Source organism: Pyrus communis, chromosome 11 (genome assembly GCF_963583255.1).
Source record: "Pyrus communis chromosome 11, drPyrComm1.1, whole genome shotgun sequence".
NCBI lineage: Eukaryota > Viridiplantae > Streptophyta > Magnoliopsida > Rosales > Rosaceae > Pyrus > Pyrus communis.
Genome location: NC_084813.1, coordinates 18219621 through 18291709, shown reverse-complemented (window position 1 = coordinate 18291709; position 72089 = coordinate 18219621). Strand labels below are relative to the sequence as shown.

Sequence of the window (72089 nt, the reverse complement as noted above, 5' to 3'; positions counted from 1 at the left end):
GAGTAAATGCCCTTGGAGACTTTTGCTATAAAGCTATCAGTGTTCTATGCAACTGAGGGAAACTCCCTTTTTGTCTTAGTCGACTCGAGTGCTCGAGGCAACCTTCTATGAACGCCTTGAGCCTTAGGTTTTTTCTTTAATATGCTCCATTGTGTGGGCCTAAAAGTGCACAACGTTAACACCATATTTTGAAAATTTCCCATCACTATGCGTTTGGATGACACTTTGAGTCGAAGAGGACAGTAACTAAGATTTTGCAAAGTGAGTTGTTTTGGACTTCACTTTTCAAGGATGCAAATAATTGGTGTCAAGCTTGTGATCATTGTCCATAAGTGGGCAATCAGTCCAAGCAGAATGAGATGTTGCAGCAGAGTATTCTGGTTATTGAATTCTTTGATGTTTGGGGCATTGATTTTATGGGACCATTCCCATCATCCCATGGGAACCAATACATTCTTGTGGCTGTGGGATACGTTTCTAAGTGGTTCGAGGCAATTATAACACCTACTAACAAAGGGTCAGTGTTCCTGAACTTCTTCCAAGGTATGATTTATCTGCATTTCGATATTCCAAGAGCTATCAGCGATGAATGTATGCACTTCTTGGATAAGCCTTTTGTTGCACCCCTTGCGAAATATGAGATCACCCATTGTGTAGCCACTGCATATCATCCTCAGACATTTAGGCAGGTTAAAGACTCCAACAAAGAGATAAAGGGCATCCTAGAGAAACAGTCAGCTTCACTTGCAAGGACTCGAACCTGAAATTAAACGATGCTCTATAGGTTTACAGAACAATGTATAAAACTCTGATTGAGATGTTCCCCTTTTAGTTCATTTGTGGGAAAGCGTGTCATCTACATGGAGCTTAAGCATAAGGTTTATTGGGCTATCAAACAGCTAAATTTTGCCTATGATTCTGTTGATCCTAAAAATTACAAAGCCTATATGGCACGCAGGCCGAGTAACTGATAAGCTAACTACGTTATTCGGTTAAATGCGGGGCGTGCCAACTTGTCGGTCGAGCTTGGCCGAGGAGTAAAATTTGTTGATGTTACGTTAAGCGCGTTGTTGACTTCTTTATCTTGCCACTACGGCCGAGGAATGAACAAATCTCGGCCTTTGGATTCTCGAGCCCAAAGACAAGGCTGCTAGTTCTGCGAAGTTCTCAAATCGTCGGTGCCGGATTTGATCACAGTGATTATATTCGTAAAAGTATAAGCACGTTGAATCGACACCAGACTGTACGGACACAAGTATTCAAATGTGATGTATGTCTTGATGGTGAATGTGGTTCGACCGTCAGAATGCCGAACTCTAAAACTCACTTGCGAGTATCCAATTATAAAATCACTCGGCATCCAGTACGCTGAATGTCGTAACTCGTAACACCTTACTTCGCCGAGAAGGCTAATAAGATGACCTCTGCCAATAAGGATTCGAAAACCCTTCTCGACCGAGACTTGGATAGGTAACCAGTCGGCCTCGACGCAGTGCTGTTTATCCAAACTGAAGGTGCTCCTTGGTCGACTGATTCTAGGGCAATAGTGTTGTTTATCCAAACTGAAGGTGTTCGCCGGTTGCCTTCACAGTGCTGTTTATCCAAACTGAAGATGTGTCGGCGAGAAAAAGAAAAAAAAAATCTCAAGATGTTTGAGAGGTTTTGCGCAGGGCAGTTGTGTGTTGAATTGGAGGTCATTTAATTGTTGCATAATGTCTTGTATTTATAGTACCGAATCCTTCTTAAGATCGAGTCAAAATCATATTTGGATTGAGACTTCTTATTCCGTTCTAACTCTGCTTCGACCAATCCTACCCCCATTAGGACTTTGTACTTACCCCTTTTTGAGGCTTTAATCATTGTTGGTCGAGAGTCATAATTGCCCTAGGACTTCCACATCCCCTTCGCTTATCCGAACTATTTCTTCTTGTGATAGGACTCAACCATCCTTGCTGAATGATCCGGGGTCACTAAGCAGCCCATATTATATTTGAAATAGCTTTGGGCCGAGCATAAACCTACACTCGGCCCACCAATATTATTTTGGGCCCAAACATTGCCACCTTGCTTCTGAGGTTGTCGACCGCCAATCCTCAATCGAATCTTGACCTTGAAGAAGCGAAATTGCCTTTTTCCTTTAGACTTAACTGCCTCAATAACCTTTACCATTCACATTTATGAAATATGATTGCACAACCTCTGTTGTTCCTGATGTCCTGCTACGTGTCGTTTCTCTGATAACCCTAACAACTCTTAATCATGGCCCTAAAAAACGTGCGCCAGTCGAAACGTCTCTTCCACATTAATATATTGATTTCGCCGCAGCATGCAATCGTGCGTCCTTGAACCACGGAAACCTCGATACTATCCTTGGAGAGTCGCAAAATATCCAAAATGATTAGGGATTTTCCCAGTCGATTTCCCCCTAAAATTTGAAAATCTAACGCTTCTAATCCTCAAAAGTTTAGCATTCTTCTCAATACGCCTATAAATACCCAAGATCCTCCCATTCGCTCATTTCACGTTTCCAGAAACCTTCAAAGAATCTCTTAGCCATTTTGCTTTCTAAATCCCAGAAAAGAAACTCTTACCCCAAAAATCCTCCCAAACATTCTTCCAAACCCTTCTAGGCTTTCCAAAATGACTTCCGGCACCTTCGTTTCCAAGCTCAGCGACGAATGCAGCAAATGCAAGAGCTTCATTGATCGGAGCACCATCAAAACTCTGCGTTTCAAGGGTGACCTGAGCACTACCTACCAAATCTTAGGGCCACTATTTAAGGATGCAGTTCCTTTGTCTATCACCACCCTCTTCAAGGCTCACTGCCTGACACCCTTGCTGCAAGGGTTCGACTGGTCAAAATGGCACCTATCGAGGCCCCAAGGAGCCTGGCCCACGACCAATGCCAACTGGGTAGCTTAGGTCGTCCGAATGGAAAACTTCTTCGGCCAAGAGTTGAAGACTCTTGGTATCTGTGTTGCCATCAAGCTTTCGACCATGGAGCAAACCATGGATAAAGAACTCCTCATGGCAGCGTTGAGTGTCTGGTGCTCGGCCACCAACACCATGGTCCTTCCTTTTGGCCCTCTTGGCCCTACCATCCTTGACATCTCAACTATTCTTGGGACTCTTCCATTTGGCATCCCTATAGATGCAGCTCTCTTTGGGCACCCGTCGAATCTCGACCTTAAGGCGCTCTTCGAAGATCAAGCCGTCGAAACATTGAGTCGAGAAGGTTGATAGCCATCGAAAGAAGAGGTTCAGAAACTACACAAGAACTTTTTTAACTACAACACCCTCATCCTCTACTTCGTTGGCCGAGGCGAGGCAAGTCTTAGGAAGGGAGAACATGAAGCCTTCCTATTCTATTGGTACAACAAATGAAAATTCATTTGTTGTACACGATCGAACAAGTGTTTGGTCGAGAACATGCTGGTGGCAGAGGCCCTCGCTAGTGGTCACACCCTGACACTTAGCTCGGCCGTTCTCACCAATCTTCTCCGCTGCCTGGCCGATGCGAATATTAAAAAAGTTGACCCAAACCAGAATGGTCCCATCTGGGTCTTCCGACTCTGGCTACAAGTCTATTTCACCACACTTCGGCCTGATATCTCTGCCTTTCATCCTACTACCTCGCTCGACCTTCAGTTGGCATCTCTGCCGCCGCCTCCTCACCAGGTCGAAGAAGTCTTCAAGTACCTCTTCGGCCTAGAAGTTCTCTTCGACGATGAATTTTTAGTGTGTCGTCGTCGGGAGCACCCTTGCTCCATTAGGCTTCCATCATCAGCCTGGAATGAAAGTGAAGATGCTGCCCTTCGCCAGAATTAGGGGTCGATTGTGCTAGCACCTGACCTTCCCCTTGGTTGTGATCCTCGCCGAGCAAGTTGGGAAGTGTGCCACCCCCACTTCATGGCCCGACAACTTGGATACCTTCAAGGTTGTCCGGTCCCTCTACTCACTTCTCGTTCCCTCCTCAGCCGAGAACGCCTTTCTGGCTGATCGGAGAGGGAGTGCAGAGACTCCGAGATAAAGTTTCAAGATCGGTGCAAAACATTTCACCTCTGACCAACTCTCCCTGAATCTTTAGGCATAAACACCTTCAGTGATTGGTGGAAAGAATACACCAGATCCTTCTTTGGGGTTGCGGTCGAAAACATCACCGATAAAATTTTCGATGATCGACCAAGGAGAAACTCTGCCTCCCAATCCAAAGAGCCGACCCGAGGTAGACAGCTACCCTTTCTTCTATTTCTCTTTTCGATTGTCACTACCCCTTTCTAATGTGATCTTGTTTTCTCAAATGGTCAGTTGTCGAAGAAAACGGACATGATCGCCGAGGTTGTGGCCAAGAAGAAATATGCTCTCTCTAAGAGGAGTAAAACCGCCATGCAACCCTCACAAGGAAAACGGCCTTGCTTGGAAGCTGAAGTGGCCAGAGAAGCTCCCTGACCCTCAAAACACGTCAAGATCTTGGCGAAGAAGGGAGAACGGGAGATCCACGTGATTTCCAGCCATATTACTTGGACAACCGCAACAAGCAACTCTCCCCCTGCCCTTGTCGTCCCGGCCCCAATGGAAGAATAGCCAACGACATCTTACCAAGCAACCCGAGCCGTCCATGGGGTTATGGCTGATTTAGGGATAGCTCCGCTGGTCGGGGGACCTGTAGTCCTGGGGCCAACGGTTGCACCTGTCCTAGAGAAGATAACCCCACCCGTCAGTAGTCTTGGAAGAGGTATGACTATGTCGCTAACGACTCTTCTTCACTTTACCAAGTTTACAATCCTAACAGCTTTTATTTTAGGATGATGAGAGTGACGAGTGTAACGAGATCCCGCTATCGAGTCGCCCTCGACCAACCAGACATACTTCCGCCAATCTTCCTCCTGTGGTCGAAGTGGCTGCTTAACTGGATCCTCCAATGGCCGATCGTGGGAAGAGACCCCTGGTCGAGCCTAAGGCATCGGCAGAAACGCCGCTCCACCCCTAAGATGAAAACCTCAACATTCTTCCACAAGAAGTTACCTCGGCTTTTGTAAGGCTCACTCCCTTTTTTTTATTAATTTTATTATGACGCATCTGAAACTAGGAGAATATTAAATGTCAGGTGCCCGAACGTTCATTTCACCGACAATTCTATGCGCCAAAGGGTGTTGTTTATATTTCCTAGCCACCTTAGTGGCCATCAAATGTAGATAACCTCCATTGGCCGGGTGAACCAGAGGACATGGCTGAAGCCTCCTCTCAGCAGGTCTAGAAACACATTCCCTCTGTTATGCATTCCATCTAATTTTTCTTTTCTGTGTAGCCTTCGTGGGAGGTCGAGCTCGATGCTCTTTTTAAGAGCACCACTAGCGCAGCTGGTTCCTCTGCTGCCCTTATCGAACCAGTGGAGGCCGTGGCCGAGGCCCAAGCTTTTGTTAGGCTGCAAGAGCTTCTCTCCCTCTCTGCCTCTCAGGTCCTCCAAATGGCGATTTCCTGAGCACGGAGAATATCGCCTATCTGTTTGACCTTTTGTGGCTGACTCGGCAACACTTCACCATTTTCGAACAAGCTTTACGGGCCGAGGATGACCTGAAAACGGCCAAGATTGTGCATGAAGCCAGTCGGTTAGAGGTGGAGCCCATAAAAGCGAAGAAGGCGCAGCTGACCGTGTTTGATCACCGGATTTCCCAGCTTCAGCGTCAAATCGCTGAGCTTCAACAACAAAGGTCAGTTGCTATTTCAGAGCTTGAGAAAGACTTTGAGGCGAATAAGGCTCGGCTTACGACCTTCGCTGTCGGCGTAAAGCACATCCAGCAACTGCAACTTAATAAGAAGACGAGGCAGGCTGAGATAATTTTGAGTGAAGTAAGGTGGCTGGAGTTGAAGGCTACTTTCGAAACTTTCCTCCCTTCGACCCGTTAGAACTTTTAGGAGTCTTTTTAAATGTATTTGTTCGTCCTTTTATGAATTTAATACAATGATATTCATTCTTGCATTTCCCACGTTCGTTGATTGGTAGTTTATGAACTAAACCAATTTGGTCTTTAAGGTGGTATGCCCCCTTGCCGAGAACTTTGTGTATGATGAACGATCCTTCCCAATTTGGCGACCATTTACTGAACCTGGGGTCTTTAATCTCTACGGGCAACATAGTTTGCCAAACCAACTCTCCCTCGCTGAACGTTTTTTGTTTGACGTGTTGATTATAAGATCGCTCGGCAATTTTCTTTTGTGTTATTAATAAATTACACACGTCAAGCCGCATTTCTTCCAGGTCTTCTAACTCTTGTCTTATGGCTTGACTGTATTCGGCACTGAACAAACTACTCTGCTCGATCACTCGTAATGAGTTTATACTTAGCTCAACTGGTAACATAGCATCGTGTCCGTAAGTCAATGCATAAGGAGTTGTTCCAGTGGCGGACCGGGGTGAAGTTCAGTAGGCCCATAACGCTTCATTTAGCTTTAAATGCCACATCCCAGGCCTTCCTCTTACCGTTTTTTCAAGAATGCCGAGTAATACCTTATTGCTTGCTTCGGCTTGCCCGTTCGCCTGTGGGTAATACGGCGTAGACTGCTCAAGTCGGATATGCAGACTCGCCGTGTATTCCCTAAACCTATCGGTTGTGAAGATTGTGCCATTGTCGGTTATGATCGTTTCTGGCACGCCAATATTTTCCTCTACAAAACTGTAAACTTCTTTGGTTGTTAATTCGGCGTATGATTTTGCCTCGACCCACTTAGTGAAGTAGTCGGTTGCTACTATTATCCATACGTGTTTTGCCGCCCCAGAAGATGTTGTGATTTTGCCAATTATGTCAATTGCCCATCCTCTGAACGACCATGGTTTAGTAACTAAGTGGAGTAATTCGGTCGGGACTCTCTGTATTAGTCCATGAATCTAGCATGGTACGCATCCCTGTGCATATTTGATGCAATCCTTTGATATACTCGGCCAGAAGTAGCCGTGTCATCGAAGCAACCAATGCATTTTGCGTCCTGATTGGTGAGCTCCACAAATTCCTTCATGTACTTCGATCATTGCTTGGACAGCCTCCTGTAGGCCGAGGCACAGTAATAGTAACCCATCCTCACCCTTTCGATATAATTCATTCTGGTATGACACGAAATTCATGGCGTGGACCCTCGTTCTTCGGTCATGTTTACCATTGGGGTTATTGAGATATCGTAAAATCGCCCATCTCCAATCGTCTGGTAGTGTCTCGAAGGCATACACTTCTAGGAGGTCTCCTTGCTCTAGTAACGATGGTAAAGACATCATATCACGTGATTGCGCTGGAGAACTTGCTAATTGACCAAGGCTGGGTAAGATTAGAGGACTGTGGGTGTTACCCAGCCTAACTTGCCCCCCGTGAGTTGTGCTCCGGAGGTGATTTGGGTGAGTTCATCGGCGTTAGTGTTCCGAACACGCGAGATGTGCTTAAATGTAATTCGTTCAAACGACTCAGCCAAATAAGTGGCAACCATATGATAAGGCGCCAGAGTACAACTCATGCAATGAAAAACGCCGTTAAGCTGGTTAATCACTAGTTCAAAATCACCAAGGACGAGAACATGGGTCGCTCTTAAATCGTGCAGGACGTGAAGGTCGATGATAAGAGCTTCATACTCGGCCTGATTATTCGTATAGCCGAACTCTAACTTGAGAGGGAAATACCAGCGGTAGTGGTCGGGGGATTGAATGGCGATACCAACACCAGCTGAGGTCGAGGTGCTGGAGCCATCAAAATGCATCGTCCAGTGGTTATCGCGTGTTTCAGCTAAGCTGATGTCAACGTCGCTGCCCCCAAAGTTATAAGGAGAAGGGTGTTAGGCCAAAAAATCGGAGAGGGCTTGGCCTTTGACGGCCTTTTGGGGTACGTACTGCAAACTGAACTCTGATAAAGCCATTGTCCATTTCCCAATTCGGCCTTTAACGATAGGCCTAGTGAGCATATAACGAATAACATCTGTTTGGGCAATGACCTGTGTAACTGATGGAAGCATGTAGTGCCGAAGTTTTGATGCGGCAAAAAACAGAGCTAAGTAAAGTTTCTTGACGGGTGAATAATTGAGCTCCGGCGAATTCAGATTGTGGCTGAGATAAAAGATAGCTTATTCACGTCCATCATCGTTATCTTGCTCAATGAGATAACCGATGGATTCAGTGACTGCCGAAATGTACAGTTTGAAGGGCTTACCGTGACAAGGTGGAACTAGTACTGGTGGCGTGGTAAGGGAAACCTTAATTTGGGTAAAAGTCGTTTGGTGTTCTTCGCGCCACTCAAACTTGTTGGAGTCCTTAAGTTTAAGGAGCGTAGAGAATGCTTTCATTTTGCCTGCTGAATTAGTGATGAAACGATGGAGAAAATTTATCTTCCCGAGCAATGACTGGAGTTGCTTCTTGGTCATCGGTGGTGGACGCTAATGATTGCGCGAGCTTTATTTTCGTCAACCTCAATGCCACGATGGTGCACCAAAAAACCTAAAAAATTATTGGCCGATACACTGAAGGCGCATTTGGCCGGGTTCATTTTGAGATTATGTTGTCGCATGCGAATGAATGCTTGCCGAAGATCATCCAGGTGTGTTCGGCGACTTTTTGATTTCACCACCACATCATCGATATAAACTTCAACGACCGTACCAATCAAATCATGAAATATCGTATTCATGGCTCACTAGTATGTGGCGCTGACGTTCTTGAGGTTGAATGGCATGACGACCCATTCGTAGGTATCGAGTGCCCCCGAGCAACGGAAGGCGATCTTGTGAACGTTAGCCTCAACGATAAGGATCTGGTTGTAACCGGCATGGCCGTCCATGAAGGATAACATTTCATGATTGGCTGCGGCATCCATTAGTAAATCCGAGATTGGCATTGTGTATTCATCCTTAGGAGTGGCCAGATTTAAATTACAGAAATTGATGCAAATGCGGAAGGCTCCACTTTTCTTTAACACCGGGACAATATTAACCAACCATTTGACGTACTGAGCTATCCGAATAAACCCGGCTTTCAGAAGCCGAACTAATTCGTCCTTTATGCCGAGCTGTACTTTTGTCGAGAACCGGTGTGGGGGTTGTCAGAAAGGCTTACACCCCTCTTTGATGCGTAACTCATGTTCGACGAGGTTTCGGTCAAGGCCTGGCATCTCATGATAATTCCACGCGAAACAATCTTTAAATTCATAAAGCAGTTTACAAAGCTCGACCTTCATAGGAGGTGGCAATAACGCACTGATAAATAATGGTCGAGGCTCATCGGCTGTGCCAACATCGATTTCTTCCAATGGGTCCTTAACCTGGGGCCGATTATCTTCGAGTTCAGCCGATGCGGCCTGAACTTTGTCGAACGGTAAAACGGGGCCGTTATCCGCTTCGGCCAAAAATTCTATTAAGTTTATGCTTGAATGTGGTTGCTTGGCAATGGCGTACCAATGAGCCAGCAGACGTTCCATGGTCGACGAAACTGCGGCCCGACGCCTTTCTTATTTGGCGACGTTAGTAATTGGCATTGGTAATTAGATCTGCCAAACCGAGTCTCACCGAATCCTGTTGTACAGTCTCCGCGCCTACATCGATAGCTTTCTGAACTGAAATTCTGGTCGGTTGTCCATCCTTGTTAAAACCCTAAGGGTGATGTAGCCGACATGATCGTCATAATAGTGAGCCTGAATCATGTTGGTCTCAAATGGCTGATTATCGGTTGAGTGCACTACGACTGATTTGCCGTCCCAAAAGATGAGAACTTGGTATAACGATGAAGGAATGCAACTTGTTTGATGGATCCAATCGCGGCCGAGCAATGCATTATAGTCAGTCTTTGAGTCAATTATAAAGAATGTCGTCATGTGGTTACGACCGACAACGCTGACTTCTAACGGGAGCACTCATTTGGTTTGAGACTTGTCGCCGATGAAGCTATTCATCGTTATCCCTGATGGGATAATCTCGTTATTGGAACGGCGTAATGCCTTCATGACGGAAATTGGCATGATGTTGACTGTGGCTCCATAGTTGACAAACACCTTGGAAATGGGATATCCTTCAATATGAGCCATGACGTATAACGGCTTTAGATGTTGGAGATTAACAGAAGGGGAGCGGGGAAATAATTTGGCCAGGGCTACCTTAAGGTTGTCGCATTTACTTACTTCTTCATCTTCGTCAGTAGCGACAAATCCACTTGTGTTGCTTTTCAGGCAACCACGTCCCCATCCAAAAAATTTGACTAATGGGTGCTTGGTTGAAACTCAGCCGGTAGTACATAGATCATACTGATCTTCATAAGCTCGAGGACCGATGGACCCATCGGGTTTTGGTCGTCGTCTTCCAGAGTAGTAGATGTAGTATCAGTCGTTGCAATGTCTTCGATTGGAGTATTTAGCGCTTCGGTATGAACCTGCTCCTGAGGCGTATAGACTGAATCTATTATATTCTGGTTATCTTCCTTGAGCGCGTTTACTGCCAAAGATTGATTTCGTTCTTATGGCACTTTACGAGCTCGTTCTTCATAGGCGATTCGGAATTCCTTATGTCCAGGTACGCGTCTAAAAAGCGCCACACGATTTTCCTCATCGACCATAAGGCCGAAAAGAGATACGACCGAGAAAACTTCGAAATGATATCGTAAATGCTAAAGGTCTTCGCGTGAAAAGGGTAACTCGGCGGTGTCTATATCTGTGTATGGGTCGACCTCAAAGCCGAGGACTCGAGCCTCACGTATATGCTGGAACCTAACTTTCATTGCTGGATCAGAAGTTTTTTGGATAATTTGCTCGGCATCAGGACAAGTTAGTGCTAGGTCAAGGGCTTCCTGACATGCCTTGGGTAGTCCGTATAAGTCATTGACGGAATATTTCTTATGAAATTCCCTCATGTACTCCAAGGATTCACCGAGGAATGGAGGATGCAGATTACGCCGTACTTTGATTAACGGTTCTTGCGGTGGTAGAGGGGAAGTTTATTTTCAGCCTCTTGTCCAAAATGCTCGAGACGAGCTCTCATCTCCCTGGGCAGAAGAAGGAACTTTATGCGTTTCTCAGACTCTTCAATGGTGGTCTCAAAGTCGTGAGCAACTGCCTTTTTCCCTTTAAGTAATTCGGCCATTATAGCCGGGGTAGGCCGATCGTCACCGCTTCCTACTGCCTTTTTTGGTTGCCACCGGGTAGTCGAATTAGCCTGCACTTCTTATCGTCGAGCCATACAATCTATCCACTGGCGATGACGTTTTTGAGACTTAGATAACGCCGTATACAGGCCAGTTGGAGAATTGTAACTGTACCAACGTTGGTCTCGTGGCTTAGGCGGTTTGAAGGTTTTTCGATTGACTGACGACCTCGAACTGCTTGAGTTGCGCGAGTAATAATCCTCATTATAGAATGGTGCGTCAAAGTCAAGACATCGTCTGACTGGGCTGGGTCTTTTGCTTGTACCTGTGAACCGAGTCTCTCAAACATTTGGCATCGTGGGCCGGCACTGAGTTCCTTTGGCGGTTTTGTAGCGGCCGTGGATGGTGGGCCTGAAGTCGGTGCCGGAGATGCCCTCTTTTTAGGTTCAACTCGTGTTTTACAATGGTCGCATAAAACCATTGATTGATCAGTTTCTTCGGAACCAGAACCTGACATGGGTTCAACGATGGCCGACCCTGAAGGTTCCTTGGGTGATGCATTTGAAAATAAATCAATCTTCAATCTTGGTTGACTATTCTGCTTACGGACATACTGCACCAGGACGAATTCGGCCTTTCCTTTTCCTTTGTTTTTAGGGAGATGAGCATCCACCATACCAATTGTCGTTGAGGGGAATGGATTGACGTCGACCGCCATATGTTTATCTGGGAATTTTAACTTACCCTTCTCGATCCAATTTTGAATCGCGTCCCAGAACACAATGCAATTATTGGTAGCATGCTTGTTTGAATTATGGTACTTGCAATATGTTTTGCCCTTCAATTTTTTGGCTTTAGGGTATTCGAACTTTTCCATATAAGCCGGGTACGGGTGGATGAATTTTGAGAACTTCGGCCCTTTTTTTAAGGCCGAGTCGATCATTCTTTGGACCTCGGTCATATTGATGGATGCTGCTTCTACTCCCTGGTCAGGTCCGTTAGATCTACTGCTTGATCTGCCTCTTTTATCTAAGTCAATTGGTTGTAGCCGAGCTGATCCTTTCTCGGCTTATAATGGAACATTCGTAAAAGAAGGCTGCCGAGGTTAGCCGACATGGCCATCTTCGAAGGCTTTACTGACCAATAGTTCAAGCATCCTGGTCTGTGTATTGCGTCTAGTAAATCATTCATTTTCTGGCTAATCGACTGCTCGACCTGTCGATATTGTTCATCAAGTCGTCTTCGAAGAAATGACCTAGTTGGCGGATCAGAACCCTCCCCACCATCTTCGTCGCAATCTTCCACTATTCCTTCAACGAAAATGCCTGCCGTTTGGTTGGGAATTTCTGGGTTGCGAGGCTGTCTGACGAGACAAATTTCCTTCTCTTGGCGTGCTGCACTTGTATCCTCGGGTGGCGCAACAATGATCGGATTTTGTACCTAAGACAAATCTTGCCCAGGGCCTTGCATTAGTAAGTCAGTTGTTGACTATCGCATGATTGTTTTCTTCTTTATGGACCGTGTCTCAATAGTCATGAACTCCGAAGGTCTAGCACAATGTCTCACTGGGCGTGCCAAAATGTTGACCCTAAAAATTACAAAGCCTACGTAGCGCACAAGCCAAGTAACTAATAAGCTAACTACGTCCTTCGGTTGAATGCGGGGCGTGCCAACTCGACGGCCGAGCTTGGCCGAGGAGTAAAATTTGTTAATGTTGCGTTAAGCGCGTTGCTGACTTCTTTATCTTGCGACTACGGCTGAGGAAGGAACAAATCTCGACCTTTGGATTCTCGAGTCTAAAGACACTAGTTCTGCTAAGTTCACAAATCGTCGGTGCCGGATTCGGTCATAGTGATTATATTCGTAAGAGCATAAGAACGTCGAATCGACACCAGACTGTACGGACACAAGTATTCAAAGGTAATGTATGTCTTGATGGTGAATGTGGTTCGGCCGTCAGAATGCTTAACTCTGAAACTCACTTGTGAGTATCCAATCATAAAATCACTCGGCGTCCAGTAGGCCGAATGTCGTAACTCGTAACACCTTACTTTGCCGAGAAGGCTAATAAGATGACCTCTGCCAATAAGGATTCGAAAACCCTTCTCGACCGAGACTTGGATAGGTAATCAGTTGGCCTCGACGCAGTGTTGTTTATCCAAATTGAAGGTGCTCCTCGGTCGGCTGATTCTACGGCAACAGTGTTGTTTATCCAAACTGAAGGTGTTCACCGGTTACCTTCACAGTGCTGTCTATCCAAACTGAAGATGTGTCGGCGAGAAAAAGAAAATAAAAAATCTCAAGATGTTTGAGAGGTTTTGCGCAGGGCAGTTGTGTGTTGAATTGGAGGTCATTCAATTATTGCATAATATCTTGTATTTATAATACCGAATCCTTCTTGAGATCGAGTCAAAATCATATCTGGATTGGAACTTCTCATTCCGTTCCAACTCTGCTTCGACAAATCTTACCCCCATTAGGACTTTGTACTCACCCCTTTTTGAGGCCTTATTCATTGTTGGTCGAGAGTCCTAATTGCCCTAAGACTTCCACATCCCCTTCGCTTATCCGAACTATTCCTTCTTGTGATACGACTCGACCATCCTTGCTGAATGACCCAGGGTCACCAAGCAGCCCATAATATATTTGAAACAGCTTTGGGCCGAGCATAAACCCAAACTCGGCCCACCAATATTATTTTGGGCCCAAACAGATTCTGCTAGTGATAAGCGTAAATTGCAATTCAACAAGCTAGACAAATTTCGTAATGAGGCATATTGAAAGTGCTTCGATCTACAAAGAGAAAACTAAGGGGTTTCATGACAATCAAAATTATAAAAGAGTTTCAACCAGGGCAAAAAGTGTCATTGTTTAATTCAAGGTTTAAGTTGTTTCCAGAGAAGTTGAAATCCGGCTGGAACGAGCAACGTTGGGTTACTAAGAGGTTTATCCTCATAGGGCTATTGACATTATTAATGAGTAAAGTGGCAACACATTCAAAGTGAATGATCACAAGCTGAAACCATACTTGGGAGTCATCATACGATGTTGCACACGAGTCAATGACTCTGAAGAAACTAGTGAGTTGACCATCAGACTTCTACTACGTCTAACTATAGACATTAACTTGAAAAAATCCAACAAAAATACATTTTGTTGCTTTCTTTCAATAATACTAGTTAAAATCCTTGCTTGCAATAAAATTCTTGTTTGCCTAAGCGTGTTTTTAATTCAAAAAAGCATTTGTTTTGTTAGATAAAATTCTTATCTTTTCAAAGCAAATTTTTGCTTGGAGAAGCTTTTATTGTGAAAAACTGTGTTGATAAAAACAGGTTAACAGGTTATTGATTGGAAAACTTCGGCCTTTTGCAGGTTGCAATCAGGTCATACAAGGCGGCCCTCTTTCATCCAAGACGTGCAAGGCAAATAAAGAAAAACTGCGGCCCTGTTTCATCTAAGATGTGCAAGGCAAATAAAGAAAAACTGGATCCTGCATCCAGCAGCAATTCATTCATTCACATCAACCACAGGAGTTCTAAGACTATCATATTGCAAAAAATTTAAGCAATTCAATGCAATCAAATTTCACGCAGAGGACAGTCAAAGCAGACAAGCAGCTATGGGTTCCTAGCCTATCATTGAATTGCTAAGTCTCTAAGATCATTCATAATCATGTTTATCTAGCAGTTAACTCCTATGCATGTTTCTAAGCATAGTCACAGCAAGCAGCAGTTATAAAGTGAGTCTTCAGAAGGCATACCATGGCAATTCCGATGAAGCTTCTGCATTTGTATATCCAGAAACAACAAATTACAATTAAAAAGACAAGGAAAGTTAGAAAATAATTGTGAGTAATTAAAACAAAAGGCTCACTTAGCAGCTGAATGGTGTTTAGAACTGCAGGGTCCGGAAAGGAATTTGTAATGAGCTTGACTTCTCTTCAAATCCTAAAGCATGAGAACAAAACCAAAAACGTTTAGTGAATTTGTCGAAATATTCAAAACAGAAAGAAAATACAAATGCTTCCAATCACCATTCTGAGCTTTTCCTCAAAGCGACGTTAACAAAACACAATGCTGGATTAAAGAATTACCTCAATTTTGATAGTCAAATCAGATGATATAAAGTTAGATTGTGGACAAGCTCATATTTCTTTTTCTTTGTTTACACGTATCATGCAAGTATATGAATATGTCACCTTTTTCACACAAAAACAGGGTGTCATGTACGTCTATAAATAGACAATGACCTCAACATCATCTAATGAAGAAACCTTCCCTCCAACATGCGCCTTGCAGCTTTGCTTCCTTAAGAAAAATGGCTTGGTCCAAGACCATTAAAGCGTGCGGCATTTTCGGATATATTTACTACTTACACTTAGAATAACCGTAGAGCATAATTCTTATTGATGAGGAACCCTAGAGGCCAAAAAAATCGGCCCGGGGTGAAGACGACATTAGGTGATGCTGCAACAAATTATTTACACCTAAACTGTGAGTTAAACTAGTAAACAAGGCAGTGGTATGGCGCAGATCAAGACTCAAGAAAAGGTTTTTGTCCAATTTCAAAGTTATATATTCACAGAATAATATCCATCTTCAATCCCATGTTCGACTTTGAACATGCAAAATTACAAAAGGGATTCGGCCATAACCAAACTTGTACATCGACATTCAGCTGAATATAAGTTTTCATTACCAGTCGCCACATGATCTCATACGAACCGGATAGTCAAATAAACAAGTACACGCATACTTGAAATATAACGACAAATGTAAACAAAGCAAACTGAGAAATGTGAACGAGAACAGTAAGGATACCTCAGTCATCTGCTTCTGCCCGCATAACACAGCAGCTGTGAAGTGTGGAGAGAGGATTATAAATTTGCTTGGCTCTGGAAAAAGCAGCCTGAAAATGTATAACCACAGAAAGCATTAATTCTGTACTTCAGAAGCGGAACCACTTTGAATGAAACTTAGAGCGGATGGGGTGAAGGTCTACCTGCACATATAACCACTTTGTCCTGTCCAACCGCCATGGGGTTGTGATAATACCGGCACAATCTCAACACCTGAAGACTCCCGGTCCTTAAATCTATCCTGTAAGACATTACAGGAACACGAAGGCGAAGTAATCAAAGTCATAAATTGAATTGGGGAAATGAAAATAATGATATAATCAGAGCCTCACTCGACGGGTTTGGTAGCAATATCAGGAGTACATTCTGAAAATAATGATATAATCAGAGCCTGACTTCAACTACTCACTTGAAATTCACAATGTAACAGTTTAGTTGAACAGTTTCCCAGTTTCTTTCAGAAAATTAAAGATTAAAAAACCAAGAATTTCTGAAATTACCCACCCTTGTCGCTCACTTCAATGTCCCAACTGTATTGTAATCGGGTTTTAAGTTTTAACTCAAGAAAAAGAGGGATGTAATTGAATCAGAAAATTTCCCGATTCTACATTTTCTTGGACGGGAAAACAAAATTAAAACTAGAAGAAGCAGTAATAATCGAATCCGAACCTCAAATTCAACACTTTCTTGTAATTCATAAAATTAAAAAGCGGGCAAATCGAATAAAATAAAACAAAAAGAACCTGCTTCAGAGGTCGAAGAGGGCTTGGAGTCATGATTCGCAACGAAGTCTTTGCAGTTTTTGGGGAACATTTCCACCGCTTGATCTGAATTAAAGCGGAAAAATTCGCTATTATTACACCGCTCGCTCAACGATTTAACAAGAAATGAAATAAAAAACAAGAAATAATTGGGGGGAGAGAGAGAGAGAGGACACTCAGGAGAGTACCTTCCATGGAATCGAGTCACAGCAAGAATGCGAGTTCTAGAGAGAGAGAGGGTTGTGAGTTTTAGGCGAAGATCTCAGAGAGCTAGAGAGAGAGGAGACCGTTTGTTTATAGGACCGGAGGGATTTGTGAGGATAGTGTTTTGATTGCATTGAAGTTTGAATTGAGTGAATCTGAGCCGTCGGTCTAAATGTAAGGGAGCTCTTTCTTTCTAACGGCTATAAAAAAATTTCTCGGTGGACCGCTTCGAAATTGCCCAATAGGCCCAGTCGGTGAGAACGCAAAGCGACGCTTAATTTCACTTCGTTCGTTTAATAGGATGCAACATTTACATCGTTGACCAATAGAACTAGGGGTGTGCTATCCACATACTTCATTTTACTTCTCATACACATTTTGATAATTTCTGTCCATTGATCTTCTTCAAGGTCTGATTCCCCAGGAAATTCTTGAAGATGCCACACCACCACCATCTCTAGAAGCCCTTGAAGAAGATGACAGGTGAATTTCTCTATAAGCGATATTTTACTTTAAACCAAGATGACAGGAAATTCCGGACAGTACTTCGTCGATCTCTGCATCGGCACTCCTCCACATCGCCTCTTTCTCGTTTCTAATACCGATAGCGATCTCGTCTGGCTCACCTGCTCTGCTTGCATCGATTGCTCCAACCGCGAACCTAGGAAGAGGACCCCTCTCGTTTTCCTAGCAACTGAGTCGCTTGTTCAGGAACAAATTCTCGTAATGCCTCATGGAATACACCATGTCCCCGTTGTCGAAAAGTTATCTCCGAATCAAAGGCGACTCTCCAGACTCCATTGTTTCGAATTCCACACCAAACTTTGATCTTTGTGTTAACGTGTTAGGGGGCGCGCGAGGCCATGTCTGCCCAGGTTGAGTTTTAAACTCGCTAGGAACTCAATGTTTTTAATCCCTTCATCTTTATTTTTAATTTTTAATATCCACGTGTGTAATAACCCATCCCGTAATTTACGGAACGAAGGGGTATTTTCGTATTTTTACTTTGGTTGGGTTTTATTTGTTTAAAATATTTCTTTTTTATGTTAAATGGTGTGCCCAAAGGGCCCACCCTTGATTTTGGTCCCCCAGCCCCTTTCTTTCCTTCTTTCCCTCCTTATTTTCCCGTGCATCGTATCTCTTCTCTCTCTCTCTCTCTCTCTCTCTCTCTCTCTCTCTCTTTCTCTCACACCCTCCACCTTTGTCGACTCTCTCCGTTCCTCTCCAATGCACTCCCACACACACACACACCCACACTTACATACTCATACACAACCACCACCCCCTTGACCATCTTTTTCTCCTTCACCCCTCTCCTGATCACTCTCCCTCTCTTCTTGGCCCACACTGGAGCACAGTCATTATGCTTGCACTTCACTGGAAAGTTTTCGACAGTGCAACTAAGGTAAGCCTCATAAGATCCCTTTAGATCATGTTTTAGGTTAGTTTAGGGTGGTTTTGAGAACCTTGGTAAAGTTTGAACACAGGAACAACTTGAGGAAGCATTCTCCATATCTTCCGGCGAACCCCGTAAGTTGTAGGCCATTTTCCAGCCAACTTCGACCACCACGCACCTTGAATTTGGTACAAATCTCTTCCTTGTTCCTTGGGCTTCATTTTGGTATATTGCATGACCTGTTTTGGTTACATTTTGGGGTTGAATTGAGCTTGGAAAGCTCTGGCTTTCCTCATCTTTGAAACCGGACTGGAAACGGGCCAGGCTCAACCCAGAGACATTAACTCGGCCTAATCCTTGGGCCAAGCTACCTGGCCCAATCTTGAGTCTAGCCCTTAAAGCCGAGCCCAAAACCTCTGTGCAACCCAACCCAAAACTAAAGTGAGCAACCCAAAACCCAGGCCTTTGGGCCATTAAACTCAGGCCCAAACCACGGGCCTTTAGCCCAACCCATTTCAGACCCAATGGAATATTCCCATGTTGACTTTTTGTTGACTTTTTTGAAATTTACCCGGGACCCCTCTTAGGGTAATTCGACGTCTTGAATCTGTTTTTTTATGTCCGTTTTCCCAATCGTTTGAATAGAGTTTTTATAATTGGACCCTTTATGTGCTTAGGTGTATTTATTGTGGCATTTCTGTCTTCACTAGTTTGCATGGCTCTTCGGTGGCGAAGTATCTGTGAGTGGACCCCTTCTAAAATGCATGTTTTAATAGTAGAAATGCATACATGAAAAGCATGACTTAATGGTTATGTTTTATGAGTAAATTAAATTTACACTTTATGATTATCATACTTTACTGAGAATATTTTGGAATACCATATTTTATCGAACTTACACTCTTTGTAGTATACATGATGGATGACTATATACTATAAAGAGGTTTTGAGGTATATGATATATGTTTTATGGTAAGATTATATTCAATGGTTTTGTGCGTATCTAGTGGTCACTATTCTACCTACGGGCGATGATACTTATATTGCCTTTGGCCGGGCATGTGTAGGGCACTGTTCTGTGCGTATGGGAGATGATACTTATATTGCCTTTGGGCGGGTGTGTGTAGGGCACTATTTTGTGCTTACGGTGGAAGATACTTATATTGGCTTCGGTCGAGCGTTGGTAGATGGCTTCAGCCGGAAGATACTTATATATGATACCACTAGCTAGCACACTATACGATATATGTTTCATGAAAGGTTTTATGGCATGCTAGGGTTTTCGGAAAAACCTATTACATATTATGCTATTGAGTTTTCATAAACCTTTAGGGGTTAGTATGTTGATAATTGTTTCAGTATTTTATATATATATATATATATATATATATATATATATATATATATATATATCAATTTGATCCACGCATGTTTGTTTCAGGATTTAGAATCGAGGCGTACAATCCCGGCGTCAAGGCACTTCCGCATCGGCATCTTTGAGTCCTCTCGATGTAGGACCCATTCTTCTATTCATTCAATTTCATATTCTTCCCTTTAGTGTTCTAGTTAGATTGTATGCTCTGAACACGTTCCTCATTTGCATAATCATTGTATTTAAATTTATAAGTATTGTTTATAATTATTATTTCTCATGCATCCTAATATGGCTTCGTCACCTTTGAGTGTCGGCCAGCACGTACCTACCCTGGTGTTCAGGGAATATCAGGGTCGAGCGTGTCAACGTGGGCCCTAGGTTGACACATGGCGCCTAGTCATTGTCCACATGGAAGCCACGTTACAAGTTAACTGCTGTTTTAACAGAAAACTTAACAAATGTATGAAACTGTCTAAGAATTATCACTTTAGGTACCAGACTAGGATGAAAAAAGCTTGATGTATGAAATGTTGAAAACCCAGAAATTTCAAGGTAGTATAAACTAAGATTTACCCTAGTTTTTAATTTTTAAATTTAATGTCCATGTGGCACCCAATCATTGTCCACGTGGGTGCCACGTCATTAGTTAACGGAGGTTAGGGCGAAAAACTCAACAGATGTATGAAAGTGTTTCAAAATTATGACTTTATTAGGTACCAAACTGGAATGAAAAAAAACTTGTACTTAACTCCTTGTTTGAATGTAGTTGACTACTCGTATCTATTCGAGCTTGATGTGTTCCTTTTTTTTTTTTTTTTTTTAATAGATAATTTGAGTGGTATTATGACTTGAAATGAGAAACATACAACATTTTTCTTTTTGAATGAGTGAAATGCTATTTACTAACTGTCAGATTTGTTGGTGATAGCTAGTAAATCGTTGCTACGATCTTCGAGAAACTTCGACCAAAATTTGAAGGTAGTTGAATGAAAGGCTGGTGGAAGTGCATAGCTTTCGAAGAAACAAAAGAATGAAGAAAGCTAAGCAATCTCACGAAATTTGATTTGTCTATAACATATATTTTTTAGTTTAATTTTTAATTTTTTAATAATTTTTTAGTGCTTGGGTGTTGTAAGGAAGTATGTGTGTTCATTCAGACATTCCCAATTTTTATATATAGTTCGAGAAGTACCTTGTCGACACAATGCTTTCTGCAAAGACAAACTCAAGGGGTTGTTCTTGTATTTACCTCCTTTTTCCAAGAATCTCCACTTCGAAACTCCCGCCAGCACCTGGAAGCAACACTACCACGGCGAACGGCCCCAATAGCCCCCGGCAGCTGAAGCAACCACAAGTCCCCTCTGATAGTGAACTCCATCAACGAGTACCTCTCACTGACTACAACGACATTATTATCGAGATCCTCTCAAGGCTCCCAGTCAAATCTTTACTCCAATTTCGGTGTGTATGCAAGTCATGGGGCGCTTTAATCTCGGATTCTCATTTGTTACAAAGCACCTCAGCCACGCTGTACTCACATGCATCAACAACACCAGAAACTTCACCCTCCTTATCTCGTCCACGTGTATCCACTCCATTGTCCACGTCGCATTGGCGGATCAAGAGAGTGATGCTCATGTTCATGTCACAGGTAAAGAGCCTGATTTTCTAGTGAGGATCCCGGATATTGTTCTTACACGAATTGTGGGTTCCTGCAACGGCTTGATATGCCTAAATGTACACTGCAACATAATTATCATATGGAATCCTTGTACTAGGCAGTCCAAGGTATTACCAAAACCTCTTTATTCAGGTTTCGGTTCGCTCTTTTATGGATTGGGTTATGATCCCACCACGGATGATTACAAGGTAGTCCAAGGATCGTCTAAAACTACATGTGGTTCTAAAGAAGTCGTGATTCAAGTTTTCTCACTCAAATCTGATTCATGGAGGAAGAGTGCTGACGATGATCACATCAATTACTTTCAGTGAACGGGAAGGGTTGCTTATTAAACGGAGCTCTACATTGGGTAGAAGTTAATATGTTTGCTTCGCAAATTTTGTCTTTCGATTTAGCAGATGAGAAATTTAAGCATATGTTGCCATTGCCCTACCTCGGCAACAAAAATTATGTCTTTGTGGGAGTTGGTGTTAGTAAAAATTGTCTATTTGTGTATTCTTACCCAATGGAGACGGATCTTCGGATATGGGTGATGAAGGAGTACGGAGTCGCAAAATCTTGGACTAAAGTGGTAAAAATTCCTTCGGATCAGATCCTACCTGAAGAGTGCAAGGAATCTTTCAAGCCTCTACGCATTTTAGAGAATGGTGAAGTTTTGTTGGACTACAAGCGAAACGTATTGGCGTTGTATATATAATCCGGAGGGAAAGACGTTTAGAAACATTGTTATCGGGATTCAGTCGGAAGTCACCGTTTACATGGAAACGTTAGTCTCGCCAGTTACCGGCAGGGGAACGGTCATCTGAATCAGATCCCCTGGCAATTGTTTCCTTCACATTTTAAGCATTGTAATGTAATATATGTTTGGTTTAATCTTCTACTTCCATACTGTTGATGGATTTTGTAATATTAAGTGTTTTCGACATGTGTATTTTGTCAAAATTTTCTTCCCTTGCATGATTGCCAAATATATTCCTTTGCACTAGATAGTTGATTAATAATCATATGTTTGATTGCAAACAATTGTGTATTTCTAGATATAAAATGAAGCTTTCGGAACAATGCATGTGTACAACACTTAGTATTACGGTAAGTGTTATTTTCATTCATTTATAATTAAGAGGTTTAGGTTCAAATTTTGTGAATGTTGAATCTGATACCAATTTATTTCTTTACTCCTTATCGTAAATCTATCGTTATATCATTAGTGGTCTCTACATATGTCTAACTATCAGTTTAACCATTATTTACCATTTTCATTTTCCCCAAATTATTTTTTGACAACAATATATAATGTACATTAAACTACAAAGAGAGAGATTCAAACACGGAACCTCAGGTGCAATGACAAATGCTCTAACCAGCTAAGCTACAAACCACTTACAAGTAGGGTTGGCCACGGGCCAGGTTTAATTTTAGTGGATCTGAACTCAAATTTTTTTATTAAATGAGTCCGAGCCAATCTGGTTTTATATATTTTTATTAGTGGAATTGGCTCATTTGGATTGTTGGATAGGGTCCGGCTCCTACCTATTAAAAATACCCTTTGTCAACCAAAAAGAAGTGAAAAGACCAAATTAACACTACCAACAAAACTAAAAAAATAACCAAAATAAAAGTTATGTGCAATATAATAAATAAAGAGTAATGCAAGGGAGACTAAAATTGTAGACAAAATTTTGAAAACTAAATGACATGGAAGTTGATTGGATTATGACTTAAGCGTTGATTAACATGCTCATTCTTATTGGTGACGCATCATTTAGTTCGCAATTTTGTCTACAAATTTAGTTTTCACAACATCACCCATAAATTAAACTGAAGTCCCCTAAAAACTTCCCTAAGTCAATCTAAATTTTCCAGCAAACCAAAAAAAAAAAACTAAAAGGTGGTATTGCCTATGAGGCAAGGGTCCGTATGGTTTGTTTTAGACAATAAACAATAGCCTCTAAGCACTACAGTTTTGTAAGTTAATTAAGACCAACAATAACATCGACAACAACAAAGTTAAGGCCAATAAAGGTTGCCAGGGACAACACCTAGCCTTTCCTTAATAGCACTTGATTCATGGACAACACCTAGCCTTTCCTTAATAGCACTTGATTCACTAAATTGTCTAAATTGGTCCATGAAGAGCCATGTGGATCAGTTGCCTTTTCTGCTAGTTTCTTCAACTCCATGGCCTTGTTTTTCATTTTCTTACCCTTCTCTCCCACAATTATCTTTTTGACAATCTTCACGACATTGTCTCTCTTGGCATCCTTACTGATCTCCATGCCAATACCTCATTCATTACAAGTATAGAGACAATTTGTTCGTTGCTTGCCAAATAAGGGACAACAAAGCATAGGCACTCCAGCAGACAGACTCTCAATGGTTGAATTCAAACCACTGTGTGTTAAAAACCCTCCAACTGATGGATGGTTAAGGACTTACTCTTGTGGGCAACAACTTGTTATTAAACTTCTTTCCTTAGTTCCAGCCACAAACTCGGGTGGAAAAATTGCCGATTCACCAACTACCAAATTGGGTCTAATTACCCAAAAGAATGGAAGCTTGCTATTTGCAAGTCCCCAACCAAACTCAATAAGATGTTGCGGTGTGACAACCGCTAAACTGCCAAAATTCACATAAACAACATATTTGGTGCCTTGGTGTTTAACCATTTGAAGCACTCCGTTTCTTCTTTCCACGGATTACCCATAGCCTCCAAAGGGTCTTCTGGTACCTGATTGAGAAGCAACTAGAGAGAACCAACAGCGTAAAAATGTGGAAGCATAGATGACAAAGCATCCAAAACATCTGGCTCCAATGCATCAAAAGTATGAACAACAACTGCTGAAGCTCTATGAACTGCAACAGCTGCTTCCAACATGAAGTTAAACTTGATGTCATTGGGATTAGTAGTTTGAAAGGCGATGGGAAGATCCCCTAAACAGATAGCTTTTACTCCTGGAATCCAATCTAAGACCTTACCCAGAAAACTATTTGTGAAGTAACTCTCATCTGCAATGCAACACATAAATATGTCAACAAAAAATTCATTATTTGTTTAGGCACAACCAATTCATCATAAAAATCAAATAGTTGCTTCATTAGCATTTATGTATTTGACCTTTGAGAGGTGCAAGTCCTTTTCCCACCAAAGTGGGGTATTGCTTACAGCCCAAGAATCCGACTGCAGACAAAGTAAAGAACACTGCGATAGCGAGTCCAAGTTCTTCAGCAGCTGTGATAGCAAAAGGCATGAAACCATCTGAAACAATGGAAGTCACTGGAGGACTAACACTACTGTAGGAAATCGCCGCGTCATTGAGTTTTAAGGGGAGGTTGCGAAATGGAGCCAAGAAGTTTTTTCTCATGGAATCACATAGCAAAGAGAGGTTTAGGGATGTTGCATCAGTCTTTGAATCTGGAAGGCCATCTGGAATTGTTTCAAACTGACAATTGGGGAAGCCATCAAGGGAGTTTGGTCCTAAAGATTTAAGAAAACACTTGTGGTTGAACTCCGTATTGACAAAAGTTACATGAAAACCTCTTTAGTGTAGGAGCTTTGCTAACTTGAGCATAGCCTTTATATGGCTTTGAAGTGGAAGGGGAATGCATACAGCATGAGGCTTATTACAGACTATAATATTGGAATTCATATCTTAGATTCTGTGGTTTGAACTCACACTAATGTAGCACAAGTTTATAGGTCTAACAACATTCTGAGTCCAGCTGCAATGACTTTAATTCTGGAAAATAAGCTAAATATGCAGAATAATCCTGCCTAGATATGGCACCAGTTTTCAATCTTGTTTGAATCAGAGAGGTATCAGAAGACACATTGGTGGGAAGAATATGTGATGAAGAAATAGGAAGTAATACCTAAAGTTGTGCAGGATGATGGACAGGTAACAAAGATGATTGATCTAGAGTAGGAAGAGTAACATTACCATAAGTTGTTGAAGAAGATGTTTCAGATTCCGAAAAAGCAGTACTAACAGTTGGAGGTGAAGAATTATAAACTGACTGTAATGAACCACTTGGCATTCTTGTGTCACTGTGTGATATCGGTATTGTATTTGTCTGATGTACTTGAGGAACAGAAACTGGAAGAGCAACCACTATAGGGGAAGACACTGGAGAGTTAGAAACCCCTGAAGATAACTGAGATGGAGTACACTGCATCCTTGTGGCTGGAAAAATGGTTTCATCATGCACAACATGTCTAGAAATCAGTAATTTGTGAGTCTAAATATTATAGCAAATACAACCCTTATATCCAACTGAATAGCCAAGAAAAATGCATAAATTGGACCTTGGCTGAAGCTTATTAGTGTTATAAGGTCTGAGATAAGGAAAAATAACTGTCCCAAAAACTCTTAAATATTGTAGCTAAGGTGGCTTGTGATACAAAGCAGAAAAAAGGAGAATCCATATGTAAAGACTTAGTAGGTAACCGATTAATCAAATACATAGCATGAGCACAAGCATGAAACCAAAAAGATTGAGACAACCCTGTTGTAGTAAGCAAAGTAATTGTTGTTTCCACAATATGCCTATGCCTTCGTTCAAAAAACCCATTATATTGTGGGGTATAAGGACAAGAAATTTGATGTACCATGCCTTTGGAAACCAAAAAATTCTTAAACTGTCGACTAAGATATTCACCTCCTCTATCGGATTGAATACATTTAATAACAAAACCAAACTGAATAGTTACAAAATTATAAAACTACACAAATACTTGAAAAATATCTGATTTATTGCATAGAGGAAAAATCCAGATGAATCTGGTACAATCATCCACAAAGGTTACATAGTATTTATACCCTTCAATGGATTTGATTGGAGAAGGCGCCCATATGTCAGAATGTATTTTCTCAAAAGGTAACAAACACCTATCAGATTCAATAGGAAATGAAAGCCTAGACATTTTTCCTTGAATTCAATGAGAACACATTTTATGTACGTCATCAATTACATGAGAAATCTGAGACTTATTCAAAATAGAAGACAAGACTTCATTGGTACAATGGCCCAACCTCTAATGCCACAATGAAGACTTGATATATTGCCTAAGATATGCTGAAACTATACTGATCTGCACTAAAGAATTCATAGGTCTTGCAACTAGAATCTAAAACAACTCATGTGGCTTACTCTTGCCTCTGTAAATGATCTAATTTGTTACCTTGTCATGCACATAAAACCACATATCATCACATATAAACCAACACTTATTATCCTTACATAATTGTTTGACAGACAACAAATCCTCAGTAATTTGAGGAACATGTAAAACATTAGTTAATTTCAATGTATGTGAAGAAGTGTGTAGTAAAGTAGAACCAATGTGCTTTATAGGCAAACCTTGACCATTGCCTATTTTAATCATGTCAAAACCTTCAAAAGGAGTAGCTTGTGCAAGATTAAGAACATCAGAGGTCAAGTGGAACATCATTAGGAGAAGAAGAATTCACATGCTGAGCTTGCATAGCATGAAGAGATGCACTAGGCTAAGAAGAACCAGGAAATGTAGTAGAAGATGATGAATAAGGAAACTCTTGATGAACTTGTAGTGAAGGAGGATGAGGTGCTCCCTGATAAGCAAAATTCCCCCGATTATAACAATCCAATGCAATGTGTCCACGTTTTCCACATATTTAACATTCCTACAAATGAACCTGATTTGAACTTGGATTTCTGTGATAATAGTTGGGAGCTGTATGACCTCTTCTCTGACATATCTGACATTCAGGTTGCATATTGAATCTAGTGTCTGTGTTACTAGGCCAAGACTGCCATCCTCCTTGTCGGTTATTAGAATTCGAATTTTTGCATTTGTTGTAATACCTATAACCACCTCTTTCCTGTCCTCCAAAATTATTTCTCTGAGTATTGGAAGGCCTAGGACCAGAATTATAAGTAGAAAAGGCATTACCAGTGTAACCAAAACCATATCCATAAGAAGATGATTGTTGATATGGATCTGATGGAGGTAATGGAAACTGAAATGAAAACTGATGAGGCATGGAATTAGGAAGAAAAGAACCAGCGGAAATTGTGCCAACAGTAGCTAAAGACAACCCATCATTAGAATGAGATTGGGATGAAGAACCTGAACTCCCTCCAAATGTAGAAGAAGAACCTTGCATGTAAAGAGTGCTATAGAGTGAGAAATAGTGTGTTCCATACTGTCAATATGTCTTTCGGTGTTAAGAAGCTGAACACAAAATTCTTTTAGAGAAATAGATGTCTCCCTAGCAAGAATAACTATTCTAATTATTGCATACTGTCTTGGTAAACCAGCCAAGGCTGCAATGATCAAATCATTATTAGATATTACCTATCTAGCAGCAATGAGTTGATCTTTGATAGATTTAAGCCGAGAAAGAAACTTGTCAATAGAATCGGTTCCTTTTTGTAAAGTCTGAAACTCAATTTTCAACATATTAATCCTTGATTTAGACACAGTAGCATATCGATCATCAAGAACTGACCAAGCAGCATGAGCAGTTGTACAACCAAGTACATGATCAATAGCATCATCTGTCAAAGTAGCAATCAAAAGACTAAGTAGTGTCAAATCAGTTTGTTCCCATTCCTGAAAAGCCACTATAATTCTTTTGTAACGCCTATATCAGTATTGATAACAAATTTGGGAGGACAAACTGAAGTTCCATCAAAATGGTCAAACAACTTATAACCCCTAAGTACTAACCTGAACTGATATGCCTATTTGGAGTAATTTGTATCTCCTAGCCTAATTATTAACATCCCTAAAATTCCTGCAATCTTGATTTGAGAATTAGTCATACTGAATTATCAAGAAAAAGCACAGATCTTTAGCAATCAACACAGAAACAATATATTTGGGCAATTGGCCTTCACAAATATATCAAGAACACTAAACAAATTTCACCACAAATCTTGGCATCGGCCTTCACTAATATGGTATCGACTTTCACTTATATGGCATCGGCCTTAGCAACAACAAGTACAAAGAAACCCTAAAGAACTAAAAATTGTAGATCCGAAATCACCGACTGTCGGAAAAAAAAAATGCAAGAACTACCCAAACATCAATAGAAACAGAACATATGCCAAATTTCCACCAAAAAAAAAAAAAAGATTCACAAGAAATTAACAACTCAAGAACCAAGATCAAGATCCAAGAAACCTTACAACCCGCAATGAGATCAAGCGCCAGTCAATCAAGAACTCTACAATCCACAGGTGAATCGCAAGCTCTAGATACCATCATAATCAACTTAGAAGCTTACAGAAAGATCAAGAACAATTCAGTACGAGAGAGAGAGAGAGAGAGAGAGAGAGAGAGAGAGAGAGAGAGATTTATGTAAAGAATTGCTAATTCTCATTAACCCCTCTTTGGACCATACAATTAGTTATTTACAGTAACTACAACTAATAACCGCTAAGCTTACTCTGTAAGCTACCTCTTGTACTAATAACATTTGTCACCACATACAATTGCCACCTGGCATTCTTGATAACTATAGCTATTAACCATCTCATCATATTGTATTAATTCATGACATAAACAATTAGTCTCGCAATTTGCAACTCAGCACATATAATACTTGGTCATATTCCCTTATCCAGCTGCCACGCAAAGGTAAGGGAGATTAGACAAACCACCTACACCTTTTATTTTCTAGTGAAGAAGAGGAGCACACCACCTCTGTTCGGTGAAGATGACTACCATTCTTTTTAGTTTCAATCATAAAGGAACTTTGTTTGCTGCTTCATATATATTCTAGTGCTCTGGATGTTTAATCGTTAAATCTTATTTTAAAATATAAAAATCAGGATTTAATGGTAAAAACACCCATTCATTCTCAAAATAAGTGAAGACGAGAGAAGCCCTAAATTGGCTAATTTGTCAGCCACTGCATTCATTCTCAAAATATATGAGGGCAACGGAATACCATGACATGTAATCTGGAATTCAAATTTTCCAACGTCCCTAGAGCGACCAAGCAGGAAAAAAAGAACCAGAAGCAAAACAAGACATCATGCTAGAAGTGTCACTTTCAACTTTCAAGCCATAAATTTTGCCAACTCTGCACGTGAGCCAACTTTACAGCAAGGATGACAGCATGAAGCTTTACATAGAAAGAAGTACGATGCCCCAAGCTCAAGGAAAAACCACCAAGAGAATAACCCACAAAATCTCAGAAAACCCCATCACAAGCCCCCAAGACCCAGGTTACCTTTAGCAACGCAATTAGTATTTACCTTGACCCAAGAAAATGGAGGGGGATGCCAAAGAACATTGACTATAGAAAGAGTTTTACAAGAATTAGCTGAGATTCGAAGAGAGGCTAAAATGGAACGACAAAGGCGTGAAAATGAAGGAGGCGTACTTTCAAATTTCACTTTATTACGCATCTTTAAAATAGCCGTTAGTAAGAAAACTCCTGATGTTAGCCAAACATTGGGAAGATGTGTAGAAAAACGTTTTGACACAAAAGTAGGCTATAAATTCAAGAAGTGACGTGTAAGCGGAAGAATAGTACCAAATTGAGTCTCAAGACAACACCAAGCACGTTATGCAAATTCACAACTGAATAATAAGTGCTCAATAGATTCAAAATTCTTGTAACATAGTTGGCATATTGGAACTGGAGGAATACCTTGTCGCTAAAGTTGATCCTCAATTGGGAGCTTTTTGAAAAGAATCCTCCAAATTAAGCATATGGTATACAGTTTCTCAATGCTTTCCAACTAGAAATTATAGTTCTCTCTATTGCCAACTGAAAAAAATATAAGTTAATAACACAAATAGAATCGAAACTTGCAAGATTTCATGGTTGAAATAGTTGGGAGATAGAGAGAAAGATACATCAATTCGTGATGTTGGTGGAATGGAAAGAGACATCAATTCATGACTTTAAAGAAATGGGCAATTCTTGGGTAGGTTAAAATCCTAATTAAGATATAACGTATAGCAATTTGTGCTAAGGCCAACTCCAAACCATGGCCTAAAATCTATAATTCCCCTTCTATTCCACCACCCCCCCCCCCCCCCCCCCCCCACCCCTTCCCCCTATCAAATTCATTCCAACCCAAGTTCTAATTTGGACCTAAAACTTAAAACCTAAAAAAAAAGCTAGATTTAGGTCAGGATTTAGGCCAAGATTAGTGGAGGAGCCCCCACCCACATGGGTGTGTCTCCCACTCGTATGCCAATAAAATTGAGCCTAACAACTCTTTTGGTTGATCAATGGCTCACATTAACATGGGTTGTTGGTTATCCACTGATCCACATTTAATTTAATTAATATTTTTGTTTTATATTTATAAATTTATTGAATCAAACGACTGAGATCGAATATGATCAAATCTAACAGTAAAAAAAAAGATCTACGGCCCAAATTTAAATTCAATGGTTAAAATAATTCTAAAAAATTATTTAACTCAAAATTCATTCAAAAACTCTATATATACCTATATATTTGTTGAAACATCCACACAAAACTCACTTTTCTCCTACAATTCTTCCAATTTTTCTTTCTACCATCTTCCAAAACCATGTGTCTTGTGTTTGTACATCTATGTCATGTGTTTCATGAGTTTCATGTGTCGGTTTAATGATTTTTCAATGTTTATCGGAATTTAAATATTTTTAGGTTAAAATGTTCATAAAATTAATTTAGGATAGTCTACATAATTTTTTTTAAAAGTTAATTGAAAAAAATTAGCCTAAGTTCATTCTTTAGTAATTTGGAGCTAGAATTTTAGGCCAGAAAGGTTGGAGCAGAAAAGCTGTTTCTCAGTTAAAACCTAAATTTTTTGGGCTAAAAATTTTAGGTATTAGGCTAAGGGTTGGAGATGGTCTAAAAGTCCCATACATTAATTAATTTTCAAATCTAATTGGGTCTATGTTTATGAATAAAATTACCACATAAAGGGAAATATAATGAGCAAAACAAGGTGAACCAAGTATGAAAAATATGAACTGGAGTGCATAGCTGAAAAAGAGATAAAAGAGAAAAGGGGAAATTAGCTTTCGGGTTTGGAGAATGAAGGAAATATGAATTGGAGTGCAAAGCTTACCATTACCGCGTCGACCAGCAAGATTGGGTTTGGAGATTGTTTCAAAACGCTCAAGAGTGCAGAGAGAACGTGTTTGAACGAGAAAGATAGAGTGACTAAATGAGTTAGCTGGAAGCCTGAGATTGCTTTTTGTTTTTCTCCTTTATTTCAAAGCCAAACATTTTGGGTTTCAAAAATTTGGGCTGTCTGCTAGAAATAGTTTTCTCGCTGAACACTTATGCAACCCGAATAAAAAAATTTCTCGTTGTAGGTGTGAATAAAAGGCGCCCTATTTAATTTTTTTTTGAAAATTATAGTGGGAGTGCTACAACGAGAACCCATTTTCCTTGCTAAAAATTTTATTCAACAAGAAAAACATAATTTCTTCACTAATATTTTGGTGGGAAGGGAATATAATTCCTGCTTAACCTAGAGTGAGAAGAACAATTTTTTCTCACTAGCATTATGTACATCAACAAAACAATTTTCTCGCCGATTTTTTTTTCTCCTTTTTTAGAGATGTACGGAGACTAAATGACTTTTTGCAAGAACTCAAAAATTTCCTTGTTGAAAGCAACTCTATAGCGTGAAAGATAATTTTCTCGCTGAAACGTTTCTCGCTAAAGGACCAATTTGTTGTAGTGAGATGGAATGAAAGGACACCAAACATAGTGGAAACCCAACTCTTAAGTAAGAGGTCTTATGTTCAATTTTGTGAATAGTGAATTCGATACTAATTTATTTCTCTCGGTCTCTATGTATGTCTAAATATCAAATTAACCATTATTCACCATTTTCATTTTCCTCAATTTTTGTTTTGACAAACAGTTGGATAATGTATATTAAACTACAGTATGTTTCCTACTTATTAGCAAAACACTTTTTCTTTGTCAACTAAAAATTGGTGAAAAGACCAAATTAACCTTGTCAACAAAACTAAAAAAATAGCGAAAATAAAAGTTATGGGCAATATAATAAATTAAACACAAAATTAAACAAAATAACTAAAGAAAATGCTTGAAGATGATTATATCATGCTTGAAGATGGTTAGTTTCTGAAGTCTTTGTTTGCCATTGCTTTATTTTCCAGTCTATTCATCTTAAATGTGTAATGTTTTATTGATGTGGAATGAAATTCATCGTTATTGAAAGATATTGAAAGAAGAAGAAGAAGAAGAAGAAGAAGAAGAAGAAAAACAAAAAGAGAAAATGCCCCTGCTCCTCTCCGATTTCCTCTCAGGCTTCTCCTCCTACATTAACACCCCTATAAACCTCCTCGGGTCCGTAACTTCACCCACTCTAAAAGAAGTCAATCTAAAATATCCAGCAAACCAAACAGAAACATGGACAACAGTAAAGTTAAAGGCCAATAAAGTTTGCAAAGGACAACACCTAGCCTTTCCTTAATAGCACTCGATTCACTAAAATGTCTAAGTTGGTCCATGAAGAACCATATGGATCAGTTGCCTTTTCTGCTAGTTTCTTCCACTCCATGGCCTTATATTTCATTTTCTTACCCTTCTCTCCCACAATCATCTCTTTGACAATCTTCTCGACATCATCTCTCTTGGCATCCTTACTGATTTCCATGCCAATACCCCATTCACTACAAGTATAGAGACAATTTGTTCGTTGTTCGCCGAATAAGGGACAACAGAGCATAGGCACTCCAGCAGACAGACTCTCCATGATTGAATTCCAACCACGGTGTGTTAAAAACCCTCCAACTGATGGATGGTTAAGGACTTGCTCTTGTGGGCACCAACTTGTTATTAGACCTCTTTCCATAGTTTCAGCCACAAACTCGGGTGGAAAAATCACCGATTCACCAGCTACCAAATCAGGTCTTATTACCCAAAAGAATGGAAGCTTGCTATTTGCAAGTCCCCAACCAAACTCAATAAGATGTTGTGCCGTGACAACCGCTAAACTGCCAAAATTCACATAAACAACATGTTTGGTGCCTTGGCGTTTAACCATTTGAAGCACTCCGTGTCTTCTTTCCACGGATTACCCATAGCCTCCAAAGGGTCTTCTGGTACCTGATTGAGAAGCAACTGGAGAGGGCAACAGCGTAAATATGTGGAAGCATAGATGATAAGGCATCCAAAACATCTGGCTCCAACGCATCAAAAGTATGAACAACAACTGCTGAAGCTTTATGAACTCCAACAACTGCTTCCAAGGTGAAGTTAAAATTGATGTCATTGGGATTAGTAGTTTGAAAGGAAGCCGGAAGATCCCTTAAACGGATGGCTTTTACTCCTGGAATCCAATCTATGACCTTATCCAGAAAACCATTTGTGAAGTAACTCTCCTCTGCAACGCAACACTTAAATAAGTCAACGAAATTTCATTATTTGTTTAGGAACAACCAGTTCACCATAAAATCAAACAGTTGATTCATTAGCATTTATATATCTGACCTTTGAGTGGTGCAAGTCATTTTTCCACCAAAGTGGGGTATTGCTTACAGCCCATGAATCCGATTGCAGCCAAAGTGAAGAACACTGCGATAGGGAGTCCAAGTTCCTCAGCAGCTGTGATGGCAAAAGGCATGAAACCATTTGAAACAATGAAAGTCACTGGAGGACCAACACTGTTGTTGGAACTCGCCGCTTCATTGAGTTTCAAGAGGAGGTTACGAAATGGAGCCAAGAAATTTTTTCTCATGGAATCACATAGCGAAGGGATGTTTTGGGTTGTTGCATCAGCCTCTGAATCTGGAAGGCCATCTGGAATTGTTTGAAACAGAAAATCGGGGAAGTCATCAACAGAATTTGGTCCTAAAGATTTAAGAAAGCGCCTGTGGTTGAACTCCGTATTGACAGAAATTACATGAAAACCTCTAGTGTAGGAGCTTTGCTAACTTGAGCATAGCCTTTATATGGCTTTGTAATGGAAGGGGAATGCATACAGCATGAGGCTTATCACAGACTACAATATTGGAACTCATTTCTTAGATTGTCTGGTTTTAACTCACACTGATGTCGCACAAGTTTACATGTCTAACAACATTTTTGTGCAAGTCCGGCCGCCTTCTGACAGAGTTGTAGAAAGACACAAGGGTATAGAAATAAATAATGGGTGGCGTCGACGGAGTTTTGTCCCTTCTTTTGTCATATATGTTAAGTCATCTTCAACTACATGGGTTAAATATATTTTCGTTCAGAATTATAATCTTACAAAAATAATTCTACTAAATAAAAATTTTAAGGTTGAGACTCAAACATTATTTTTGAGTTAAAATAATTAAATTTAAGTTGAATATCAACCATGCCAACTAGACCTGGTAATTTTTAACACGACTCGTTAACAGGACACGTAAATGATACGAAAATAATGGGTTTCGGGTCAACACGATAACTAATCGAGTCATTATCGGGTCACACGATAATAAACCGTTAATAACGGGTCCTTAACAGGTTTACACAAGAGTAACACACGGGTAACCTGTTTCCGACATGATAAGAAAAAAGTTATTTTCCTGATTTTAATTTTTTAAACTACTAAAAAAAACTTACTATAAAATACAATAGATATAATGAATATGTATATATTGTTTGCTAATTATTATTCTATATAAATTTTAAAATTTAAGTTTTATTTATATTTATAGTATATTATAGGCAAAGATTGAGATTAAAAATGTGACAGCCCGTCCCGAATTATTTGTATCGTAGGTGCGAAAAGGCTAAAATGCCCTTGGACGTATGGTGTTGTGGGGTGTTGTTTTGTTGTTTTTGGTGGTTGACTCTACAGGACACACACCCACACACACACTCCTGTGACTCTTTCTCTCCTCTTCTCTCGGACTTCATCCCATTTCCTTTGCAAATGTATGGACGAACTTCAAAACCAATCTTCCTCAAACGGATCGACATCTAGAAGGTAAGATTAGAACTCCTTGCAAGCTCTTGAGTTCATCCATACCATTTGTGAGACTTGAAACCTTTGAAAACCTCGAGACTCTTAACCCCAGTTTTCATGCACCGTTCATGCACACGTGATCGTGAAGTTTTTAGGAGTTTTTAAGATCACAGGGAGCTTTAGGAGGTCCTCACGAAGCTCGAGGAAGAAAGTTGGAAGGAATTGGACGTCGGGATCGTGAGTTACAGTTTTGGCCAGAATATCGTGGGTTTTTCCGATGAGATTCTGTTGGTTTTAGGGCATCAAAGTAGTAAGGTTTTGTTCTCTCTTTGTAAGCTTCAATTTGGTACCAATTTCATGGAATTTGGTTCAGAAATGAAGAAGATATGAAGTTTTGAAAATTTTTCCAGTTTCTGGCAACATAGACGGCGACGGCCGGCGAGACTCACCGGAGAAGACAGGGGAATATTCCGTTAAGTTAATGAAATATTCTTAACAGCATCAGGTTAGTTTTAACGGAATATGCTTGCTTTTGGAAGGAATATTTCCAAACGTCGTTAGGGATTCCGTCCGTGTGCCAAGCACGTGCCTGCTCGTGGCCGGCGCGTGGGGGCGCGTGAGACGTCAGAAAATTATTTTAAAAATATGGGGATGTTCGTGAGGTTGAGTAGATCACGTTGGTGTATTCACACACCCCATTTGAGCATTGTATGAGAAGTTATTACCTAGTTTTGGTTATGTGCTTTAAATTGACGTTTTAATAGTTGTTTCGCATATAGGTGAGACCTATCCCGAGGACGAGCACAGTCACTCGAGGCAAGGGGGTTACAACCCTTCCACATACCAGTGAGTGGGCTTTTGGTTTTCCATATATACCTATATACTGTGGTTTTTCCCAGAAAGTGATATGGAATGTTTATATGTTTTAAATGCCATGGATAGCATTTGCCTATTTATTTATGCATTAGTAGTTGCATATATGTATGTTTGGTACTACGGACGCACAGGTAAGTGCTAGGTAAGTTATAGTTTATAGTTGTGACGTAGTTATATGAGATATATAGAGAGCTCATAACTTGCACCCCCAGTGTTAGTGCTCCCACCCAGAGTAGGGCACAATCCTTCACGTGATGTTCACTTCCCGCACTACATGCTCATCTTGGATCCAAGTTAGGTGCACAGTCCTGTCGTACATACCACTTTAGGTGGTTTCGACTCGTAGGTGACCTGCGATTATTCGCCCAGTCTTCACGTGATTGTAGCACTTAAGTGTATTTATTTACACCCAGTCCTGTCGTACAAACCACTTTAGGTGGTTCCGACTCGTTTGAAGGTATGGTTAGTGAGTTGGGGATTTGAGCTCTAGATTCAGCCGTACAGGTCACGTTAGGTGACTTCGGCTGACATTTTATTTGCATTGATTGACATTACCTGGGTTACTTACATTTTATTTGGAGGCATTCGACATGGCATATTTATGAGCATGTTTTTGATATATGTGTATATTCTATTTTCTGGGAAACTATACAGGTTTTATGGCGAGGGGTTATAACTTTTGATAATGAAATGATTTTGAAAAGCTTTGTTTTTGCCCACTCACACTTTCTGTTTTGCGCCCTTCTAGGTTCTAGTTGGTTTGCTCTTTTGGTGGCTTACGAGGAATCCACGGCATATTTGACAGATTATCACCAGTGTAGGACCACCTCTGGGTGTGTTTAGCTAGTGTTTGTTCCTCTGGACTGCAATAGGCTTTCTGTGCTCTGAATATTGTTTGTCAGACTTACACTTGCACTTGTAAGTTTACTACATTGTTTAGTAATTTGGTTTTTATTTATTCATACTTTTATTATCATATTTTTGCTTCCGCACTGTGCACATGGTTACGTCACCCTCACATGACAGCCAGCACGCCTTGATTTCGGTCGGGGTGTGTCAAAAAAATCATAAAACACATTAAAAATAAAAATATCAAGTAATTGAAAAATACCAAACACATTAAAAAAAATTATAATAATTAATTTACATGTGAAAAAAATATGAAAAAAATATGTAAACCCTCGTAGTCGCATCATCTACGCTTTGAGATGGGTATACGATCGTTTGAATTTTTAAAACCATACAAACTCTCATGAATAGTATTTTTAAGGGAGTTCAAAATAAACAAAATTCATAATCATTAATGTATAAGTCTAAAAGATGTGAAAGCATAATAAACGTTCATAATTGCATCATCAACGCTTAGACAATGATTACATGGTCGTTTAGATTTTTAAAACCCTCTGAATCTCATGAACAGTGCTTTTTATTTGAGTGCAAAATTAATAAAATTAATAATAATTATTGTAGAAGTGTGAAAAATATAACCACTCGTAATGAAAAGCTTTACAACTTTTATGAAGGGGTCAACTCCGAAATTTAGTATGTATATACTAATTTAGTATTATGTTTTACATTTTTTTTGGGTCAAATTATGTTTTTCATTTTCATTTTTATTGATTTAAAATATATTTTTCTTAACGGGTAACGGGTCTGATCATATTATCTGATAATGTTAACGGGTTGATTTCGGGTTGGGTCATATTACCCGTTTACTTTAACGGGTATTACACGACATGACCTGTTAAGCTATTGGGTATGACATGAAAACAACACGAACACGAGAAACATGACACGAATGCCAGGTGCCAACTAGGCCTGGCAATTTCTGACACGACCCGATAACCCGACACGACACGACACGAAATTAACAGGTGTTTGGGTCGACACGATAACGAATCGGGTCTTATCGGGTAACCCGATAAGCACCTGTTAAGATAACGGGTTGGGTCGGGTATACACGTGGGTAAACACGATACACGATAAGCAGAATATTATTTTTATAATTTTATAACCCTAAAAAAATACTGTAATAATTATATACATTAATTTTACAATTGTATACCCCTAAAAATTATAATATATATATATATATATATTAAATTAACTATAAAATTTATAATAATTATAATAATTATATATACTATAATAATTATACTCCCAAAATATTAAGTCTATCTATACTAATTTTATATATATATATATATATATTAAATTTTATAAAAACTATAATAATTATTAATTAATAATTTAATATGCATGATCATGCATTGTATATTTGCATGATTTTGCATCCATTGAAATTTGATGCGTCAGGACTCAGATGTGATTTGTTTCCATTCTCAAATTTCAATAATCAATTTCTTGCCATTGCCATTTGCCAACTTGCCGCCCTTTTTGAAAAAAAAAATGGAGGGAAAATGAAAATGTTAAGAAAAGTTGAAAATAAAACAAAAAAGTGAGGGAATTAGGGAAAGATGTTGGAGGGAAAAGTGAAAATGATAAGAAAAAGTTGAAAAGAAAACAAAAAAGAGAGGGAAAAATGAAAATTAATAGAAGTGGTGAGAAATTTTTTTTTTTTTTTAAGTTATTAACTTTTTATCACACACATGACTGTCATGACATATCTCACTATTTTTATAATGACACACGTGACACGTGATGTATGTACTATTCCGTGTACCAGTCAATTATAATTTATACGTACAAAATAAATAGATTTAAATCTACTTAATAAATATATATATACACACACACACACAGAACTTGATTGATGGCATACGAATTCTCCAAAACTAATTTCAACGATCCCAACCGTCAAACTTGTTTGTATATGCTTTGAGATCACATCAACAAAAAATCATAAAAAATAAACATTCAGAGATCAAGTAACGGGACAAAGCTTTTCAACGGTTATAAACGAAAAATCACGATTTAACGGTTATTTTAACTCTGATTTTGATGATTTTTTATAACTACACTCCTTGACCCTATATGAATACAATGAATGAATATTTACACAAGTGGATACCACAAAATCTTTTGTTATACTTAATGAAAGTATAAATAAACTTTAAGTGTTAGTCAATCTATCGTTTTACGAATTCTCCAAAACTAATTTCAACGATCCAAACCGTCAAAATTGTTTGTATATGCTTGGAGATCACATCAGCAAAAAATCACAAAAAAAAAACATTCAGAGATCAAGTAACGGGACAAAGCTTTTCAACGGTTATAAACAAAAAATCACGATTTAACGGTTATTTTAACTCCGATTTTGATGATTTTTTATAACTACACTCCTTGATCCTATATGAATACAATGAATGAATTCGATCTTCAATTTAAAATATTTACACAAGTGGATACCACAAAATCTTATGTTATACTTAATAAAAGTATAAATAAACTCTAAGTGTTAGTCAATCTATCGTTTTACGAATTCTCCAAAACTAATTTCAACGATCCAAACCGTCAAAATTGTTTGTATATGCTTGGAGATCACATCAGCAAAAAATCACAAAAAAAAAACATTCAAAGATCAAGTAACGGGACAAAGCTTTTCAACGGTTATAAACGAAAAATCACGATTTAACGGTTATTTTAACTCTGATTTTGATGGTTTTTTATAACTACACTCCTTGACCCTATATGAATACAATGAATGAATATTTACACAAGTGGATACCACAAAATCTTATGTTATACTTAATGAAAGTATAAATAAACTCTAAGTGTTAGTCAATCTATCGTTTTACGAATTCTCCAAAACTAATTTCAACGATCCAAACCGTCAAAATTGTTTTTATATGCTTGGAGATCTCATCAGCAAAAAATCACAAAAAAAAAACATTCAGAGATCAAGTAACGGGACAAAGCTTTTCAACGGTTATAAACGAAAAATCACGATTTAACGGTTATTTTAACTCCGATTTTGATGATTTTTTATAACTACACTCCTTGATCCTATATGAATACAATGAATGAATTCGATCTTCAATTTAAAATATTTACACAAGTGGATACCACAAAATCTTATGTTATACTTAATAAAAGTATAAATAAACTCTAAGTGTTAGTCAATCTATCGTTTTACGAATTCTCCAAAACTAATTTCAACGATCCAAACCGTCAAAATTGTTTGTATATGCTTGGAGATCACATCAGCAAAAAATCACAAAAAAAAAAAAACATTCAAAGATCAAGTAACGGGACAAAGCTTTTCAACGGTTATAAACGAAAAATCACGATTTAACGGTTATTTTAACTCCGATTTTGATGATTTTTTTATAACTACACTCCTTGACCCTATATGAATACAATGAATGAATTCGATCTTCAATTTAAAATATTTACACAAGTGGATACCACAAAATCTTATGTTATACTTAATAAAAATATAAATAAACTCTAAGTGTTAGTCAATCTATCGTTTTACGAATTCTCCAAAACTAATTTCAACGATCCAAACCGTCAAAATTGTTTGTATATGCTTGGAGATCACATCAGCAAAAAATCACAAAAAAAAAACATTCAGAGATCAAGTAACGGGACAAAGCTTTTCAACGGTTATAAACGAAAAATCACGATTTAACGGTTATTTTAACTCCGATTTTGATGATTTTTTATAACTACACTCCTTGACCCTATATGAATACAATGAATGAATTCGATCTTGAATTTAAAATATTTACACAAGTGGATACCACAAAATCTTATGTTATACTTAATGAAAGTATAAATAAACTCTAAGTGTTAGTCAATCTATCGTTTTACGAATTCTCCAAAACTAATTTCAACGATCCAAACCGTCAAAATTGTTTGTATATGCTTGGAGATCACATCAGCAAAAAATCACAAAAAAAAAACATTCAGAGATCAAGTAACGGGACAATCTTAAAAACAAAAACTCTTTATCCTTGCACATTTAATATTTGTAATAGATTAGTAGTGTATGTATTATTTTTTTTTATTAGGCTTTCATTTTCGAGTGTAGATATAGTACTTGAACGAGAAATGTTTTAATGTTTTCAAGTAATATTTATGTCGCAATGTGTGGTATGTGCAAATTTTAAAAAAATATATTTTTTTCTTAACGGGTCATAACGGGTCGGGTCACTTTACCCGTTGGGTAAAGTGACACGACCTGTTAAGGACCCGTTAAGATAACAGGTGTGACACGACACGACCCGTTAAGATAACAGGTGTTACACGAAAACGACACGAACACGATAGACACGACCCGTTTGCCAGGCCTAGTGCCAACCATAACAATTTTCTTAATATAAGGGACATTTTCTCAATTACTGGACCTACTGCAATTTCTCGTGGATATGATTGCTTTACCATGTTATTCAAGTAATAAGTAGGTCCACTTTGTCAACTCTCTCACCAATTTTTTTTTTGTATTATTTCTCAATTATTGGACCTACTGCAATTTCTCGTGGATATGATTGCTTTACCATGTTATTCAAGTAATAAGTAGGTCCACTTTGTCAACTCTCTCACCAATTTTTTTTGTATTATAACTAGTATATGCCCACATGTGTATGTTTGTTTGTTTGTTTTATTTTTTATTTTTTAATTGACGGAAAGAGGAAGAGAGTGAGAGAGAACTGAGGAGAGAGGGGGAGAAATATATTTTTTTATTTTGTAAATTAGAAATGATAAAATCACCTCTAGGTGAGGTTTAAACAAAAACAACAAATTTATTAGTTTTATGAAATTATGTTATTTTTCTGAACTTTTTTGTTGTGATAAAAGACGAAAAGTCTTTTTACCTTTTTTTGGTTGATAAAGAGAGTTTCATTAATATGTAGTTTATAATAGTTGGTTTCATGTTAAGAACATGCAAACCATTTGCACATCTCCACCTAAATGATTCCCCCACGCTTGTCTACAAAACTTGACTTTATCTCTTCTATTCCTACCCATAAATTTAAAGAAAAATTAATGAAAATAGGTTGAAAACTTTGAGTTTTAACCATAAAGACAAAATAAAGGGTAAAGTGAATAGTACCAGGATTGACTTTTTAGAGTAAAAATATGGTTTTTCTTTAAAGTGAACAGTACCGAAAGCTTTTCGTTAAAGTTCCCTGAATTTAATTTATACTAGTATATTCCTACATACAAAGTGTTTGTGAAACTTTTTATTTTTATTTTTAAAATTGAAGAAAAGATGAAGAGAATGAGAGAGAATGTGGGAGTGGAGAGAGAGAAGTTAAAAAAAAAAAAAATTAGAAATGATAAAATCACCTGTGGGTGTAGGTGAGGTTTAAGCAAAAAATAATAAATTTGTTTTGTAAAATTACATTACTGTCCTTAACTTTTTTGTTGTAATAGAAGATAAAAATGTTTTTTTACCCTCTTTTGATTAATAAAAAGAGTTTCATTAATATGTAGTACAGATTAGTCATTAATGGGAAACGATAATTAATCAATATGTTATTAAAACATGCATATTACTATTTCTTTGTCCTCATTTGCCGGTAAAATATTCCCAAAAATGTTAATATAATTAAAACAACTTGCGTGCTAGTAGAATGTACTTGACGTATGTAGAAGTGAAAATGTTGAATAAGAAAGTAAGTGAGAAGGTTGTTAACATTATTCTGGAGTTCTATAAATAATTTCTGTAAAGGGATATGGTCTTTCAATCTTTATGTATTAACCGAATAAATGTTAAAAATATCAACCATTCAAACTACTAATGTGTATAATTTCATAGGCTTTTGTTAATTGTTTATGTAGCATGGGTAGAGCTTACATTTTGTATTTGAGGATACTAATGTGTGAAATTAGAACGTTTTATCACCTTATTGGAAATTAGAACCACACTTCAAAGTGCATATGCAATTTAGTAATACTACGTAAATTAATTTTTTAGACTAAATTTATAAATATTATAATGTGTCACAATTAAAAAATAAACACGTTAATTAATACTTAAAATAATAATTTAATTATCGATAATCACGTCATATAATAACCTTTGCAATTAGTTCTACTAATAAAAAAACGTGAAACTTGCATCCTATTAAACGGACGACGTGAAACTAAGAGTTGTTCTTCCTTCTCACCGACTGGGTCCATTGGGCCGCGGTCCACCGAGAATTTTTTTTTTATAGCCGTTAGAAAGAAAGAACTCCCTTCCATTTAAACTGACGGCTCAGATTCACTCAATTCAAACCTCGATGCAATCAAAACGCTGCCCTCACAAATCCCTCCGATCCAATAAACAAACGGTCTCTTTCTCTTTCTCCAGCTCTCTGAGATCTTCGTCTAAAATTCACAACCCTCTCTCTCTAGAACTCGCATTCTTGCTGTGATTCGATTCCATGGAAGGTACTCTCCTGAGTGTCCTCTCTCCCCAATTATTTCTTGTTTTTTATTTAATTTCTTGTTAAATCGTCGAGCGAGTGGTGTAATAATCGCGAATTTTTCCTCTTTAATTCAGATCAAGCGGTGGAAATGTTCCCCAAAACTGCAAAGACTTCGTTCCAAATCATGACTCCAAGCCCTCTTCGACCTCTGAAGCAGGTTCTTTTTGTTTTATTTTATTCAATTTGCCCACTCCAAATCATGACTCCAAGCCCTCTTCGACCTCTGAAGCAGGTTCTTTTTGTTTTATTTTATTCAATTTGCCCACTTTTTAATTTTTTGAATTACAAGAAAGTGTTGAATTTGAGGTTCGGATTCGATTATTACTGCTTCTTATAGTTTTAATTTTGTTTCCGGTCCAAGAAATTGTAGAATCGGGAAATTTTCTGACTCAATTTCATCCCTCTTTTTCTTGAGTTAAAACTTAAAACCCGATTACAACACGGTTGGACAGTGACGTAAGCGACAAAGGTGGGTAATTTCTGAAATTCTTGGTTTTTCAATCTTTAATTTTCTTAAAGGAAATTGGGAAAATTTTCAACTAAACTGTTACATTGTGAATTTCAATTGAGTAGTTGAAGTCAGGCTCTGATTATATCATTATTTTCAGAATGTACTCCTGATATTGCTACCAAACCCGTCGAGTGAGATTCTGATTGTATTATCGGTGAGAGTATCACGTCGAACGGAACTCAACAAGGTTCTCCATGTCAGATGGTCCTTCCAGTTTTCCAGATGATCTCAACTGGCGTATCAGGTATATATAAACCACGAATTTCTGTTTGTTTATTTTGTTTCATTTCCCCAATTCAATTTATGACTTTGATTACTTCGCCTTCGTGTTCCTGTAATGTCTTACAGGATAGATTTAAGGACTGGGAATCTTCAGGTGTTGAGATTGTGCCAGTATTATCACAATCCCATGGCGGTTGGACGGGACAAAGTGGTTATATGTGCAGGTAGACCTTCACCTCATCCGCTCTAAGTTTCATTCAAAGTGGTTCCGCGTCTGAAGTACAGAATTAATGCTTTCTGTGGTTATACATTTTCAGGCTGCTTTTCTAGAGCCAAGCAAATTTATAATCCTCTCTCCACAGCTGCTGTGTTATGCGGCAGAAGCAGATGACTGAGGTTTCTTACTGTTCTCTTTCACATTTCTCTGTTTGCTTTTGTTACATTTGTTATCGTTATATTTCAAGTATGCGTGTGCTTGTTTATTTGACTGTTCATTTGAGATCATGTGGCTACTGGTAATGAAAACTTATATTCAGCTGAATGTCGATGTACAAGTTTGGTTATGGCCGGACCGGCTGAATCACTTTTGTCATTTTGCATGTTCAAAGTCAAACATGGGATTGAAGATAGATATTGTTCTGTGAACATATAACTTTGAAATCGGACAAGAACCTATTCTTGAGTCTTGATCTGCGCCAGACAAGGTGCTATCACTGCCTTGTTTACAAGTTTAACTCACAGTTTAGGTGTAAATAATTTGTTGCAACATCACCTAATGTAGTCTTCACCCCAGGGCCGATTTTATTTGGCCTCTAGGGTTCCTCACCAATAAGAATTTTGCTCTAGAGTTCAAACTTCTAAGTGTAAGTAGTAAATATATCTGAAAATGCTGCACGCTTTAATGATCTTGGGCCAAGCCAATTTACTTGAGGAAGTAAAGTTGTAAGGCGCATGTTCGGGAAGGTTTCTGCAGTAGATGATGTTGAGGTCACTGTCTGTTCATTTGAGATCATGTGGCTACTGGTAATGAAAACTTATATTCAGCTGAATGTCGATGTACAAGTTTGGTTATGGCCGGACCGGCTGAATCGCTTTTGTCATTTTGCATGTTCAAAGTCAAACATGGGATTGAAGATAGATATTGTTCTGTGAACATATAACTTTGAAATCGGACAAGAACCTATTCTTGAGTCTTGATCCTAATGTAGTCTTCACCCCAGGGCCGATTTTATTTGGCCTCTAGGGTTCCTCACCAATAAGAATTTTGCTCTAGAGTTCAAACTTCTAAGTGTAAGTAGTAAATATATCTGAAAATGCTGCACGCTTTAATGATCTTGGGCCAAGCCAATTTACTTGAGGAAGTAAAGTTGTAAGGCGCATGTTCGGGAAGGTTTCTGCAGTAGATGATGTTGAGGTCACTGTCTATCTATGGACGTACATACCTGTTTTTTGTGAAAATGGTGACATTCATAAATGCATGATACGTGTAAACAAAGAAAAAGAAATATGAGCTTGCCCTCAAACTAAATTTATATCATCTTATTTGACTACCAAAATTCGGGTAATTCTTTAATCCAGCATTGTGCTTTGTTACAATCACTTTGTGGAAGAAAGGGATTGGAAGCATTGTATATTCGTTCTGTTTTGAATCTTTTGAAAAATTCACTAAACGTTTTTGGTTTTGTTCTCATGCTTTAGGATTTGAAGAGAGAGCATATACTGCCATGTCTGATGAAGTCAAGCTCACTACGAATTTCTTTCCGGACCCTGCAATTCTAAACACCATTCAGCTGCTAAGTGAGCCTTTTGTTTTAATCACTCACAATTATTTCCTAACTTTCCTTCTCTCTTTGATTGTAATTTTTTGTTTCTGGATATCCAAATGCAGAAGCTTCATTGGAATTGCCCTGGTATGCCTTCTGAAAACTCATTTTATAACTACTGCTTGCTGTGACTGTGCTTAGAAACATGCATAAGAGTTAACTGCTAGATAAACAAGAGTAGGAATGATTTAGAACCTTAGCAATTCAATGATAGGCTAGGAACCCCATAAGTGTCTGCTTCGATTGTCCTTTATGGGAAACTCGATAACGTTGAACTACTTAAATTTTCTGCAATATGATAGTCTTAGAACTGCTGTGGTTGATGTGAATGAATGAATTGCTGCTGGATGCAGGATCCAGTTTTTTTTTGTTTGCCTTGCACGTCTTAGATGAAATAGGGCCGCCTTGTATGTCCTGATTGCAACCTGCAAAAGCCCAAAGTTTTTCAATCAATAACCTATTTTTATCAACTCAGTTTTTCACAATAGAAGTTTCTCCAAGCAAAAAATTTGATTTGAAAAGATAAGACTTTTATCCAACAAAACAAATGCTTTTTTGAATTAAAAATAGACTTAGGCAAACAAGAATTTTATTGCAAACAAGAATTTTTTTCATTAGTGTTAGAAAATTCGGCTACCTCCCAATAAATGCTTTAGATAATTTCTATAACTAGAAGTCTAATGGTCCACTCATTTGTTTCTTTAGAATCATTGACTTGTGTGTGACATCGTATGTAGGGTGACTCCAAATATGGTTTCAACTTGTGATCATTCACCTTGAATGTGTTACCACTTTACTCATTAATAATGTCGACAACCCCATAAGGATAAACCTTAGTAACCCAGTGTTGGCCGTTCCAGTCGGACTTCAACTTTTCTAGAAACAACTTCAACCTTGAATTAAACAATAACATTTTCTAACTTGGTTGAAACTCTTTTCTAAATTTGATTGTCATGAAACCCTTTAGTTTTCTCCTTGTAGATATTTGCACTTTTATATTCTTCATTATGAATTTCGTCTAACTTGTTGAGTTGCAATTTACACTTATCACCAGCAGAATCATAGGCAAAATTTAGCTATTTGATAGCCCAATACGCCTTATGCTCTAGCTCCATAGGTAGATCATGTTTATCCATATATGAGCTGAAAGGGAGACATCCCAATCAGAGTTTTATACGTTGTTCTGTATGCCTAGAGAGCATCTTTTAATTTTAGACTCCAGTCCTTGCAAGTGGTGTTGACTGTTTTCTCTAGGATCCGCTTTATCTCTCTGTTGGAGTCTTCAACCTGCCTAGATGTTTAAGGATGATATGCAGTGGCTACACAATGGGTGATCCCATATTTTGCAAGGAGTGCAGCAAAAGGCTTATTCAAGAAATGCTTACATTCACCGTTGATTATAGCATTTGGAAAACACAAAAAAATAATACCTATCCCGAGGACGAGCGCAGTCACTCGAGGCAAGGGGGTTACGACCCTTCCACATACTAGTGAGTGGGCTTTTGGTTTTTCGTATATACCTATATACTGTGGTTTTTCCCAGAAAGTGATATGGAATGTTTATATGTTTTGAATGCCATGCATAGCATTTGCCTATTTATTTATGCATTAGTAGTTGCATATATGTATGTTTGGTGCTACGGACACACAGGTAAGTGCTAGGTAAGTTATAGTTTATAGTTGTGGCGTAGTGGTTATATGAGATATATAGAGAGCTCATAACTTGCACCCCCAGTGTTAGTGCTCCCGCCCAGAGTAAGGCACAATCCTTCATGTGATGTTCACTTCCCGCACTACATGCTTATCTTGGATCCAAGTTAGGTGCACAGTCCTGTTGTACAGACCACTTTAGGTGGTTCCGATTCGTAGGTGACCTACGATTATTCGCCCAGTCTTCATGTGATCGTAGCACTTGAGTTTATTTATTTACACCCAGTCCTGTCGTATAGACCACTTTAGGTGGTTCCGACTCGTTTGCAGGTATAGTTAGTGAGTTAGGGATTTGAGCTCTAGATTCAGCCGTACAGGTCACGTTAGGTGACTTCGGCTGACATGTTATTTGCATTGATTGACATTACTTGGGTTACTTACATTTTATTTGGAGGCATTCGACATGGCATATTTATGAGCATGTTTTCGATATATGTGTATGTTCTATTTTCTGGGAAACTATACAGGTTTTACGGCGAGGGGTTAGAACTTTTGATAATGAAATGATTTTGAAAAGCTTTGTTTTTGCCCACTCACACTTTCTGTTTTGCGCCCCTCCTGGTTCTAGTTGGTTTGCTCTTTTGGTGGCTTATGAGGAATCCACGGCATATCTGACAGATTATCAATAGTGTAAGACCACCTCTGGGTGTGTTTAGCTAGTGTTTGTTCCTCTGGACTGCAATAGGCTTTCTGTGCTTTGAATATTGTTTGTCAGACTTAACACTTGCACTTGTAAGTTTACTACATTGTTTAGTAGTTTGGTTTTTATTTATTCATACTTTTATTATTATATTTTTGCTTCCGCACTGTGCACATGGTTACGTCACCCTCACATGACGGCCAGCACGCCTTGATTTCGGTCGGGGTGTGTCAAAAAAATCATAAAACACATTAAAAATAAAAATATCAAGTAATTGAAAAATACCAAACACATTAAAAAAATTATAATAATTAATTTACATATGAAAAAAATATGAAAAAATATGTAAACCCTCGTAGTCGCATCATCTACGCTTTGAGATGGGTATACGATCGTTTGAATTTTTAAAACCATACAAACTCTCATGAATAATATTTTTAAGGGAGTTCAAAATAAACAAAATTCATAATCATTAATGTATAAGTCTAAAAGATGTGAAAGCATAATAAACGTTCATAATTGCATCATCAACGCTTAGACGATGATTACATGGTCGTTTAGATTTTTAAAACCCTCTGAATCTCATGAACAGTGCTTTTTATTTGAGTGCAAAATTAATAAAATTAATAATAATTATTGTAGAAGTGTGAAAAATATAACCACTCGTAATGAAAAGCTTTACAACTTTTATGAAGGGGTCAACTCCGAAATTTAGTATGTATATACTAATTTAGTATTATGTTTTACATTTTTTTTGGGTCAAATTATGTTTTTCATTTTCATTTTTATTGATTTAAAATATATTTTTCTTAACATGTAACGGGTCCAATCATATTATCTGATAATATTAACGGGTTGATTTCGGGTCGGGTCATATTACCCGTTTACTTTAATGGGTATTACACGACATGACCTGTTAAGCTATTGGGTATGACACGAAAACAACACGAACACGAGAAACATGACACGAATGCCAGGTGCCAACCACAACAATTTTCTTAATATAAAGGACATTTTCTCAATTACTGGACCTACTGCAATTTCTCGTGGATATGATTGCTTTACCATGTTATTCAAGTAATAAGTAGGTCCACTTTGTCAACTCTCTCACCAATTTTTTTTGTATTATAACTAGTATATGCCCACATGTGTATGTTTGTTTGTTTGTTTTATTTTTTATTTTTTAATTGAAGGAAAGAGGAAGAGAGTGAGAGAGAACCGGGGAGAGAGGGAGAGAGATTTATTTTTTTATTTTGTAAATTAGAAATGATAAAATCACCTCTAGGTGAGGTTTAAACAAAAACAACAAATTTTTTAGTTTTATGAAATTATGTTATTTTTCTTAACTTTTTTGTTGTGATAAAAGACGAAAAGTCTTTTTACCTTTTTTTGGTTGATAAAGAGAGTTTCATTAATATGTAGAGTTTATAATAGTGGGTTTCATGTTAAGAACATGCAAGCCATTTGCACATCTCCACCTAAATGATTCCCCCACGCTTGTCTACAAAACTTGACTTTATCTCTTCTATTCCTACCCATAAATTTAAAGAAAAATTAATGAAAATGGTTTGAAAACTTTGAGTTTTAACCATAAAGACAAAATAAAGGGTAAAGTGAATAGTACCAGGATTGATTTTTAGTGTAAAAATGTGGTTTTTCTTTAAAGTGAACAATACCGAAAGTTTTTCGTTAAAGTTCCCTGAATTTAATTTATACTAGTATATTCCTACACACAAAGTGTTTGTGAAACTTTTTACTTTTATTTTTAAAATTGAAGAAAAGATGAAGAGAGTGAGAGAGAACGTGAGAGCGGAGAGAGAGAAGTTACAAAAAAAAAAAATTTGAAATGATAAAATCACCTGTGGGTGTAGGTGAGGTTTAAGCAAAAAATAATAAAATTTGTTTTGTAAAATTACGTTACTATCCTTAACTTTTTTGTTGTAATAGAAGATAAAAATGTTTTTTTTACCCTCTTTTGATTGATAAAAAGAGTTTCATTAATATGTAATATAGATTAGTCATTAATGGGAAACGATAATTAATCAATATGTTATTAAAACATGCATATTACTATTTCTTTGTCCTTATTTGGCGGGTAAAATATTCCCAAAAATGTTAATATAATTAAAACAACTTGCGTGCTAGTAGAATGTACTTGACGTATGTAGAAGTGAAAATGTTGAATAAGAAAGTAAGTGAGAAGGTTGTTAACATTATTCTGGAGTTCTAGAAATAATTTCTGTAAAGGGATATGCTCTTTCAATCTTTATGTATTAACCGAATAAATGTTAAAAATATCAACCATTCAAACTACTAATGTGTATAATTTCATAGGCTTTTGTTAATCGTTTATGTAGCATGGGTAGAGCTTACGTTTTGTATTTGAGGATACTAATGTGTGAAAATTAGAACGTTTTATCACCTTATTGGAAATTAGAACCACACTTCAAAGGGCATATGCAATTTAGTAATACTACGTAAATTAATTTTTTAGACTAAATTTATCAATATTATAATGTGCCACAATTAAAAAATAAACACGTTAATTAATACTTAAAATAATAATTTAATTATCGATAATAACGTCATATAGTACCCTTTGCAATTAGTTTTACTGGTAAAAAAACGTGAAAGTTGCATCATATTAAACGGACGGCGTAAAACTAAGAGTTGTTTTTCCTTCTCACCGACTGGGTCCATTGGGCCGCGGTCCACTGAGAATTTTTTTTTTATAGCCGTTAGAAAGAAAGAACTCCCTTCCATTTAAACTGACGGCTCAGATTCACTCAATTCAAACCTCGATGCAATCAAAACAAACGGTCTCTTTCTCTCTCTCCAGCTCTCTGAGATCTTCGTCTAAAATTCACAACCCTCTCTCTCTAGAACTCGCATTCTTGCTGTGATTCGATTCCATGGAAGGTACTCTCCTGAGTGTCCTCTCTCCCCAATTATTTTTTGTTTTTTATTTAATTTCTTGTTAAATCGTTGAGCGAGTGGTGTAATAATCGCGAATTTTTCCTCTTTAATTCAGATCAAGCGGTGGAAATGTTCCCCAAAACTGCAAGACTTCGTTCCAAATCATGACTCCAAGCCCTCTTCGACCTCTGAAGCAGGTTCTTTTTGTTTTATTTTATTAAATTTGCCCACTTTTTAATTTTTTGAATTACAAGAAAGTGTTGAATTTGAGGTTCGGATTCGATTATTACTGCTTCTTATAGTTTTGATTTTGTTTCCGGTCCAAGAAAATGTAGAATCGGGAAATTTTCTGACTCAATTTCGTCCATCTTTTTCTTGAGTTAAAACTTAAAACCCGATTACAACACGGTTGGACAGTGACGTAAGCGACAAAGGTGGGTAATTTCTGAAATTCTTGGTTTTTTAATCTTTAATTTTCTTAAAGGAAATTGGGAAACTTTTCAACTAAACTGTTACATTGTGAATTTCAATTAAGTAGTTGAAGTCAGGCTCTGATTATATCATTATTTTCAGAATGTACTCCAGATATTGCTACCAAACCCGTCGGGTGAGATTCTGATTGTATTATTGGTGATTGTATTATTTCCAGATGATCTCAACTGGCGTATCAGGTATATATAAACCACGAATTTCTGTTTGTTTATTTTGTTTCATTTCCCCAATTCAATTTATGACTTTGATTACTTCGCCTTCGTGTTCCTGTAATGTCTATACGAAAAATATATTTTCTATTCAATTTCTGTTGTAATGACAGTTAGATGTTTTATATACATCTTACACACACACGCATGCAATAAACTAAAGCTGGCGTGCTTGCTGCCCATGCTGCAACACATCAGAGCATATGAGGTCTGCTATCAAGGAATATTGCAGCCACGTGCATTATTCCTTCTGTCCAGGTTGTATCCCAACTGTGCAGTTGATGGAGCAGACAGTTGATGGAGCAGATTCCTTAACACGCCCCCGCAAGACGGTGGCACCATCGGAGACACCGATCTTGGAACGAAGGAGATGGAAACGTGGACGTGGCAAGGATTTGGTTAGAGCGTCTGCAAGCTGATCAGTAGTGGAGACATGAGAGACTTGAAGAAGACCACGAGTGACACGATCCCGTACAAACTGAAAATCAATATCGATATGCTTCATACGGGAATGGAGAACCGGATTAGCACAATAGAACATGGCTCCAATGTTATCACAAGAAACAGCCGGTGTTGTGGGGAGAGAAATGCCAAGTTCACGCAGTAAGAACTGAATCCATATGAGTTCAGCAGTGGTGGCAGCAATGGCCCGATATTCAGCTTCGGCAGAGGAGCGAGAGACAGACCGTTGCTTTCGGGAACTCCAAGAGATGAGATTGCCACCAAGATAGACAACATAGCCAGTCGTAGATTTGCGATCATCACGATCACCAGCCCAGTCAGCATCGGAAAAGGCATAGAGACGATGAGAGGGGCGACGACAAAGATGAAGGCCAAAGGAAAGGGTACCCTTCAAGTAGCGGAGAAGACGCTTGAGTGCCTGCCAGTGAGTCTCGGAAGGAGAATGCATGAATTGAGAGAGCTTATTGACTGTGAAGGAGATGTCAGGGCGTGTAAGACTGAGGTATTGAAGTCCACCAATAAGACGACGGTAGGGAGTGGGATCCGTTGGGGAGGAGCCATCATGGAGCATGAGTGAGTGAGTGGTGGAGAGAGGCGTACTGACAGCCTTTGCACCATCCATCTTGGCATTGACAAGAAGATCATGAATGTACTTGTGCTGAGAGAGAAATAGGCCAGTGGCTGTGGGAAGGACTTCAACACCAAGAAAGTAATGTAAGGAGCCCAGGTCTTTGACGGAGAACCGAGTTGCCAGCAGGTGAATGAACTTTGCTACAAGTGAGGAATCGTTTCCTGTAATAAGAAGATCATCAACATAAACCAAAAAATAAATTACAGCAGTCCCTTTTTTCAAGAGAAAGAGTGAGGCATCAGAGATGGCATTGACAAAGCCATGGGAGAGCAGAAATGAGTGTAATTCCTTGTACCATGCCCGGGGAGCCTGTTTGAGGCCATAGAGGGCTTTCCTCAATTTACACACATGAGATGGATGATTAGAGTCAACAAAACCAGGTGGTTGGACCATATAGACATTTTCACGGAGTGTGCCATGAAGGAAAGCATTGTTGACGTCCAACTGACGAATTGGCCACTCATGAGTCACGGCAAGATGCAAAACAATGCGTATGGTAGTAGGTTTGATCACCGGACTGAAAGTATCTGAAAAATCAACACCAGGACGTTGGTGAAAACCCTTGGCAACTAAGCGTGCCTTGTACCTGTCAATAGTGCCATCAGGATGCCTTTTGATACGAAACACCCACTTACAACCAATAAGATTTTGAGAGGGAAGGGAAGGAACGAGCTCCCATGTACCATTGTGAATTAACGCATTGAACTCATTGGACATTGCTTGTCGCCAAAGGGGATCCTTGACAGCCTGAGAGACACATGTCGGTTCAACTGAGGAGAGAATGGGATGTTTAGTAGCAGTCATAGCATACCGAGGATTGGGTTTGTGGATACCGGCTTTGGCACGGGTGATCATAGAATGATCGGGGAGCACAGGAGGTACGGGGGGGTTGGGGGAGGTTGGGTTAGAGGATGGAAAGGTGACAACAGTCCTATGAGGGTTTCTAGTGTATGTAGGAACGGAGTTGTTGGGAGGAGGTGGCTGGACGTGATCGGTTTGGGTTGGAGAATGTGGTGGGGTGAATATAGGTGCGGTAGAGGTAGTGACCAATGCTGGGCGATTGGGTGACGGTAAGAGAGAAGGGATAGCAGCAGCAATAGGGATCGGGGCAGCGGATGGTGACGGTTCTGAGACAGGGGCAGATTCTGATGATGATGATGATGATGTGACGTGTGGTGGCAGCGAAGAAGAAACAACCGACTCAAAAGGCCTGGTGGGTAAGTGGACAGGAACATGAGTAACTGGAGAAAGAGAAGAGACCCAAGTGTGATAGTTATCAACCGTGACATGGGGAGTGGAGGAAGGGAGGTTAGCAAGAGGAAAAGTGGACTCATCGAATTGAACATGCCGAGAGATAAAAAGTTTGTGGGAGGAAAGATCAAGACACTGAAACGCACTTTGATTAGATGAGTAACCAAGGAAGAGACATGGGCGGGAACGAGGGAGTAATTTATTGGAATTGTAAGGACGTAACCAAGGAAAACACAAGCACCCAAATGTACGAAGACGGGAGTAGTTGGGTTGTTCATCAAATAGTTGAGTGAATGGGGAGAGATTATTAAGAATCGGAGTGGGCATACGGTTGATAAGATAGGTAGCTGTTTTAAAAGCATAAGACCAATAGGTGAGAGGTAAAGAAGCTTGATGAAGAAGTGTGAGACCAGTTTCAACAATATGACGATGTCGTCGTTCGGCGACTCCATTGTGTTGAGGAGTGTGAGGTGGTGTAAGAAGATGGGTGATGCCATTGGATGAGAGAAAATGTTGGAGTTTGATAAATTCGCCCCCACCATCAGTGTATAACCTAGTGATTTTTCTTTTGAAGTAATTTTCAACTAGTGCTTTGAAGGTGACAAAAGTGGAAAACACATCAGATTTCTTTTTGAGAGGGTAGAGCCATATATATTTTGTAAAATGATCAACAAAGATAACATAGTAAGAAAAACCATCAATTGAAGAGTATGGAGCAGGGCCCCAAACATCATTATAAACGAGGTCTAATGCACTATGACTGGTGAGAGACGAAGTTCCAAACGGGAGACGATGACTTTTATTACATAGACATGAATGACAAACAGACTTGAACAACTTGGAAGACACATTAATGGAAGACATACGAAGGACTTGTTGGAGAGTTTGATGGCTGGGGTGACCAAGACGACGATGCCAGAGGTTGGGAGAGACCACCACACCCACCATAGCTTGTGGTTGATGAAATGATTTAGGAGACCACTCGTACACATCATCCTTATTTGGGCCTCGAAGAAGAACCGCCCCCGTGCTCAGATCCTTGACATGAAAGAAATCAAGAAAAAGTTCAATAGAGGTATTATTTTGTTTATTAAATTTAGAGATAGAAATAATGTCTTTTTTCATAGAAGGAACACATAGAACGTTTGATAAGCTGAAAGATTGGGTGGATGAGGAGGGTAAAGTGGTTGAACCGACATGTGTGATACCCAAACCTGAACCATTACCAATAATTATTTCATCAGGACCATCATATATGGCTGCACCAGAGAGAGTGTTGACATTGGAGGTAACATGGTGAGAGGCACCAGAATCAAGCAACCATGTTGGAGAAGAGGTGGACCGGCCATGGGTGGTAGGATTGGCCACGAGCGGACTGGAAGGTCCAGATTGGAGTTGAGGGCAGCGTTTGGCACTATGACCTTGAGTGCCACACCATTGACAGAAACCACGATAACCTGTGTTGTTCATGTTGGTAGAGCGGCGACCATTGTCGGTGAAGGATTGTTGGATGGACTTGTAGGAACCACGAGAATTGGTGGCAGTGGAAGATGTGTGGGGGTGCTCAAATGAGCTACGAGAAGGATTGCGAGAGAGAAAGGACCCACGGTTGGAGTTGGAGTTGTGAGAGCGGAAGCCACGATTTGAGGTGTGGAAGCGAGATGTCTGAGTGACATTGGCAGTGATCACTGGGGGTACAACAATGGTATCATCACGCTTGAGAGCAGCTTCATGTTCAACCAGTTTGTCATGCAGGTTTTCAAAAGAGATTGAGGTGTCGCGGGAGCGAACTACCGCAGCAATTTCCTTGAAGTCCGAGCCAACACCATTAAGAATGTAGAGGAGGAGATCATCATCAGAGAGGGGGACATCAATGATGGCAAGCTCGTCTGCAATAATGCGGACTTCTTGTAGATACTCAGAGACAGGCTTGTTCTCACGACGCAGGAGAGTAAGGCGTTCTTTGAGACCAAGGACGCGGGCACGGGCTTTGCTAGCAAAGAGATGAAGAAGCTTGTCCCAAGCCTCCTTGGATGTCTTGGCAGAGGCAATAAGGGAGATGACCTGCGGGGAGACGGAAGCAAGAATCGCATGAAGGAGGAGTTGATCTTGCCGAATCCAAAAAGTGCGAAGCACGGTTTGAGTGGTTGATGGGCAGAGATGAGAACCATCCACATAACCCATGAGATCGTAGCCGTAAAGAAGGGCGTTGAACTGAGCACGCCAGGATAGGTAATTGGTGGGTGTGAGTTTCACAGGTAATTGGGCTGTAGCGTTTATGGTGATCAAGGTGGGAGTAGTGGAGTTGAGGTCTGGTAAAGGGTTGGTTGTAGCGGCGTCAGTGGCCATGAATGAAGACAGGAAAGAGATGGATCAGAAAAAAAAATTGCTCGTTGGAGTTTTTGGGCTCGTGATACCATATACGAAAGATATATTTTCTATTCAATTTCTGTTGTAATGACAGTTAGATGTTTTATATACATCTTACACATACACGCATGCAATAAACTAAAGACACATGCAATAAACTAAAGCTGGCGTGCTTGCTGCCCATGATGCAACACATCAGAGCACATGAGGTCTGCTATCAAGGAATATTGCAGCCACGTGCATTATTCCTTCTGTCCAGGTTGTATCCCAACTGTGCAGTTGATGGAGCAGACAGTTGATGGAGCAGATTCCTTAACAATGTCTTACAGGATAGATTTAAGGACTGGGAATCTTCAGGTGTTGAGATTGTGCCGGTATTATCACAACCCCATGGCGGTTGGACGGGACAAAGTGGTTATATGTGCAGATAGAGCTTCACCCCATCCGCTATAAGTTTCATTCAAAGTGGTTCCGCTTCTGAAGTACAGAATTAATGCTTTATGTGGTTATGCATTTTCAGGCTGCTTTTCTAGAGCCAAGCAAATTTATAATCCTCTCTCCACAGCTGCTGTGTTATGCGGGCAGAAGCAGATGACTGAGGTATCCTTACTGTTCTCGCTCACATTTCTCTGTTTGCTTTTGTTACATTTGTTATCGTTATATTTCAAGTATGCGTGTGCTTGTTTATTTGACTGTTCATATGAGATCATGTGGCTACTGGTAATGAAAACTTATATTCAGCTGAATGTCGATGTACAAGTTTGGTTATGGCCGGACCGGCTGAATCGCTTTTGTCATTTTGTATGTTCAAAGTCAAACATGGGATTGAAGATAGATATTGTTCTGTGAACATATAACTTTGAAATCGGACAAGAACCTATTCTTGAGTCTTGATCTGCGCCAGACAAGGTGCTATCATTGCCTTGTTTACTAGTTTAACTCACAGTTTAGGTGTAAATAATTTGTTGCAACATCACCTAATGTAGTCTTCACCCCAGGGCCGATTTTATTTAGCCTCTAGGGTTCCTCACCAATAAGAATTTTGCTCTAGAGTTCAAACTTCTAAGTGTAAGTAGTAAATATATCTGAAAATGCTGCACGCTTTAATGATCTTGGGCCAAGCCATTTTACTTGAGGAAATAAAGTTGTAAGGCGCATGTTGGAGGGAAGGTTTCTACCGTAGATGATGTTGAGGTCACTGTCTATCTATGGACGTACATGCATATTTTTGTGTGAAAATGGTGACATATTCATAAATGCATGATATGTGTAAACAAAGGAAACGAAATATGAGTTTGCTCTCAATCTAAATTTATATCATCTGATTTGACTACCAAAATTCGGGTAATTCTTTAATCCAGCATTGTGTTTTGTTACAATCACTTTGAGGAAGAAAGTGATTGGAAGCATTGTATATTCGTTCTGTTTTGAATCTTTTGAAAAATCTACTAAACGTTTTTGGTTTTGTTCTCATGCTTTAGGATTTGAAGAGAGAGCATATATTGTCATGTCTGATGAAGTCAAGCTCACTACGAATTTCTTTCCGGACCCTACAATTCTAAACACCATTCAGCTGCTAAGTGAGCCTTTTGTTTTAATCATCACAATTATTTCCTAACTTTCCTTCTCTCTTTGATTGTAATTTGTTGTTTCTGGATATCCAAATGCAGAAGCTTCATTGGAATTGCCCTGGTATGCCTTCTGAAAACTCATTTTATAGCTACTGCTTGCTGTGACTGTGCTTAGAAACATGCATAAGAGTTAACTGCTGGATAAACAAGAGTAGGAATGATTTAGAGACTTAGCAATTCAATGATAGGCTAGGAACCCCATAAGTGTCTGCTTCGACTGTCCTCTATGGGAAACTCGATAGCGTTGAACTACTTAAATTTTATGCAATATGATAGTCTTAGAACTGCTGTGGTTGATGTGAATGAATGAATTGCTGCTGGATGCACTATCCAGTTTTTATTTATTTGCCTTGCACGTCTTAGATGAAATAGGGCCGCCTTGTATGTCCTGATTGCAACCTGCAAAAGCCCAAAGTTTTTCAATCAATAACCTGTTTTTATCAACTCAGTTTTTCACAATATAAGTTTCTCCAAGCAAAAAATTTGATTTGAAAAGATAAGACTTTTATCCAACAAAACAAATGCTTTTTTGAATTAAAAATAGACTTAGGCAAACAAGAATTTTTTTCATTAGTGTTAGAAAATTCGGCTACCTCCCAATAAATGCTTTAGTTAATTTCTATAACTAGAAGTTGGTCAACTCACTTGTTTCTTCAGAATCATTGACTTGTGTGTGACACGTACGTAGGGTGACTCCAAATATGGTTTCAACTTGTGATCATTCACCTTGAATGTGTTACCACTTTACTCATTAATAATGTCGACAACCCCATAAGGATAAACCTTAGTAACCCAGTGTTGGTCGTTCCAATCGGACTTCAACTTCTCTGGAAACAACTTCAACCTTGAATTAAACAATAACATTTTCTAACTTGGTTGAAACTCTTTTCTAAATTTGATTGTCATGAAACCCTTTAGTTTTCTCCTTGTAGATATTTGCACTTTTATATTCTTCATTATGAATTTCGTCTAACTTGTTGAGTTGCAATTTACACTTATCACCAGCAGAATCATAGGCAAAATTTAGCTATCAAATAGCCCAATACGCCTTATGCTCTAGCTCCATAGGTAGATCATGTTTACCCATATATGAGCTGAAAGAGAGACATCCCAATCAGAGTTTTATACGTTGTTCTGTATGCCTAGAGAGCATCTTTTAATTTTAGACTCCAGTCCTTGCAAGTGGTGTTGACTGTTTTCTCTAGGATCCGCTTTATCTCTCTGTTGGAGTCTTCAACCTGCCTAGATGTTTAAGGATGATATGCAGTGGCTACACAATGGGTGATCCCATATTTTGCAAGGAGTGCAGCAAAAGGCTTATTCAAGAAATGCTTACCTTCACTGTTGATTATAACACTTGGAAAACGCAAAAAAATCATACCTTGGAGGAAATTCAAGACCACTGACCCTTGCAATAGGTGTTGTAATTGCCTTAACTCACTTAGAAATGTATTCCACAGCCACAAGAAAGTATTGGTTCTTATGGGATGATGATTGCCCTAAACATCAAATAATTCAACAACCAGAATACTGTGTTTCGACATCTTATTCTGCTTAGACGCACCTTCGTGGACATGAATCACAAACTTGACACCAATTATTTGCATTCTTGAAAAGTGAAGGCCAAAACAACCTAATTTGCAAAATCATAGTTCTTGTCCTCTTCGTGTGACATCCCACATCACCCAGGGGAGTGATCTTTATATGTATATTCTCATCTCTACCTAGTACGAGGCCTTTTGGGAGCTCACTGGCTTCGGGTTCCATAGAAACTTCGAAGTTAAGCGAGTAGCGCGCAAGAGCATTCCCAGGATGGGTGACCCATCGGGAAATTCTCGTGTGAGTTCCTAGAAACAAAACCGTGAGGTCGTGATCGGGGCCCAAAGCGGACAATATCGTGCTACGGTGGTGGAGCGGGCTTGGGAAGTGGTCCCGTCCAGGCCGGGATGTGACACTTTGGCCCAAAGTGTCCTCTACATGCATATTGATGGGCAAACTTAAAAACATTTTCCTGCTCCTCTTTTGGAACACATCGTCGAATGGTCTGATATAATTATTGCATTAACGTTGGGCACGTTTAGGCCAATGGCCTAGGCCTGGAAAGACCTAAAAGCCCAAGGCTCAAGGGGTTCATAGAAGGCCGCCTCAAACACTCAAGCGGCCTGATACAAAAAAAAAAAGTTGCCATCAATTGCACGGAACACGTGAGAAAACTAACAGCTTTATGGCAAAAGTCTCCAAGGGCAGAACTACTTAAGTGCCATTTGGACTATGTAAGGGCAGTGTAACCAAGGTCCAAGTGGGAAGCTCAACTCACCTAGACCTAAAAAAGCATGCTACCCTGGTTACAAAAATGTCATTTCACTGATGATAGCTTAGCCGTGGAAAGACGTTAGTGAGTTCGTACAACTTGTTGGCGCATTAAATGTCAATTTGAGAAGCTCCAAGATTAAGAGGCCTATATAAAGATATTACGACCTCATCCAATATCGGGGTTGGACGAGTAGGAGTCGAGCGCTATTTAGTCTTAAAGTGACATTATGTGCAATACAATGGATGTAACCAAATTTTGAGGAGCGAATCGCTTATATCTTCGAGTCCATTTCGTTTCATTCCATATCTTAAGCCCACCACGAGAGATTTAATTAAGTTTATTAACCTTACAATTTTGAGTGTTCAATCCTTTCTTTAGAAGAACAATTGTCAATCCAAAATTTCAATACTTACAGATAATGGACTGCAGTTCACCAGCTCTGAAGTTACGGACTAGTACAAGGAATTCGGCATTCGCCACCTCACTTTTACTTTGCAATATCCGCAAGGCAACGAGCAAGCTGAAGCTTTGTCACTGTCTTTAGGAAACACATACGATTTGGTTGTGTTTTCTACCTATCTATATTTGCTCCGTAGTTTGTATACCACCAAGCAAGATGACCATCAGTCTCAAGCCAACATGCCGAAGAAGAAGACGAGAAGAGATGACCAGACTCACCACCTGTGAGGAAAAGATGAATAACATACTTGCTGGTGTCGGAGAGATGAATGAAGTGGGGAACCTTCTCCACACGCAAAGCACCTTACTTCAGAAAAAGCATGACGACCTTATAGAACAAATCAACAAAACTAACAAGAAAATCGACAACACATTTAAGGGAAAAACTCGTCCTTTCCTTAGGATGTCAACAAGAAGCTTAGAGAAGATGAGGACGCTTGGGACAAAGGGGTAAAAGTTGTCGAGCAAGAGCTGGGAGGCTCGATGGGAACTCCGATTGGCCCCCTCGATCTAAGAAACATCCTAAGAGAAGTTATGGGTAAGGAATTAAAAGCGTGTGGGATGCTTGGAGATATTGAACAATCGTTCAAACCAAAGAACCTTGATTATTCTAAAGATAAAGAGTCACTTCCATTCTCCAATGACCTATCGACAAGCTGACGAGCAAGAACACTCGAGTGCTTAAGATGTGAAGCTACGAAGGGTTTACTGATGTGTATGACCATCTCAATGGGTTCATATATGCTACCAAGGGTCGAGAAAACAACACTACCAAATGTAGGCTATTTTTTACTATCATCAGGGGAGATGCTGCCAGGGTTGGGTTAAGCAAATAGCCCTATAGTCCATACAAATTTCTCGAGATTGAGATAAGTTTTCCTGGACACCTATATGATCATCTTAAGAGGCAGTACACACGGACTGACCTTGCCTCCATGAAACAGGGTATGGATGAATTCCTGAGCAATTATATATCCAAATTTAACAAAAAGTATACCAGATGCATAACATGTGATGAAGGTAATTTTTACGTTTATCTGACTCGGAATTCCCCCTAGACCTTTAAGGATTTGCTCCGCAAGACAACCAGTTATTCTCGAGCCGAACAACTAAACAAGATGAGGATCCAGAGGTAGCAAGCACTCGAACCTAAAGGTAAACAGGTTGAGAAAACAGAGAAAAGATGGTAGAATATCATAACGAAAAACGGTATAGAGACCCACAACCAGTCGTTAAGGCTACTCAAAAGAACATGAGTGAGTTTTTTTTGGAAGAACGATTGCCTTGAAAGAAGTTGCATTTTTATCATAAGCTAGTTAAATGGTGTAGAGGCATCACGTTGGTCAAGCTGTATCAAAGCGGTAGGAACATCAAAACTACTGATTGTAAATAGAGTCCTTACCTGAACTCTCTATGGGTGTAAATGGTTCGACATGGAGAGTTTGTTTCTACTTAGGATAAAAAGAGAAAGAAGTTTGTTGAAAAAACAAACTTTCCATATTGCTCCCCCTTACACTAAAAAGCTTGCACACACATCTGTCTGACCACTAATTTCTCAGAAATTTAAACCAATCATCACTGTCATGACTAATAATAATCCACATCCTATAAAACACCCAAACCACTTAAAGGATAAAGGAAAGCACACTTCATAAAAATATTTAAAATGACCCCTAAAAGGCCTTGTTCAACAAAAAGAAAAATTTATTACAAACTTAAAGTTTTTCGTTTTGCCACAAAACACTTAAAAATTAAAAGCACAAAAATTATGTTGAGGGGGTTAGTCTACTTAAGTCGACTGCAGTTATGATTGTTAGGCAAACAACCAAAGAGTCTACGGCTGGTCTGGACTGATTGACTGCTGCTGCAGAGTCAACGGCCAAAGAAACTGTGACTGCTAAGTATGGAGTTATTAGGCCACTTGATTGGCAACAACACCCAACCGGTGGGACCAAAGAATAAGACTGCGCTCGGTAGGAGGATCACTAGAGGGCTCAACTACTCGGTGACACGCTCCGAGGCTTTGGGAGTGGCAAACTCAATGAGGGTTTCTTTAACTCTTATCTTTTTTTCCTCCTCGTCTTGCTCAGAGTTATCATTTTCATCCTCGACATCCAGATCATAGTCAGAATGATGGTTTCTCCACCTTATTGTAAAACTCCACATAGCCTTAAAAGTGAAGTTTGATTTACGCCTTTTGCCAGGCGACGATTGAAGATAGCTTTTCGTATCTCAACTGCCTGAAGTTTCTTTGTGGCAGCTTCGATCACCTGCCTCCCCAGGTGCTCATTCATTTACAGAGCCAAGAACTCTTGTTTTATTGTTTTGACGGTCCACCAAGTTATCAAGTCCAAGTGCTAGCTGTAGAAGCTAGTCTCCATAAGCGAACTTTCGGACCCTGAAGAAGTTCTAACCATCTGTCAAAGAAAAAAGAAAGAATGGATCTTATAGGATCTCTAAGAAATTCTTCAATTTATTCTGTGAATAGACGGGACATTAAGGAATATCCAAAAAGGCATTTAAGGAATCAGTCTGATTCTATCTTTGTTTGTTCCGTTTGAAGTAAAAAAAGGATCCAAAGAATTGATCTAATAGTATATATTGAGAGGTGAGAAAAGAAAAAAATATGTCTCTTATTTAAAACATTTTTTTATAATGTCTGCTAAGATGCTAAGATGCTAAGACATCTTTTTTCTCTAATGTCTGCTAAGATGCTCCAGATTCTAGCTACTAGTCTTAATCATGTGATTATATTGATGAAGATTTATTTGAAGTGGAGTTACTTTGTGGAGTTGATCCCTGCCTCTTTATCTCCTTAGCTGCCTAGGCATCTTGAAGCCTCTTAGGTCTAACTCAAGTTGGACACTCAACTTCTTTTCAGAGAAAAGGTGTCAGAGCCTCCGGCACTGAGCAAAAAGAGCCTGTGAGGGAAAAGACTATGAAAATTAACGAAGGAAAAAAATGTTTCGTAAGCATACGGAAATGAAATGGGAAAAAGAACTTACTTTTGCTTGCAGATTAAAGGTAATAACAAGTGCTGCTTGCTTGTAGGCGTTCCCCTCGACACACCTTTACATCATCCGTGGAGGATCCCTTTGCAGTTCGATTTCTTAGAGAAGGGCATCTCGCGAGCAAGCTACCGTCATAGCGGTCAAACCCGACCCTTATATTCTCAAATGAGATGAGGATTTGCTTCTACTAGCGCTTGAAAGGGTGCTTTACATCGACCAATTCTTGGCGAGTTACTCTTTTTCCCCATAGCTCAACATACAATCTACTTGGCAAAGTACAAAGGATTTAGAAATGAACAAGTAGAATTGAGTCTATTCTATTTACCTCTTAGAAGGCTAAAAAACAAAAGTTGATTAGGATAAGGGTAGAGGAAATTTCTCTAGAAGATAAAGAAATGATGGCTACCAACTGAAGCTCTTCCTCTTCGGAGAAAAAGATAAGTCCAGACTAGTCAACTATATAGAAAAAAGGGGGAAGTTTTATTTAAGTTTGAAAACTCATAACAAACTATGAGACACTAGGATATGAAAGAGGTAGACTATGTTGTTACAACCTTTATTCCTAAAACACCTAGCAACTCGAGCGTTTATCACTTCTACCTAGTCAAGCTCTCCCAGTTGCCACTCACAAGGAACCAGCTCTCCATGGGTTGTCGGCAAATAGTAGACAAATATCGAGCACGTGGTGGAATCTGACATGGCTAGGAATGTTTTGTAGTTTATTGTAGTATTACACAAGGCGAGGGTCGACTTTGAAAAACCGACAAAGGCAACCAGACACCATATTTGAAAAACTTAGTAGAAAAGACCACCCAATAGTGTGGCGGTCAGCTAGGTTTTTTCCTTTGCAATCGGGGCTTGGAGGATGACATTAAAATGTAAGCTACCAATGTCTCAACTTTTCTAACTAGACACCTATAACCGAACCTAGGGGACTTGTAATGCGTTACCGAGTCGCCATAATGCTCCAAGTTTTCTTCGTGACAACCAGAGGTAGACCCTTCACCAAAAATAGAAGCAATAAGACAATTCGTCAAGTCCACTATGGGTTTGTGATTGATAAGGTAGAATAAAGAACGACCCGATCAAGGGCTCATCGAGCATCTTGAAAGAATTGACAAAATTAGTGGTAACTTGTGCAGAAAATATGCACGGCATTGTTCAGTTAGAATCACTTTCTCGACATGTGTCCTTAAAAAATTTTGCATATGAAGAATCCTTTTTATAGCATCTAACAATGGTAGGTTCATTTGACCTTTGGTTTTAACCTTTTGGGGTATGGAAGCGGGGGATCATAATAACTCAGGCACTGGTTTGTTGCTACATTTGTTTGGTAACTCATTCTTATTGAGCCTTTCAATATTATAAGCTTAGCAGCTTATTTGTTTGGCCTTTTCTGTTTCCCACATTAGTGGCGTTAGGGTTTAAGGCAACATCCTTTTGGTTTCAAAGTAAGAGTAGAGAGTGGCCAACATAAAGGAAAATGAAGGTTGTTACTTTTGTTCTCCATTTGTGCAATCATTCATCAAAAGATATTTGTGCTACATTTTAGAGCACATACCTTGGGCTCCAATTCTGCTTCGATCCATTCCATAATCTCCCTTATCAGCTTACCCTTCAAAAGTGTACTTCAAAAGTTGGGCCCTGACTAGTTTGTTCTCCAAGTGATTCTGCGGCACTCTACCAGCTTAACAACTTGGCAGCCGAGCATGGATATCACTGGTAAGAATGTAAAGAAACTCTAGTTCGTGGGAAGGGACTTTCGTAAATTTCATACCCCTGGCGGGTTTATGAACCACCTATTCCATACCCCGAGAGGTTAAAACCGAAGGTATAAGATCAACAATTAAAGAACTTCATGCAAACATGGTGAATGCTTAAATCATCATGTTGCATATAAATATGATTCCTTCATATGCAAAGAAATTTGTGGACTTCAGAAAGTGATTCTAACGGAACAATGCATTGCAGTTTTACTAGACAAGCTGCCATTGAAAAGAAAAATCTAGGGAGTTTCACAATCTCTTGCATATTGGAAATTATGATTTTAAAAGTGCTTTAAGTGCTAGTATTATTAATTTAATGCCTTATTTTGTTTTCAGCGATTAGGTCAAGGAAAACCAAATTCGATATTGATTATCCTTCAGTTGGCTGATCGTTCTGTTGCATCTCATAATGGCATAATTGAATTTCAATCAGTTGGTAACGACATGGCCAACTTCACCAATTTTGTTAGTTCTTTTGAGACGCTTGATGAGCCTCTAATTGGGTCGTCCTTTATTCTTCCTCACCGGCCACAAAGCTAACTGCCAATAATGGACTTGACGAATTCTCCTACTGCGTCTGTTCTTGAGGAATGGTCTACCTTTAGTTATTGTGAATAAGACTTGGAGCACTATGTTAACCCGGTAGACCTCAACAAAATGGGAGATGTTGGCTTGACCAAAGCATTCGAGCACTGCGCATTACAAGTCCCAGGTTCGATCACGAGTGCTTAGTTAGAAGAGTTGAGGCATTGGTATAGCATCTTTTCTAATGTCATCCTCCCAACCTGGATTGCGGGGGAAAAACCTAGCCAACCGCTACATAACTTAATGGCCTTTTCTGATGAGTTTTTCAAATCTGGCATTCGGTTCCTTTGCACTCATTCCCCCACTATGTGATAACCCACACTGATTTTTCAAAATTGACCATCGTTTTGCCTATATCTAAAACTATTATAAACTACAAAACATTATTGGCTGGATTCTGCCACGTGCTTGGCTCTTGTCTACTATTTGCAGACAACCCATCAAATCAACGACCCTACAAGGATAGATAGTTCCTTATAAGTTGCAACTGGGAAAACTCGGCTAAGGTATAAGCGACAGACGCTCGGGTTGCTTAGTAAAGGTTGTAACAACATAGTCAGCCTCATTCATATCTTAGTGTCGCGTAGTATGTTATGAGTTTTCTAACTTAAATACAGTTTCCCTTTTTTTTCTTTGAAGTTGACTATTCTGGGCTATGAGGAGGAATAGCTTCAGTTGATTGTCATCATTTATTTCTCTTATAGAGAAATATCCACTAACTTTAAGTTTCCGACCGGTCATCTTTCAAAGAGGTAAATTGCATGGTCTCTCAATACTTGTCCCTGATCTGAATGGACTCACTTATAATTATTCATTTATAACTCATTTGTACTGTGCAAGCATATTGCCCGTCGAGCTATAGGCAGAAAAAGAAAAAGGTTGGTAAGAATAGGTCAGGCGTTATGCTCAACGGTCAAGGCCTTCTTTGGTCTGTGTAGACCATTCTAAGCGCTAGCAAGAGCAAATCCTCGATCAAGCGCCGATTGGAAATGAGCCAGAAACCCTAGTTCTTAAGAGACTGGCCAAGTTCGACTGCCATAATGGTATCTCGCTCGAGCGATGCCTTACCCCAAGAGATCAACTCATTCATGAAGATTTGTAAAGGGATTCTTCGGGGAGCGAGCATCACAAATGAATTTGGAGTGCGCCAAGGGGAACGCCCATAAACAAGTTGCCTTTGCCTTTGATCTGCAGGCTGGAGTAAGTTCTTCTTCCCATTTCACTTCCTTATGCTTAACGAAATGTCTTTTCCTTGGTTAATTTCCATAATCTTTTTCCTGTACAGGCTCTCTTTGCTCAATACCAAAGGATTTGACATCGCTTCTCTGAAAATAAGTTGAGTGTTCAACTTGAGTGAGACCTAAGAAGCTTCAGGATGCCTTCGAAGCTAAAAAGATAGAACAAAGTTGCCACAAAGAAACTTCAAGCTTTTGGAGTTGGGGCGAGGCTGAAGATATTACTCAGGCCTTCAAGGAAAAGAACGAGCAGTAGAGGGCTTGGATGAATCCCCCCAGATCGGTAGTCGAGATATATATAGCTATCTTCAATTGGCGGCCGGCCAAAAGCTTACCAACAAACTTGCTTCCAAGGCTTTTACAAGAAGGTAAAGATAACTCATCTTGGCTTTGGATGTTGGGGATGATAAGGACAACTCTAAGAAGGACGAGGATAAGAAAGATGGAGCCGGAATTCCTATCGACCAGGCCGGACCATCTGTAGACTATTTGGTTGTCAACCAGTAATTGTAGCTACAGTCTACAAAATCAGACCAGCCGTCGTAACATAACTTTGCAATAATTTTTTCTTTTTATTCGACAAGCCGTTTACACCCCTTTGGTATAGGTGACCTCTGAGCGTTTGTACGAACTGCTTGGTTGCCACCTCAGTCTTGAAAACTTGTGACATATATCACACTCTTGCCAACGCCTGATCACCTTTGACCATTTCTACCCCTGTAACTTTATCACTAGCATCATTTACGACCGAGTAAGTGTGCGAAATTGCCTTTCATAATGCCCGGGGATAATTATTCCCTAGATCGGTTAGAATTCCCCGATAATGAAGATCTTTCAAACAAAGTGTAGATCACCTTCCTACCTACCAAATCATAATTTGCAGTGGTACTCGACGTTAACGGAGCTCGATTGGGTCGACAATCTATTAGCTACGTATTTCATAAGTCATCCTCATTGAACGAACACTTCTTTATCGTCCTTGAGATCTATGCAGTCGTCCGTAAAGTGGTTGTGGTTTCCATGACACTGGCAATACCTAGTATCATCTCTCCATCCATGGAAATTAGGTTACACCACCATTCAAGTGGTGGGAAGTTAACTTTCACAAAAAAAAAAAATCTTCCCCTAAACCATATTCATGGGAGGCATATGATTTATTTATATCGCTCAAGGTGACTCTCTGCATTGGGTTAGTAATTCTCATACATATTTTTTTTCTTTTTTTTTTCGTTTTTTTTTTTTTTTGCCGGCGATCATACACAACTTTCTGCTTGGCTTTAGCAGACATGCTTAGCCGATCAATCTTTGTTGCCTTTGTATCATCATCTTGTTTAGTTGTTCGGCTCAGGAGTAATTGGTTGCCTCACACAACAAATCCTTGAAGTTGTCAGAAGGATTCCGAGTTGGATAAAAGTATAAATTGCCTCCAGCAAATCCCCCCATGAGGGCATTATATGTCGTCGCCTTATCACATCTATGCATCTAGCGAACTCGTTATTGAATTTGGATATATAATCGATCAATGTCTCAAAGCCGATCCCATATGTTTTTTTTATTTTCTTACCCATTCTCTGAAGGTGCTTATCGGGTTGGGAGGGCAGACCAGGGTTTCGGTCGAGCCTCCCAGCACTTGCTCGACTACTCTCGCTCATTCGTCTCGAGTATCTAGCGTCTTCCTTTGCTCTAAGCTTCTTGTTAATTCACAAGCATCTTTGCCCCCCCTGGTTTCTGACATCCCAAAGGGAGAACGAGCCCCTCCCTTAGATGTGTTGTTGATCTTCTCGTTTGTTTGGTTGATTTGTTCTAGGAGGCCGTCATGCTTCTCCTGGAGTAGGGTGTCTTAGGCATGGAGGAGGCTTCCCACCTTATTCATCTCTCCAACACCAACAAGTATATCATATCTTTTCCTCATAGGCCTAGTCGTCTCTTTTCATCTTCTTCTTCGGTGTGTCAGCTAGGGATTGTGGGTCATCTTGCTTGGTGGACTACAAACTATAACGTAAAGATAACAGTGTAGAAAATGCAACCAAAGCGTATGTGTTTCCCATAGACGGTGCCAAATCTTCTATTTGCTCATTGCCTTGCGTGTATTGCAGAGTAGAAGTGAGGTGGCGAATGCCGAGTTCCTTTTACCAGTCTGTGACAAAATATTGTCCATTATCTGTGATTATGGTATGTGGAATTCTGAATTGACAGATGATATTCTTCTAGACAAAATATTGAACGTTCAAAATTGTAAGGTTAACAAACTTAATTAAATCCTCGATGTGGGCTTAGGATATAGACTGAAACAAAATAGACTCAAAGATATAAGGGGTTCACCCCTCAAAACTAGGCTATGGCCATTGTATTCTCATAATAGGCTTTAAGACTAAATAACACTTAACTCATACAATCACTTTTTTCTCTTCTATTGTCCGACCCACATATTAAATGAGGTCTTAATCTTTTTATATAGGTCTCTCAATCTTGGAGCCTCTCAAATTGGCATTTAATGCACCAACAACTTGTACTAACCCACCGACACCTTTCCACCTATACGAGTAAGCTTTCATCAGTGGAATGAAGTTTACCCAGTCGGGGTGGCACACTTTTTTAGGACTAAAGGAGCCAAGCGTCTCACTTGGACCTTGGTTACTCTACCCCATCTCGTCGAGCATTATCTTGGCCACCTTTACGTCTCATACTAAGCATCTTGCTGACTACGAGCCACCACATAGTCCAAATGGCACTTGAGTAGTTATGCCCTTGGAGACTTTTGCTATAAAGCTATTAGTGTTCTATGCAACTGAGGGAAACTCCATTTTTGTCTTAGTCGGCACGAGTGCTCAAGGCAGCCTTCTATGAATGCCTTGAGCCTTAGGTTTTTTCTTTAATATTCTCCATTGTGTTATCCTGAGTGCACAACGTTAACACCATATTTTGAAATTTGCCCATCACTATGCGTTTGGATGACACTTTGAGCCGAAGAGGACAGTAACTAAGATTTTGCAAAGTGAGTTGTTTTGGACTTCACTTTTCAAGGATGCAAATAATTGGTGTCAAGCTTGTGATCATTGTCCACAAGTGGGCAATCAGTCCAAGCAGAATGAGATGTTGCAGCAGAGTATTCTGGTTATTGAATTCTTTGATGTTTGGGGCATTGATTTCATGGGACCATTCCCATTATCCCATAGGAACCAATACATTCTTGTGGCTGTGGGATACGTTTCTAAGTTGTTCGAGGCAATTGTAGCACTTACTAACAAAGGGTCAGTGTTCCTGAACTTCCTCCAAGGTACGATTTATCTGCATTTCGATATTCCAAGAGCTATCAGCGATGAATGTATGCACTTCTTGTATAAGCCTTTTGTTGCACTCCTTGCGAAATATGGGATCACCCATTGTGTAGCCACTGCATATCATCCTCAGACATTTAGGCAGGTTAAAGACTTCAACAAAGAGATAAAGGGCATCCTAGAGAAACAGTCAGCTTCACTGGCAAGGATTGGAATCTGAAATTAAACGATGCTCTATAGGCTTACAGAACAATGTATAAAACTCTGATTGAGATGTTCCCCTTTTAGTTCATTTGTGGGAAAGCGTGTCATCTACATGGAGCTTGAGCATAAGGTTTATTGGGTTATCAAACAGCTAAATTTTGCCTATGATTCTGTTGACCCTAAAAATTACAAAGCCTACGTGGCGCGCAGGCCGAGTAACTAATAAGTTAACTGGGTCCTTCGATTGAATGCAGGGGGTGCCAACTCGTCGGCCGAGCTTGGCCGAGGAGTAAAATTTGTTGATGTTGCGTTAAGCGCATTGCTAACTTCTTTATCTTGCGACTGCGGCTGAGGAAGGAACAAATCTCGGCTTTTGGATTCTCGAGCTTGAAGACAAGGCTGCTAGTTCTGCGAAGTTCTCAAATCGTCAATGCTAGATTCGGTCACAGTGATTATATTCGTAAGAGTATAAGCATGTCGAATCGACACTAGATTGTATGGAAACAAGTATTCAAAGGTGATGTATGTCTTGATGGTGAATGTGGTTCGACCGTCAGAATGTCGAACTCTGAAACTTACTTGCGAGTATCTAATTATAAAATCACTCGGCGTCCAGTACGTCGAATGTCGTAACTTGTAACACCTTACTTCGGTGAGAAGGCTAATAAGATGACCTCTGCCAATAAGGATTCGAAAACCCTTCTCGACCGAGACTTGGATAGGTAACCAGTCGGCCTTGACGCAATGCTGTTTATCTAAACTGAAGGTGCTCCTCGGTTGACTGATTCTATGGCAACAGTGCTGTTTATCCGAACTGAAGG

The 72089-nt window shown here is 39.3% G+C and overlaps 2 protein-coding genes and 2 pseudogenes across 2 annotated transcripts; 1 reads left to right on the top strand and 3 right to left on the bottom strand.

Moving 5' to 3' along the window:
• Positions 1-7317: 7317 nt before the first annotated feature.
• On the bottom strand, positions 7318-7740 carry LOC137709117 (uncharacterized). Its single transcript, XM_068448242.1, has one exon. The coding sequence runs from the start codon at positions 7738-7740 to the stop codon at positions 7318-7320; it is 423 nt and encodes a 140-aa protein (XP_068304343.1).
• A 13428-nt stretch (positions 7741-21168) lies between these two features.
• On the top strand, positions 21169-21684 carry LOC137709116 (F-box protein CPR1-like). Its single transcript, XM_068448241.1, has one exon. It carries the CDS (start codon positions 21169-21171, stop codon positions 21682-21684), a length of 516 nt encoding a protein of 171 aa, XP_068304342.1.
• Positions 21685-23451: 1767 nt separating this feature from the next.
• LOC137749575 (7-deoxyloganetin glucosyltransferase-like) lies at positions 23452-25020 on the bottom strand (annotated as a pseudogene).
• A 7616-nt stretch (positions 25021-32636) lies between these two features.
• On the bottom strand, positions 32637-34376 carry LOC137749302 (7-deoxyloganetin glucosyltransferase-like; annotated as a pseudogene).
• Between the last annotated feature and the right edge of the window lie 37713 nt (positions 34377-72089).

Excerpts from the sequence above, each read along its gene's own strand:
- LOC137709117 (XM_068448242.1), bottom strand. The coding sequence starts at position 7,740 with ATGCATTTTGATGGCTCCAGCACCTCGACCTCAGCTGGTGTTGGTATC.
- LOC137709116 (XM_068448241.1), top strand. The coding sequence starts at position 21,169 with ATGGGGCGCTTTAATCTCGGATTCTCATTTGTTACAAAGCACCTCAGC.